The 72,089-nt window shown below is 37.3% G+C and overlaps 1 protein-coding gene and 1 long non-coding RNA gene across 4 annotated transcripts; one reads left to right on the top strand and one right to left on the bottom strand.

Moving 5' to 3' along the window:
- Positions 1-22,213: 22,213 nt before the first annotated feature.
- LOC149798027 (uncharacterized) lies at positions 22,214-59,726 on the top strand. 3 transcript variants are annotated; one of them, XM_089963119.1, is made up of 13 exons: positions 22,214-22,535; positions 31,868-31,963; positions 32,994-33,074; positions 36,780-36,845; positions 37,350-37,379; positions 42,867-42,932; positions 46,934-47,008; positions 48,621-48,686; positions 49,471-49,620; positions 50,059-50,257; positions 51,356-51,466; positions 54,407-54,511; positions 57,105-59,726. In XM_089963119.1, the coding sequence occupies exons 2-13, from the start codon at positions 31,875-31,877 to the stop codon at positions 57,432-57,434; spliced, it is 1,368 nt and encodes a 455-aa protein (XP_089819245.1). In that variant the 5' UTR covers positions 22,214-22,535; positions 31,868-31,874; the 3' UTR covers positions 57,435-59,726. The 3 variants fall into 3 exon arrangements, with proteins under 3 accessions (XP_089819245.1, XP_089819244.1, XP_089819246.1); XM_089963118.1 differs by lacking the exon at positions 22,214-22,535 and adding an exon at positions 24,745-24,852; XM_089963120.1 differs by lacking the exons at positions 22,214-22,535; positions 31,868-31,963; positions 32,994-33,074 and adding an exon at positions 35,294-35,797.
- Positions 22,916-29,097, bottom strand: LOC149798028 (uncharacterized). The gene is made up of 2 exons (XR_016421948.1): positions 28,706-29,097; positions 22,916-23,607 (listed from the first exon to the last, which is right to left on the bottom strand). It is a non-coding gene; the product is annotated as an uncharacterized LOC149798028 (long non-coding RNA).
- Positions 59,727-72,089: the final 12,363 nt, after the last annotated feature.

Below are 72,089 nucleotides of genomic sequence, written 5' to 3'. Positions count from 1 at the left end.
CGAATGAACATACCGTGATAATATTCAACATCATTCGCGAGTTGATTTAAAATCTTCACGCGTTCGATAATTTCGCTGCATGAGCCTGATTTATTTAAGATGCATTCATGAAATGATCCCCGCAATAAATTTAATTGTAATTTATGTTCTTGAATAAATTCGTCGATGGTTCTTCTTATCAAGATGCCGTCTATGGGGAATATTATTCTGTTAATGTTGGTAGCGTCGAAGATTTCCACACCGGGGGGAATTTTAGGAAGAGGCAACCACGAGAGAGTTCTTTCGTCCCTGAAAGTAAAAGCGAACATTACCAGGTTACATTTGTGGTTGTTCATGAGGTTGATGGCATTGTGGATTATAGGCTTGTGTCTAGTATTTCCGTACCATCCCTCGTCGGTAGTAAAATCAGATTTTTTTGGCTCCGGTTGCTCTGGAGGAGCTTCCTCGTGCCAACCTGGAATAATAAAATCTGGTTTTTTTGGTTTTGCCAGAGGTGCGATTTCGGGCCAACCTAGAACTGTCCTAATCGATGACTGGTAAATATCGACGACATATGGCGATTTTACCTCGATTATCGATGACAGCGTTGGTTCGTGTGCTAATATTTTTATTCCTGGCTTATCATCGCCGGTTATATTTGATATTCTACCAGTAAGTTCATTGTTAATTTGCTCAATTTCGTAACTGCCTGTTGGTATGCCAACGACGATCCAATCGGGAGTTCCATCGGGACGGTTTTTATTGGCAAAAACAAGCGAATTATTTGACGATAATCTACCGAATGATTTCGATCTAACATTGGGCCAGCTGTTATAGACGCGTAACTGTGACAGCGCAATTTCCTTGACGCTAATTGGTATTGGAAAATCGATACTAAATTCTGGCCTGGTTGAGCTTGCCGATATCAGCGTTGTTATCGGCGGTGTCGTGTTTGTCACGATTTGAGTTAGTTCCGACATTATTGATATTCATTTGTTCAATCTCAGAGTAGATATTTATCATCATGGAAAATTCTAGATCGGATATAACACCGTCGTTGAGACTCTCAGAAAGCAGCGATGACAGTTTCGAATACGCCTCGTTGACCTGGGATAATTTACTCGTGTACAGGGACAATTTTTCATTTGTGCATGAGGATATTTTTTTTGCGATAATATTAAGAACACCGGCGATTGTTGTTGTCGATGATATTATTATCGCGTGCTACGATTGGCGCGATTGTTGTTACCGCGGATAATATTATTCCCGAACCGGCGACTATTGCACTTACCGCGTACACGGCAACATCGATGGTAACTAATCTACTTTGATATTTCTTTATTTTTACCTGATACTCGTCGAGAAGTTTTTTTAGTGAATCCTGCCACGAACGCGCTTGATTGTATCGGTAGTCCGATGCGGTCATTTATTAGTTAATCTATTTAACCAATTGCGTGTGTTCCGGATAAATATTCGAAAATTACAATATAATCAACTGATCCTGTATTGGTTCTATCTGGCGGTTCTAGCGTGAATGTTTCCGTGTATTCTTCGTATATCGGAAGAATTAAAAATCCGGGATGATACTCATAAGAGTCACGAAATCTGGGTTTTACTTTGAATCTTATCCCGGAGATAAGATATATTCGATATACACCAATAATCGGTAGTTTAAGGCTAAATGTGTTATTCTCGGGTGTCCATATACCTTTTTGTACCTTTACCACAAATGGCACATAACAATTAATTTTTTTTGTTTCTACCTCCGCTGGTATAATAATACGCGCTAATTTTGGAAGATTCACCGACGATATTTTTGTGTTAATATCATTAATTTTTGTGGTTGCGTCGAGAAGTTTCGTGTTAAAATCTCGAATTTCTCCGTCGTACAATGATATATCGACCTTTTGACGCGCCAAATCGCGTAACACGTTAATATCCTCGTTAATTTTAGTAATATCCTCGTTGATTTTTTTTGTTTTCTCGCTGAGATCGTCGTGTAATGTTTTGTCGACTTTTTCACATGCGATTTGACGTATCGCGGAAGTTTCCTCGTTGATTTTAGTAATATCCTCTTTGATTTTTTTTGTTTTTTTGCTGAGATCGTCGTGTGATGTTTTATCGACCTTTTCACTTGTGATTTGACGTATCGTGGAAATTTCCTCGTTGATTTTTTTTGTTTTCTCGCTGAGATCGTCGTGTGATGTTTTATCGACCTTTTGACGCACCAATTCACGTACCACGTTAATATCCTCGTTAATTTTAGTAATTTCCTCGTTGATTTTTCTCACATTCTCGCTGAGATCGTCGTGTGATGTTTTATCGATCTTTTGACGCGCCAATTCACGTACCACGTTAATATCCTCGTTAATTTTGGCAATATCCTCGTTGATTTTTTTTGTTTTCTCGCTAAGATCGTCGTGTGATGTTTTATCGCTTTTCTGACTCATTACGGTTTTTATTTCGGTAATATCGGCGAAAACGTTAGTGATGTCCCTGTTGATTTTTCCTACCTTTTCGCTAAGATCGTCATGCGATTCTTGATCGACTTTTTTCTTTGCTAGTTCATGTGCTGCGGAGAAATTATCGCCGGATTTTTTTATATCCTCGTCAGTTTTTTTACTAAGTTTACCTAAGGTATCGTCGAGTTTTTTTAAGATCGTTATTTAGCCTGTTAAGTCTTTTTGTCACTCTGTCCTGAAGATCATCGTGTATGCTTTATCGGCCTTTAGAAGCAACGTTGCTGATAGCTCGTTGTCTTTTTTCTCCACATCCGCGATATTGGCCTTCGAGGGTAACTTCGCTATAATATCAGCGATATCAGCGATAGATTTTGATACCGACTCTGATAGGCTAGTAAATTGATTAATGCGATCGTTATATTCGTCTCGCTTGATTATATCGGTTATTTTCACGTTACTTGTTTGTAATCTTCCTTCGCTGTTCTGAAAAATAGCAACTTCGCCAGGATCTACCTCTGACAGCGATAGAAGATTATTAATATCATCCCTGGTTGCGAATTTTGATAGATCGACGTCGTCTACTTCCTTCTTCCTGTAGAGGAATCTTCCGTAAATATCAACCATGATATTTATCTACGGCGTATTCAAATACGATTCTATGATACGGATCGGATGATTTTGAAATTGCGTCGAGAACGTTAATTGATTCTGAGCCGCATATCGGTGGATCCATTAACGTCTGCGTTGGAAGTGTCGAGTACCAAATCGGAATATTTAACTTTGATACGTAATTGATAAATTCTTTTGGTGGCGCTAGTCCGTATGAGTCAAAATAAACAACTTCACGAGGATTAATCGCGTAGGCGACCCAGTGTGTGCCAGGGCCGGTATTTGAATCGAGATTTATTATTCCCGTCTCGGTGGTGTTTGGTTTTTCTGGTAGTTGATCCCGCATAAATACGCCTGTGAAAAATTTTATTTTTTTATTTTTTGCTTGGCTGAATAAATCTAAATTTGAATAGGGCGTGCTAATCTTAGGCCGGATCCGTACGGGGGTCGTCTTAGATAAAGGCCGGATCCCTTTTTTTAACCGTATCGCCCTCCCATTACTTTTTGTGCTAGTTTGTCGCCTACAGCTCCGGCCGCACCTAATCCTATCGCTTTTGCAATTGCCGGAAGAGCCCCGGATAATAATCCAGGAATAGCAGCTAGAAAAGGGAAAATTCCGCCAGTTTTGACCATGTCTCTGATGGCACCTATACTAAGATTTACATGAACGCCGGAATTCGCTGATTTGGCTTTGGTGAAGCGTTCACGTTGATTTTTAGTTAGCGACAGTTTGTTAGGCCCGCCATGAATTTGATCATTTTTTAAGGTTAATTTCACACCGCATCGCTTTGCTGTTGCTGCTTGGAGTTTTTTCATCTGACCCTGGGTCAGAGTTACGCTGACGTGTTCGTATGGCATATTAATAATCGTTTAATCTAAATTTAGAAAAATCTAGGTTTTAAAGTTACATTTTTTCGACAGGAGCGTCGATGACTCTCATTCTGCCACTGATGCCTTCCAAGATCATTGTTCTATCGCTGAGAATAACCGCGACTGCTTTATATAAATTATTTCCCGTGCGAATTCTGGCTTTGAAGTGGATATCAACGACAGATTGCTTTACCAGATCGAGATGCTCCAGGGAAAAGTAGTAGATAGGATAAAATTTATTAAAATCTAGCTGTGATACTTGCAATCCGGTATCGATATTTTGATCGCGACCCATGAAACTTAGCAAGCGATGATATGCGCGAGCTGTCGAATTATTTTCAAAATTAATTGATATTTCCTCCGATGGTTCTTGTTGCCCATTTATCCTTAGTGATACATTTGTCGCGTGGATACTATCAAATATCATGTGGCTGTATAATTGATGATATCTTCGCGTGTGCAAAAAGGCGATAAAGATATGCCTAGGTGCAGAGGTACCTTGCTGCGATGCAATACGCCAGGTAAAATCACCATCAATATCGGTATTTATGGAATCTGTTGTTGTTGTCAGCCATGACATGACAGATTTGCCGCCTTGGTTCATGAATGATAATAATTTTTCTTCTTCGATTATTGATGGTGTTATCGCTGGCATCCACAAAGTAAATTTAAGCAATTTTACCTGGCCGGCATTTGCGGCATCGGCAGCATTTATCGCACCGGTAACATAATCGATATTACCTTCTCGCCAGATAGCATCGTCGCTATTTCCTTTTCTGACAAACGTAACTGTGTGTTTCGCTCCGTAGATGGTTTTCCTGAAATGCCTGCAAAATCCGAATATATGGGATAACGGAATAGCACAAGAGAATCTTCTGCGACCTCCTTCTAGCATGGCTTTTCGCGAGGCAAATCCGAGATTATAATCAGGATTAGTATTAATAATCATGTCTTCGATACCAGCGGGATTAGCGGCACGATCGGTGGGCTCTCTGACGATAAACGGCCTATTATCGGGACGATCAGAATTATCCTTGGCGAACATCATACTAGGGCCAGCTGATCTAGTAAAATCATCCGAGTATCTGGCTAGGCCTATTATCGTCGTTGCTAAGTCAACATCATTAGTAATTGACTCAATCTCTCTTCCGTCGATCATGTAAGTAGCGCTCTTGAATAATGCCATAATGCCGTTGTTAACAAATCCGACTCTAAAATCTGCTCCATAGGCGACAATATCTGCTCTAACAACTTCCCCAACAATTTCGATATATGCCTCAGATGGGAGAAAATATCTTGTTGTATCGTGGACCTGAATTTCCAAGCGATTAAATGTATTTGGTTCAACTGCGTCATACGAGTAATATTGGAAATCACGCACGGATGTGTCCTTGCCTACAGGCTCGTCCATGTCGAACACTTCGTTTGACACTTGTGCGAACATTTTATTATTAAGAATTTCATCTAAAACGAAGACCGCTACCTGCGAAACTTGTGTTTGCAGCCTGTGCTAGATTATTTGCGAAATTTGTGTTAGCAACTTCCTGTGCTAGGTCATTTATTTTTTTATTTGCTGCGTCGTTTATAGCTTTACTGACATCAGCGGGCATTTCGCTGGTGCTAGGTAATTTGACGGGCTGCTTTTTTTACGCATTAAGTTTGATATTTTGCTTCTGACAAAATCGAAGCCTTTACTGGCCAAATTACCAATACCAGAGATAACAGTCTCGCCGATCTTTCCTATTGCCTTTGATGCAATTTGCTTAGCTGCGGGTCCGATTTTAGGGACTACTCGCGTAACGAGACTTCCAACGATGTCGCCTAATCCATTGCCGTGAATATATTTGTATACGGGCAATCGAGAATTAACTATGCGGACCTGTCTAGGTCTGCGTTGATGTTTGTGAACTATCATGTTATTTTAAGTGTGTTGTTTTAATCGATAAGTTCGTCGACTAGCTCTTTATAAACGTGGGAGTTAATAACACCGCCGCGGAATAATCGCTGACAAATATCTGAGGCCTCGTTGATTATTTCAGAAGAGTTATTTCCGGCTCGTTTTCTTCCTATTAATATTTCGAGACGAGATACGTCGTTGACAACGCTGTCAGGGCAAATGGTATATCCGCTTCCTATTTTAGGATTTTGCGGTGGTGGCGTGCTTTGTCTAGGATCTGGTGATAATGGTGTGCCTTTTCTAGGACCTGGTGATCTGCCTGCCATTAATTTTTTGTAGTCATCGACCTCCTTTTTAAAATTTGAATATCCGATATCGAATAAATTCATCGGTTTTCTTAAACTACCAAAATAAATTAACTGCGGCCATGTTCTTGGTCCAAATGAATTAATAAATTCTTCTTTCAAGAATAATCTTCTGTTCTCTGGAGTATAATTCGCAGCAATTGCCATTCTTGCAAAACCATCATTGAGCTCGTCGATATTGTCTTCTCTCAAATAAATATCAGCAGGTTTACTATAATCAACTTTTTCTCTTAAAAGAGATGCAATTTCTTCCTCAGTTAATGCTCGAACTTTCTCGTCCCCAGGTGGTTTGTAGTCGCTTGGTTGAACTTTTTTCGGCAATGATCCTAAATCTTTTCGTTCCATTATTTTTTTTAATCTTTCCATTATTGTCGGAGATTGAACTTCTTCTGGTGTTGGTTCCTGGTCGCTCTTATCCTTTTTCTTGTTTGGTTTTTTCTTTTTTTCCTGAGGCTGACTTCTTTCCTTTGGTCTGGCCCCTAATTCCTGTGGTCGAAATTCGAATTCCTGTGGTCGAAATTCAAACTCCTGTGGTCGAAATTCAAACTCCTGTGGTTGAAATTCTTCTTCCTGTGGTTGAATATCTTCTTTCAATTTTGTTTTTCTTTTCCGTGAAGATTTAGACTTTTCTTCTTTCTTTTGTTGCTTTTTTTCTTCCGCTTGTTGCTTATTGTATTCTTGTGTTTCCTGTGCAGCATCATAAAATCTTCTGTAATATGGATCATCATCCCTTGCCTGTGACTTTCCCGTGTAAACTTTATATAACATATTATACCAAATTTTACGATTTGGATATGCTTTTCTCTCTAATTCAGTCAAATATCTTCCTCGACCATTAAAATTATCTTCCGCAAGTTTACCAAAACGATCTATATCATACAACGTCGAGTGCGGCCGTGATATAAATTCCCATCCCTCCTCGGTAAAATGTATTGCTATATTATCGATACGAAACCTTTTTCCTTTTCCAGGTTCCCCTCCTCCAGGTTTTCCTCGAGGTTTTCCTCCAGGTTTTCCTTTTTTTGTTTTAAAATCAATTGCTTGTTGTTGTTGCGCTTGATCGTGTTGTTGTGCTAGTATTGCTAGTCGTTCCGGTAATACTCGTGAATGTTCCTCAATACCTCTCAACACGGGAAGAATTCCACGTTTCCTGATATCTGGATCGTCATCGTCACAAAAAAAGACTCTTTCGGTTACTTCCGTGACCGGCTTTAATAATTTCGACGATAATTCGGTAAATCCCTGTTCTGTGTCTTCGTGTTCGCGAACTTTTTCCTTGAACAATTTTTTTGTTGGGATAAGTTTCTTTAATGCCGCTAATTGTTCTCGCGCTATTCTGGCAGAATGAGGCTCTCCAACTGTACTAGTTTTCCGACTCATATTATTTTCAAGTATATTATTTTAATGTGACGTAAAATGGACCAAAGCAGCCCCGCGTTGCAACAAAAAACAAAATATTATTCCCGATAATTTATTTTCCTGTCTCGGATGCTATGTTTATTGACACACCTGGTATACACACCCGATGCATCCGGTCTGGAATGCATGAAAATTGATCTCCGTAGAAGGCTTTATTTTTGCTTTCTGAGGCTTCTACGAAGAAAGTTCGCGTAGGAAGGTTTATTTTGTTTGGACGCAATGGTCTGTACAACTTCCCTGCTGCTGCTGTACCACCATATATACAGACAGGTATGTATATGTAAATATATATATATATATATATATATATATATATATATATATATATATATATATATATGTGTGTGTGTGTGTGTGTGTGTTTTTGTGTGTGTTTGTGTGTTTGTGTGTATGTGTGTGTTCTCTATTGGACATATACTGAAGAACCCCAGTGCAACATTCTGATCTGGAGTCCCATCTTTTCTATAGAGATATCTTTTAATGTCAGCTGCCAAAACCCTTCTTCAATCTTCCTAAGTATAGGTGTTTTTAAGAATTTCCACTGTCAGATTAGATTGATAATAAAATACTGTTACCATTACTAGTACCGAGAGATTTAAACACCTGCGTCTTAGTCCATGTTTCCAGTATTTTCTCAAGACAGCAGTTGCTGTAAGCTGAATTTTTTTAGACGTACGAATACTGCAAGCAATTTCTTCTAATCAGCTCATGATCGCTCATCACGAAACTCTAATTTCGCACTTGCTTGATTTTGCTTTTTTCACAGATGTATGACTCATTTTCATTGCTTTTCGAGCTGAATATTATCACTTCATGCGCTGCAATACAGAACACGAACCAAACACCCAAACCACAGTATTATTCATATCTCAAATTACTAAATACGTCTAAAATATTCAGATAATTTTCTATGTTAAAAAATTAAGTGGGGTCTACTTTGCATTACGAGTCCCTGCTGTCATAAAGTCTCTTGAATACTATACACGATGACATCTGCTGATGGAATAGGCTAATTAGTCTGGTTGACAAATATCCGGTAAATTAGCCTGCATACACAATATATTATATATATATATATATATATATATATATATATATATATATATATATATATATATATATATATATATATATATATACAATGGAAACAACATTCATTTACACCAGTGAAAAATGTTTCAATGGAAATGAGGCCAATATTTTACCAAAACTTTGATCACTAGCACCACCTTACCGACTTGCTCCCTCAGTTTGCAAGATCGCGAAGAACCGCTGATTCATGTATTTATGCAAATACATTTTTTATTATTTCGCATACTGTTAATGTTTTAGAGACTTATAATCATATATATATGTTCATTAAGAGAAACTGAGATATATTTTTATTGACGGATGGATCATTATTTTTCAGTCATGTAATCTGTGTTTTGCTGCAACTAAAAAATGGACGCAAATTTGTACGCGATTATTGAAAAGTAACCCAATGATTAAAAAGTAAATTCACATCAATTGCAAGGAAATAGTTGCGCCCACAATCTTCTTGCTGACGATTTTCTCGAGAAAAATATTGCTAAGGGTTATAAATTAGTGGACACTTTCTAAAGTCTTACTTCGTGCAGGTTAACATGTCTGAATCTCACAACAATTTTAGCTCCGGAAATTGGGACATAAGGCTTACGGAATGAATTGTCCTTTCGTTGCCATTAAGATATGCACGACAAGTTGTTACCAAGTAATGAAATTAGTCCAACGTCTTATTCCATATGTATTTAAAGCAGTCCACAAACAATACAGTAAGCAATCATAATAATCATAATATGTGTGTCCTGTGACTCTTCCAAAAATTCATAGTTTAGGATGACGCATATAATCACGTAGGTGTCAGATTACCTAAATACTTATAAAGTCTTCCAATCTGTACTTTCCTATATTCTGCTAACGACCTACGTGCTTATTTTAGACGCTATAAAAGATGAAAAATAAGGTTTTTCAATCCGCTGTAAATCTTCTGAACACTTTGACGCCGTAAAACTTTCTTTAGACTTAATGATAATAGCTATTGAACGACATTAGTGCAGCACTAATCTCTTTAGAGTTTGGGTGTTTTAGAAATTGTTTTTACATACCATGCTGTTATAATGATAAGTATATATCTATGAAGTTTTAGGATGCTGAATTCGTCTTTTGTTTTCCATTATGATTATATTGATCTTTATCGGCCTGATATAAGTTTGTGTTTACTTCCACCACTTAGGAATTGAATTTAACTTTTGTTTTCTTTCTTTTCATGTTAGCTTTTATGATGAACGTTTTGAAGCAATAAATATTTCTAAGAATGTATCAGCACCTGACGTATGAGAAATAAATTTACAGTTTCATGTCATATATAATTTTCGGCATCATCCATTATTTACATGAGGCTGGTGGATGGATAACCTGTTATATAATAATGATTATGATATCCAAAACAGTTGACTCGAACTGATCATGTCATGTATACTCTTTAAAGATGTGTTTACGATGTATACTAGTTTAAAATTCTTTTTGTTCTTGCCCCATAAATATTTATATAAATATAACATGAGAATGGCTAGTGATTTCTAATATAAATAAATAGGACCCCCAAAATCCCCCATAACACTTCGTCCCCCCCCCCACCAAACAAACAAACAAAAGCAAAACAAACATTTGTAATTCTTACATTGGAGAGTCTTTATTTTCTTTTTTCTTTTTCTCTCCTATCTTAACAAATATTACTAATCTTTTAAGTCAGTGTAAGCTCTGAACTTTTTTGTTCAGTGTAATATCCTAACTGTTCTGTCCTGTGTAATATGGAAACTCTCCTGACCTGTCTAATATCTACATTATTCTGTCCAGTGTAATCTCCTAACTTTTCTGTTTGGTGTAATCACTTACCTCTTCTTTCCTGTATAGCTTCGTATATTTTATTTCCAGTGTAATCACTTAACTCTTCTGTCCAGTCTAGTTTCTTGTCTCTTCTGTCCAGTCTAATCTCCGAAGTCTTTTGCCCATAATACCTAGTCTAATCTTTTACCTATTCTTTCCTGTTTAATCTCTTAACTCTTGTGTCTCTAATCTATGAACTCTTCTGTCCAATATAATCCCTTAACTTCGGTAACAGAAGTCTTTTGCCCATAATACCTAGTCTAATCTTTTACCTATTCTTTCCTGTTTAATTTCTTAACTCTTGTGTCTCTAATCTATGAACTCTTCTGTCCAATATAATCCCTTAACTTCGGTAACAGGTAGTTACTCTGTTCCTCCACAACCTTTCGTACTGAGCTGATCAACTAGTGCAGATTAATATCTGTGTCCTAAGAGTATAATCGTCGCTAAAAATGTACACTTGTAGCAATTGAAAATCACGCTGACAGGCACTAGTTTCACGAAATTTAATTCTGGTGTTAGCATCCCACTGTCTGACCATAGTCGCCTGAAACCATTTTAAATTAATATACGAACCCAATGCACATGTAAGTCAACAGCGACCTAGCATTTAAAGTTGTCAATTGCTCTGAGAGCAACGGTAGGCCAAATTTACATAATCAGGTATATCAGCAACATGTTTCCAGTTCACTACTAAAATGCCCTTGAGCAGTTACATCCTTGCTTTTTCCACTCTGCCTCGATGTCCTTGAATTTGTAGGCTGATACCGATATCAGACGACACATTTTGTCGATTTAATATTTTGGGAAATATCAGTATTTTGGATGCAAGTACCTGTTTTGTTTGTACTAATACAGTTTAGAAATTACTCTCTTTGTCAACCTTGCAAGGTCACAATATTACCCAATATTCATTCAATTAAATTTTTTAACATATACGTAGCAATAAGCAATGCAACCAATCTGTTATATTGTAGCATATCACAAATCACACACACACACACACACACACACACACACACACACACACACACACATTTACCGTTTCTTGAACAGTGTTGCTCATTTTATAAATGAAAACCTGAGACCGCTCAATAATATGTACCACTTTCTTTTTGGAAGCGTGCACATATCTGGGACGATTTTCATTCACCTGTGAACGAAACTAAGATTTTTAAAGAGAATGGAATGTCATTTAACCAAACGAAAACAAGAAAATATTGATGTTAACATGCGCAATATAAAAATTAAATTTGAAGCTAATATTTTGAACAGATAAGGCAGAAAACAATTCCGTGGAAGGTGATGGTTTTTTGTTTTCTTATTAAATTGTCATGGCGGCTTAGAAATGTTGAATTATTGTATATATTGATATTATGTGTATTAATTATATGATTCTAATTTGAAAGGGTCATTTAGTTAATATTATTTTAAATAGTAATTTTCTATACTCATAGAATTGCAATTTAAAGAAGAGGTCATTTTCGTATTTAGTGAGTAAATTCGTTGATAACGCTTCAATTTTGAGTGGAAATATTAATGCAAGTAAACTACACGCGATCTCATTTTCAGGATATGAAGTCTGAAAGACCAAGCTGAACCGACTCCAGACTGGTCATATCTTCAATGTGACGCTCCTTGTATTGGGTATTCATTTTCTATATAAATGATGAATTAAGGAGAATGGCATTTGGAACTATAATCGCCAGTCTCAGGTGAGTTACATTCGGTTTTAGTTGATATGATTTATTTATTTAATGCAGTTGTCGCAGAATAGAAACCGAGTGGGTTTTTGGACTAAATGAATAAGACAAACACAATGGTATAAAGATGGAAATGTATGAAATGAATTGGTAAAGAAAAATATATGGTGTAAAAATACAACGATTCTCTCACGCTCTCAACATACGATTGACCCAATCACTCTACATAAACATTCACCCATTGAAAATAAACCAAAAATATGAATTCAGAATAAAATACAGATCCAAGAAACGTCATGGACTGCAGATACGTTTCAAACAGTAATATACACTACAAGAGAAATTCACATAATCTCAAGTATGGACTCCGATTAAGATTCAAAATAATCTTATGATATTCAAATGTGTTTCCAGATAATGTTATAAACTATAAGAGAGATTCACATAATCTCTTAGAACACAACTAAGATTCAAAATAATGTTATGAACATAAAAATGCACACAATTGGAACAACAATTGAACCAAACATATGCTTCTAGACCCTTGTACAGTCGCACGATTCCTTTGGTTGGCCCACGTTCTTATCGGCCGCTCGCACCCTTCATGGATCCACCACATGTACAGTCATACGTATACACACGTACAGACATCATACAACCCTTTTGAATTAGCTACGTCTACGTCCGTGGCTCAGACATACGTACATACATACATACGTATCGACAGCACGCAGCCTCAAATACTTTGGAAACTCCAGACAGCTCTAAACAGCTTCAGATAGCTCTAGACATCTCTAGTCATAGCCACAGGCACAGTCAAAATCACAATCACAATCAGCTACAATAAAACCAAACTGGTCACAATACTAGTTTCTGTACAATCTATAGATATATGCTAATACATTAACTTCTAATAGTTACTTTTAATTCAAAGTTCGAAACTGCGTTGTAAAAAATGCATTATTACACGATAAGACATTACAAACCGAATAAGCTTCGCATATCAAATGAAATATAAATTTAACACTTACCCCTATGGCTAGAGAACAATGGAGAGCGTACACTAGTTGACGTGATCCATAACGACCAGTGTCGGATTAGAAATTGATGTTACTTAAATCCATAGGAGAGTGAGCAATAGTCAGGGTAAAATACCCGTTCATATCATGTTATTAATGTCCCTTCGTTGCAAGTATTTTCCGGCGAGATACATGTTAATACAGTCGCTTACCTGGAAAAACACTTATTCACCCTAGATAACGTTGTACGCCTGTACAACGAACAATAGTCAAATAGTTATAAGGCAAAACCAAGTTACTTGGTTGCCTAATTCTGTGAGAATACCTCCCTCCTAAGAGAATAAAATGTACAGATTTTGTTTTAAAACCCTCAGAGAATAAAAGAAAAATAACTACTAATGATATGTTACAATATTTACACTGGTTATACTGCAATCTGGATATTCTATACTGGGTAAAAATTTATCTAAATTTCCAATCATGCCCTACTCGAGTAATCTGCCGCTATATTTGCAACTCCTCTTATTGCCTCTACACGGAAGAGATAAGGTTGTAGTGTCAGCGCCCAATGAATCAATCGAGCGTTAGCGACCTTGGCCTTTTTTAAATACAATAGTGGTTGGTGATCAGTCTCGAGAACGAAAACTCTCCCAAAAAGATACACATGATACTTCCCAATTCCCCACACTACGGCACAACACTCTTTCTCAATAACGGAATAGTTTTTCTCACTGGGTAGCAATTTCCTACTCGAGTAATCTACGGGTAACTTATTGTTATTTTGCTCTTGCACTAAAATCGCTCCCAACCCAGTTTCAGAGGCATCTGTTCTTAAAATAAAGGTCTTGCTAACATCTGGCAATTTTAATATAGGTGCTCTGATTAGTTTCTCTTTCAGTGCGCAAAAAGCTCTATATTGTGGCAGTCCCCACTCTACTTTGTTTGATTGCCCCTTCTTTGTCAGATCAGACAGTGGGCTAACAATGGCTGCAAAGTTTGGTATAAACTTTCTATAAAACCCTACTAGACCTAGAAATGAACGAACTTGCGTTTTGTTGTCTGGCTTTGGTGCGCTTCTAATCGCTTCCACTTGCTTGGGGTGAGGTTTCAACTGACCAGAACCACTGACCCTATGACCCAAACAATCTAAATCTGTATAGTCAATACTGCATTTAGTGGGTCTCACCGTGAGGTTCGCTCTACGGAGTCTATCTAAGAGCTCCCCCAAGACGGACATGTGCTCACTCCAAGTATTCGTGTACACGAATGTGTCATCTACAAAGCTATCAACGCTTGCTAAACCTCTCAGAAACTTGCGCATCAAACGACAACAGGTAGCGCTGGTACCTACTAACCCGAACTGCATTACCTCGAATTGATAAAATCCTTTCTGGGTCGCAAAATGCTGTCAATGTACGGGACTCTTGAACAATGTTAACCTGCCAATATCCCTTGGACAGATCTACTTTGGAAATCCATCGGTTGCCCGACAACTTCCCAAATAGACCCTCCTTATCTGGCATTGGTTCTGCATCGAACACCGTGATTTTATTTAACTGTCGGAAGTCGATACAGAATCGATTCGTATATCTTCTTTTCTGACTAGCACTACGGGAGAAGAATATGGCGAGTTGGAGGGCTCAATCACCCCCAGATCAAACATTTTACTCAACTCTTCGTCCACAGCTTCTCGTGCGTTGTATGGTACCGGATAACCTTTGATTCTAATGGGGTCAGATGTATTCAGTTTAATTTTGAGGTCTACCAAGGTTGTTCAACCTGGTCTGTCGGTGAATACATCCGATTATTTAACCAAAAGCGCATTAATTTGGTCAACTCCGCACTCACATCGACTTTATCTACCTCTTCCCTTGCTACACCCAAGGGACCCTCAATGGAAACCTCGTGTTCTGATTCCCCCACGTCGTCGTCGATGACTGCCGTACAAACGACATTTAAGACCCATTTTTCTACATTGTCGCTCTGTCTCTTGATGTACAATTTAAGCATGTTTGCATGGAATGTCTTTAAATTACCGTCTATGTCAATTTTATAATCCAGGTCATTCTTGACCTCTTTAACTTCGTAGGGACCTTTCCACTGGACTAGTAACTTATTTGTGCTAGTAGGAAGAAGCAATAGAACCTGATCGCCTACAAGAAATTTCCTATTTCGCGCTCTGCTGTTATAATACTAGGCATATCTGCCTCCCGATTTCATTAATTCATTATGTGCCATCTGGCATGTACTTTCTAGTTTCTCTCGCCGATCTAACACGTACGGGTAGGTAGTTTTTATTTCCTCGTTCGCGACGTCAGCTGTCCTTAGTTCGCATAGTATCCGCATCGGGCTTCGAACTGTTCTTCCGTACTGCAATTCGAAGGGTGAAAACCCTAAACTTTCTTGTGGTACTCCACGGTACGCGAACAGAATCGCGTTCAAATAGCGGTCCCGGTCTTGCAGACGTTTCGGGCACATTTCGTAGCATATGCTTTAGGGAACATTAAATTTCTCTACCAGTCTATTGCACATCGGATGGTATGGGGTAGTGTTTAGCTGTTTGATGGATAACAGCCTACTTATTTCACCCATGAGGTCGGAAGTTAATTGGGCACCACAATCCGTAAGGATTTCTTCGGGCACCCAAACCCTACTGAAGATGTCAACCGATGGTTCAGCCACCCGTTCCGTTTCAATAGTTAGTAACACTACGGCTTCGGAATATCTGCGTAATCCACAAGAGTAAGAATATACCTGTTCTTCCTTCCCGTAACTGGTTGTATCGGTCCTACAATATCCACCGTCACTCTTTCAAACGGTGTATCTATTAATGGCACCTGTCCTAAGGGCACCCTTGTGACCCTTACCTTACATAATGTTTTCTGGCATACGTCACAAGACCTACAGAAAAGTGTGACATCGTCATTAACACCAGGCCAGTAGAATTCAGCGACTACTCTGCTGGTGGTCTTCGCCTTACCTAGGTGTCCTGCCATCCTAGACTCGTGTGTCCCCTAAGTACTTGAGATCTGATCTCTTAGGTACGACCACTCGCCAATACCTCTTACCCACCGGAGTGATAAATTCCCTATGAATTAGCTCGTTCCTCCGAACGCATCTCGAGCTGACCCCATCCTTGCAGTGTTTAATTGCACCGGACGCGATTTTCTCAATAATAGTTTTGATGGATTCGTCACGTTCTTGTTCTCGTTTGAGCTCATCACGCGAAATTTCGGAGATCGATTCAGGGACTATTAATTTCTGAAACGCGTTTTTCTCTCATCGAGTTTGCGCTCACCTGGGCCAAAGGTATCCTGAAATCTGCCATGGTTGTAAGACGGGAACCTTCAATATTACCGATCGTCATATCGTAAATAGGGTTTTCCATGCAAAGGGCATCAACCGTTCCGGTTAGAAAAGGTTTCTAACGTGATCCTTGCTACGGGAATGCGACCGATCGTCTGATCGAGTAGCATACATGGGGACTCCCACCCGATCATTTGGTTATCCTGCACGAGACTTCGTTTGATCACTACACCCGTGCAACCAGTGTCACGTAATACTACGTCTTCTCGATCGTTCACGAAACCTCTCACGGTTGGAACTCGAGCTTCGGGGAAAAGACACGTGCCAAGCGTATGAATACCTGGTTCTACCTGCACACAATTATCAGATATACCTTTACTCTCTATAGCCACGTCTACCTTATGTGCAAGTCCCTTTCTTTTAGGACATTTGACTTGAACATGACCCCATTCCTTACACATGTAAGATTGTCACCCTGTAGACCTGTATCCCTAACTGACCTACTTGCCTCAGCTGATTTCACATGCTCCCCAGGCACCGGTCTCGCAGACTGGTTTCCAGACTTAAAATCTTTAGAAACCACGTTCTGGGTCTCCCCATGATCCTCGGCAAAGAAATCGGCCGCTTAGCCATATCTTATACGTTTGAGAAGACTTTCTCTTTCAGAAACTGACTTAGTTCCCGCCAGACTGTGTTCAACATTTGATCTCTGAGCAAGAAATCAGTCAACCCTTTAAACGTTTTCACTGCTTTGCCGCATTCAATCCACCGCTGAAAATAGTTCGCTATTCTAATGATGAACTGATCAAAGGTTTCTTCCTTCTCGGGCTTGCTATACCTGAACTTTTTACGGAAACCCTTTTCAGTCAGCCCGTACCTTCCTTGAGGACGTCGTATTTGAACACGTCGTCTCTAGGAAGTCGAGAGTACACATCCAGCGCTTTATTTTTGAATAAAGCACTGAGATGCAGCGCCCAGTCATTTCGACTCCACTTCTGCTTCTCGCCATACCGCTCAAACCGATGAAGATAACTATCCATGCTATCTTTTTCATCGTCAAATGGGGGTAATTTGGGACCCTTTAATTTACTAGAGGCCGAATCGTGTTCTCCTGTTCTAGATGTTTCTATCTTACGTTCATGATCTCGTTGCCTTAATCTTTCTTATATCTCCAAAGCTTCTAACCTTGCTAGTTTTTCCCTTTCTAACTTTCTATCCTCTACTTCTTTAAGCAGTTCTATCTTCTCCCTCTCTGCTCCCCTTTCCCATTCTATCCTTTCCTTTTCGGCCTGTTTTTCTAATTCTATGATTTCTAATCTTTCCCGCTTTTCTAAATATACCCGCCTTTCCTCTGCTTCCCTTTTTTCCCTTTCTCATTCCCTTTCCAATTCCTTTGCCTTTACCCTTTCATCCCTCTCCCGGGCTTGTTCTTCCCTTTCTAATTCCCTCGGCGTTATCCTTTCATTCCTCTCCCGGGCTTGCTCTTCCTGAATAAATTTTCTTAAACTTTCTCACTCATACCCAAATTCTTTGCCTAAGGCGACCAAGTCCTTAAGGGATGACATAACTAATATTAATATAACAAATTTAATTTTACAAAAGAAACTAACCTTATATTCCTGATAAAGGCAACCAAAACAAAATGAATATGTATTTATCCTAGACCCACAGACCTAGAACAACTAAACAAAATAAACACCTATTTGAATATTATCTTGTCAAGAAGGTCACACTCGAATATAAACAATAACTGTAGACTTTCACACACAAGATGATGACGATTCATTTAATTCAAAGAAACCGAGTGGGTTTTTGGACTAAATGAATAAGACAAACACAATGTGAGAAAGATGGAAATTTATGAAATGAATTGATAAAGAAAAATATATGGTGTAAAAATACAATGATTCTCTCACGCTCTCAACATACAATTGACCCAATCACTCTACCCAAACATTCACACATTGAACATATACCATAAATACAGGGCCGGTGCCAGACATCTGGCGCCCTAGGTAAGGTTAGATTATGGCGCCCCCCCCCCCCCCCCCACCCCACCCCCGGAAAATATCAATTTCAAAATTTATAAACAATAAATTTTATATTAAAAAATTTCAACATTTGAGCACAGACCAAGGGATATTTAAAAAAGAAATTACCCCTCTGTGCTCATATGTCCGGACATCCCCCCAAAACTACTACTTTATACTATTTTATTTGCAAAATTAAGACAAGAATAACAAACATAAAGACGGACATTTAAATACCCCACACAGGCCATTTCTTTCCTTGTTTATACCATTGAAATAAGGAGTTACCCCCCTCAATTTGGTTTCCGCGGCAAACTGAAGGTTTCGTATACGAGTGATTCCACGGAAAAACTCGTGGCCTATAAAAACATGCGAACGTAATTACGTCCTGAAAGTTTCGTATACGAGCGATTTTCACTCACTCATTCTGCTTGTTCCGGTCAGCCTGGTGTTTCGGTCAGACTGAATCTACCCGATTATTTGTCCCTGTATGAAATAAACCAGGATCAAAAACCACCCTAAATAAAACTGAAATTTATTTATTTATTTTTCAAAATTGTTGCTGATTTGGAGAAATGCGCCCCCTGAAATCAGTGCCCTAGGCGGCTGCCTAGTTTGCCTATATGGTAGCCCCCGCCCTGCATAAATATGAATTCAATATAAAATACAGTTCCAAGAAACCTCATGGACTGCAGATACGTTTCAAACAGTATTATACACTACAAGAGAAATTCACATAACCTCAAGTATGGACTAAGATTAAGATTCAAAATAATCTTATGATATTCAAAATGTGTTTCCAAATAATGTTATAATCTATGAGATTCACATAATTTCTTAGAACACAACTAAGATTCAAAATACTCTTATGAACACAACTAAGATTCAAAATAATGTTATGAACATAAAAATGCACCCAATTGGAACAACAACTGAACCAAACGTATGCTTCTAGACGCTTGTACAGTCGCGCGATTACTTGGGTTAGCCCACACTCTTATCGGTCGCTCGCACCCTTCATGGATCCACCACATGTGAATTAGCTACGTCTACGTCCGTGGCTCAGACATACGCACATACAACGGTCATACATACATACGTATCGACAGCACGCAGCCTTACATACTCTGGAAACTCCCGACAGCTCTAAACAACTTCAGATTTCTCTAGACATCTCTTGTCAACTCTAGTCAGCTCTAACCATAGCCACAGTCACAATCACAATCGTAATCAGCTACAATAAAACCAAACTGGTCATAATAATAGTTTCAGTAAAATCTCTAGATATATGCTAATACATCAACTTCTAATAGTGACTTGTAATTCAAAGTTCAAATCTGCGTTGTAAAAAATGCATTATTACGCGATAAGACATTACAAACCGAATAAGCTTCGCATATCAAATGAAATATAAATTTAACACTTACCCTATGGCCGGAGAACAATGGAGAGCGTACACTCCTTGTCATGATCCAAAACATCCAGTGTCGGTTTAGAAATTGATATTACTTAAATCCACAAGACAGTGAACAATAGTCAGGGTAAAATACCCGTGCATATCCTGTTATTAATGTCCCTTCGTCGCAAGTATTTTCCGGCGAGGTACATGTTAATACAGTCGCTCACCTGGAAAAACACTTATTCACCCTAGATAACGTTGTACGCCTGTACAACGAAAAATAGTCAAATAGTTATAAGGCAAAACCAAGTATTTTTTGTTGCCTAATTCTGTTGACAGTATTCATTAATTGGATTTACAAAGGGCTCATAATATTCATGTTTTAATCATACTTGATGGAATTAGTGTGTGATCATTTCAAAAAGTTATTTGGATTAATTCAAAAGTCATTCGTTCAGCACTATTGGTACATAGGCGTATTAGTGTATATCATTCGGAAGCCCATTATAACTAATTTGTATTATTCTATATTTTTGGATTTTTATAGAATATTTAGGACTGTTTAGGATTTCAGTCATACTGTATTTATTATACTTTGTCACTGTGTATAGTAGTGGAAATATATTAATTCATTTTGGGATATCTAGTATTTTATTAAATCTCGTGTACAATATGTACAATGCTGTTCATAATGGATTAAAGAGCAATGTTTATGCGAAGAAGCAATGCATTGATACGTGTTGTAAAAGGTTCCTCTCTCTCTCTCTCTCCCTCTCTCTCTCTCTCTCTCTCTCTTACGAGCAGCAGCTAGAGACAACTAGCATTTCATTTTCAATATTTTAAAATGAAATCCTGATTCATTTCTCGAGAAATTTAAGTCTCGCCGTATAATGAGGTCCTCCTTATTTAATATGGATGATATGGATGATAAATGTTTTCTTCGGACTAGAGCTAGATATATTCTGCAATAATAGCAATATCAATCAGCATCAATCTCGCCAGTAGTTTACGTAGAAACGGCAAATGACTTCGTTTATATCTGGATTTAGGACCTAGCGTTCGACGTATCGGTTGCAATATATTTTTAACGATAGCCAGAAGGTAGTTCATCGAGTGAGCAAGTGTTTACCTCTAGCTGAATATTAAATTTATAATCATAGATAAATATTAGCTATGTATTATGTTGTTTTGAAAATCAATGTCAGTATTCAGGTAGACCATTAACTTCATTTATGACAAAAAGCATTTGTAGAATTCAGATTTACACACCATTTCATCACGGAAAAAAGACAAGAACCAATACTATCTATCTATCTATCTATCTACGTATTTTGTGCGAAGTAATTAAATTCGAAATCTAAAGAGATTACCTTTCCGCTCCATTAAGCATAAATAGTTTATTTATTTTTGGAACTAAGAAGCTCCTTTGATATCACACAACCCCAATCCAACCAGCATAACTGAACACACGCACTTTTGCTACTATTACTTGCCATCGATAATTTATAATGTTCCATTTGATATGCTCTTTAATTGTCCGTTTCATTCCCCACCCATTTTATCCGGTATCCGCCAAGCCTAGTCAATGTAGAAAGTATATGTTAATTATGGTGACATATCTCGATAACCTTTATGTGTATTGGGCGGAACGATTCAGTTAGTTACATGAATTATGAACCGCCTCCAGTTAACAGAAGACCAGAGACACCCACATATAAGTATCTCTGAATGAGAAATTTGAGTCCATGCGATCAACGGTTAGCGAGTTATTTCAGTTTGAATATAAATGTGAAAATAATCTTCCTTGGCCATGTACAACGTCGGCAATTTCCGTAACTCGAATCCGTGTTTCGACACAAGACAAACACCGTATGGCAAATTAATGTTGTTGTCGAGTCTGACGATTGTCTTTATTGTTTTTTGCTTACATCATGGGAGGGAGGTCTTTCGATGCTGGGTGTAGTAGTAGAAGTATGTACTTGCTGTCTTAACATCACGAAAATTAGAGTGTCATCAACGAGCAATTTCTTTACTAGCAGAGCGTTAAATGAAACGCATATTTAAAAGACAGTGACTGTTTTATCGATCGAGAGAGAGGCGACGTTAAGCAATACCTAATATAGCCATTACTTACAAAAAAAAGACTAAAAGAAAATCTTTGTCAATTGGCTTCGTAAAACTGGTCTCTTTTCAGGCATGCTCCAAGTCATATAGTTATCATTTAATATAAATTAAATCTTTCCCAATCCGATCATGAAATTAATAATTGTCCCATTGTCAATTCCAGGCACTTGTTTAATTGCTGGGCTAACATGCTGCCAACTCTTTATTAAGCTTGACGTTACGTCGCTTTTGTGCAATTTAAACGACACCTAAACACACATGTATCGAATATACAAGCCTGTTTGGACTGGATTGTTGTGATTGTGCGGATATACAATCGACAAAAAGACGATTGGATCTTTATTCGATGTCCTGCTATTTAACAGTTTTCTAAAGGATTGCATGTCTGTTATATGACCAAAAGGATAAGTGAAGCATAGTGTCTTTTTGTGGCAAGATTTTGACAGGTAAGTGAGTGCGAACCTTTAAACGAAAATAGAAAGAGCGGTCAGAGGTAGTCAATCATGCTTAAAATAAATATGCAAATAATTTAAACGATGTTGCAGAACCATTGTAAATTGTATTGCTAATATCGCTGACTATTATGCTCATTGTGCGAACTTCCTGCATTAACGTCACAAGGTTTGAGTGTTGAGTATGGGCTGTGCAGGGCTGCTTGAAGGAAGCTGATGGGCTGTTAACGTGGTGGTCGCATTTTGGTGGTAATTCAATTGCTCTATCTCATAATCTAATGACTGAATGTGCGACTAGTCTTTTTCGTGCGGGTTTAAAGTCTAATAAACTAATATCATAGAATAGATCGTGGAATATATATAACATTCAGGTGTCTCTTTATGTCAACTGTATTATTAGTTCACCTTGGTTTCTAGTTACCTAGAGAAAGGACTAGTGTATGGAGCAATGCGTTCCAGTGGCTCTTTTCTAGGCTGACTGCCTTTAAGATCATTCATGATAATAACCAGTGTAAATAACCTCAATGTAAAAAACACCCTGGCATGCCAAAACATGCAAACATGGATCAATTAAGTCTTTCATTGGGGAAAAATGGACTTAATGCTGTTTTTGCAGTATAGCGAAAACTGTAACAAAGTGACCTGCTTTTTCCCTTTTAGCGACGCTGTTCATGTCTTTGAAATGCTCTCAGTGAAGCGACTTACTGATGTATGGGGAGTTCTGTAAATAAGCGTGAAGTTAATTTTTTACACTCCATTTTAGAGAGTTGTGCATCAATGTTGAATGGCTCATTAGCTGGTTTACTTGTGTCTTTTTAACATTTCACATGTATTTCTTTCACATAAATCTCGATTATCCGACGCCCTCAATTATCTGACAATATCCTGTTTATACAAAAGTGGGTCGGCGATGAAGTGTACAACATACACTTGTAAGTCAGCCAACACATGCTGCCTTGGTCAGAACAGTAAAATGCTTCAGCTGTTGTTCGTTGTTTTTTTTTTATGTTAACCTCATCACACACATTTCTGGCATTTCATAGGAACACAACTCTTCATCCTGTAACTGTAAATTGAAAAATTATCACATCTCGTATACAATAAAAGTGCGTGCTCACTGTAGAGTATATACTCAATACATGTTTCAGAGTCAGTTAGGATTTTAAAGCAGACCTATGACAACTTTATGTACATAATTACTGGTTCAAATATACAGGGAATTAATTTGATGATTTGCTGTTCTTATTCTTAAGCTTATAAACCTTAAATTAGAAAAGGATCGTACTTCTTATTATAGTGAGGAGCATGAATGTAAGACTAATAAAGATAGTAAAATGACCTCAATTATTCTATAACAACCACCCTCCCACCACCGAAATTTAGAGACTTTTCAACATACATGAACTTAAGCTTATACGTAACGTATATGTTCTCGAACAGACGAGACAACCAGTCCCAAGGCCTAGGGTCTGAGTGGTCTAAAGCGCTCGCTTTACCAATCTTTGCCATTTCACATCTGGTTCGAGTCTTAGCCTCGGCTAATGTGGGTAAGTAAAAGAGCTTGCCAATAATTTTCAATCTATTGGTGGTTCTTCACCAGTCATACTTTCGCCCTGTATAGTCTATCATGTGCTGAAAAATGTCGTTAAACCCAAAACAACAACAACAAATCACTACGATTATGTTGCTATAACACGCTTATTACCTTTATGTTTTGCTGCAATTCCTTATGGATATATTTAGAAACACATTCAGTTACAAGCATAATATTAAACGTATGGAAATTTTAACACTGCATTTTTCTTGCCCCCAAAATCAGCTTAATACAGGATGGCTGAATAATGGACTATTCCCAATCCTACACACAAGCAACCTTTTCCCATAATTTCCCTTACAGCTACATGCATACCAATTATTTTAAGAATGCGTTAAGAGGATATATAATGTACACTCCATGATAGATAAACTCATACGAAGAATAAACATTCTTCAAGTCACCCAAGAATTTATGATGCGTGCTCATCGCACAGGGGCATATATTTAGAGGTCCCAGATTGGATTATGCCAGCATATCATATGACTATTTGACTATTTTGTTTCCTACTGAAGTAAATGCAACACGTTGCTAGGATTAAGGAAGTACATGTAGCTTCCTAGTAAGAAAGCCCCTCGGCAAAGTAAATCAATAAGACAAGGAAGTAAAATCTGAGTAAGTTATACACGTACTAAGGTCTAATATGCTTGCTTTAACGTACGGTCCCATTCATAGTGTAAATAGGAATTAAGAAACAGCAAGGCGACGCATGATAAGGTAAGATTAGCTGGAAATTACAAATGAACATTGATATTGGATTGGCTGTTCAGTTTAATATCATCTGATCGACACTATTATTTAGATATGCCATTCAGATTGACAGCTGTAGGACTGTTTTCAATATTTAAATGGGTTGTTACAAAATGGTGTTCGGTGGTCTCACTCATACTGATCTGCTTCTCTGGTGAGACTTATTGCAAAAAATTATGGCATATAATGCATCTTTTATACTGTGTATATGATAACGTCCTATCTTTTTAAAATGTATAATTGTATGACTAATAAAAGGAGTGGAGAAGAAAATGAAGAAGGAAGAGAGATAGAAGCTATAATGGGAAAGATGATTGCATGACTAATAAACGGAGTGGAGAAGAAAATGAAGAAGGAAGAGAGATATAAGCTAGAATGGGAAAGATATCGCATAGAATGAGAAACAATATGCATTTACCTTCATTTTGAAGCATCCAGTTTAAAGTTTGCAGGCAGGTGCCACTGAAGAAAAGCTGCAGAAATATACCGATATATGATCCTGAGTTTGAAACATTACATAATTTCAAAATTGCCATAATTAATACAGTGGGTCTGAAAAGGCGGGGATGGGGTAGGGTTATAGAGCGAGTGATGAACATTCCCGTAATATGGGTCGAGAAATGCCACTCATGACCACAACAAACTCCTCATTCAATAAACACGGGAATTTGAAACTAGTCAGTCACTCTATTACAAAATCTATGTAACATTACGCGACAGACGTAGCTGACTATTAAACTGTTTATACATAACACAACATACATGAGATGATATTGGACTCATATTGTATTTATATAAAGTATCAGCTGGCTGGATCAGCGTGCTCTTGTGTGCGGTCCGTCAGGCGTGGGAATGGTGATTCCCAAAAATAATTGTGATCATTCTTCTGTGGATATCTAAGCGCGCCCGTGTAAACGTTTATGCCATCCGTGCAAGGAGAGTGTTTGGAGGCTAGATCGGCACCCTTGTGAAAACATTATACATTTTATATAATGCATATAATGACTAACGTTAAGAGAGAATGTACATAAATGGACAGATTAAACATACGTTAAATGATCGGTTGGAGCGATTGGTGGTACAGGTAAATCAAAGACGATACAATATCAACGTGTCATTGATGCTCTCTATCTTGCGCAAAGGAATGCTTTGCAAGAACATCGATGTGACGTTATCAGCATTAGATAAATCATAGTGCACAATAATTGACGTAAAAACATGTTTACTTGGACGTCGTCACCACTGTGGAGCATGCGAAAAGTGACTCGGACGTAAAAATGACTAATGATAATATTGCCAGTGAGCGGAAAAACAGATTCATGCATAATGAGATACATTCTCGAATGAACGTGAACGAACTGATGACTTTTTAAAAAGCGTTTTCCTTAATCCATACTAGTAACTAAAAGTCGTCGTAAAGCGTCAACAACGCCGTCGTCAACAGTGTATCGCAGCCCAGCTAAACCCCCTCATCATGAGTCAAATGAAAGCTGATCACGAGGTGCAGCTGCGTGTTGAAGAACGTACAATCAGAAATAGTGTACCTAAAAAAGAATTAGACGTGTCACGAAAGACCCTCAGGGTTTTGTATTCTGGAAATCCATCATAAAGCAATAAATATCCAGTCGTAGAGCTAACTTTTCTTTTCATTCAAATATGACGTGGACAATACTGAGCTGATCATTCATGAAATCAAAGATATGCAAATAATCATTTACAAACTTCAAAACCAACTGAACGTAGACGTTGTGAGAGAGACATTTTTTGAAATTTCACAATGACGCAGCTAAGGAAAATATACAGTGTAGACTGATATAGACTCATCAAGGAACTGATATTGTATATGGCTGAATCTAACGTGAACGATCAAGTTCTTTTATTAATAGCACGTGCTGTTGAACGTGTAAAGGTAGCGCTGTCATTGTAATACGACCAGCGAAATAAACGACAACGAAGATCTAAACAACTTAGGGAACTGTTCACGGCTGGAATGGTCGATACAGCATTTGATCTTAAGCAAAATGACAATGAACGTCTCAGAGAATATCGGGCTGACCAAATAACTTACCTGGATAAGCTAAAGATTTAATGCAACGATACAGTGTTCACCATTAACATACACAAAAATAATAGTAAATACACGGTTATGACGACGTTGTTTTTATTTTTCGGATCCTATTCCTAATATAGTCAATGCGATCATATATTGGAGATTATGATCTCATTTCTCAGCGTGTTAAAGTTGTCGATCTCGATCATGACAAAATTTATTTCATCTGCCGTAATGACACTGTTGTCAAGTGAAAGTCAATAATATTTTTTCCGACAGCAGATAATGCACCGGCGATCATGAATACATTATTGCAATATCCAGGAGGCACCAGCGATCGTCATCGACAGGCACTGTCGATAATACAATTGGCGCGTTTGTATCTATGCAGGTGGGGGGCGCGTTTGTCAGTTTTATGGGTTACTGTGTGTCGAGCATAGTTGATTGTATGACGTCATTAGTCTTGTGCGTAATGTTTAAGATTACTCATTATTAATACCGTCAACTTGTTATTAATTTCACATTATTGCAAGGGAGTCAATTCTCTTGGAATTTCTCTGATTAACTCAAGAACCCCAAATCGGTTATGAGATGGGTTAATCCAAGGGGATGCAAGTATTTTATCTTATATAAAAACGTATTGCTGTTCCTTCTGTACGATATACTGATGCGGAAATACTGTAAGTGTTGATCCATCTAAAACCGATCGTCTCTCTTCTAGATGTTCCATTATTTATTTCCAAAACGTAAACATTCTGAGAATCTGTAAGCAACAACTGGGCTTCAAGAAGACTCTCGCGAGCCGCTTACTCGGAACCGGGGCGCTATGAACCCTAAACAAGCGACGGATTTCTATATTGCAATAATCGACTAAATGATTGTCAGTGTATATCGGCCTGTCGACGAACTGACAGCACTGCAGCTTCCCAATACCTGAAACCATAACAATGGCTTTGAAAGTGATGCTTCCATTCGGGAGCGCGTGTGCAAAAAATCCCTAATGGCGAAAGAACATGAAGAAGTAGAAAGGGGTTTCTTGCTTCATAAATAGAGCTGGTGAACCAGTCTCAGATTACCATAACTCCCTTACTGGAGCACATATATTTGTTACATAGCTCAGTCGGAAAATTATTGAAAACGAAAGTTTATTGTCTGTTTTCAAAACCGAAACCCTGACTCACTTTTGAATTTATGAAAAAGCGAATTTGCACAAAACATTAAAATAATGCAGGAATGGAGATATCTGTATATTAAATCATACTATAGCCAAAGAAATAGTATACAATTTCCAACTGACAATATAGCAGATGAACTCTTGTTGCGAGGCTATGTTGTTTGGTGCAGACACCCACCATCACCCCTTATAAAAACATGTGACTCAGACATGTGCTGAGGAATAAAAGTTTCCAAAGCTGGAAAAAGAGTATCTAACTCTAAGAAGTGGAAGCCCAGGTATTTTATATGCCAAATTAATATGAAAAAAATTGTATTGGCAATATGTAAGCATTTTATTCTATGAGAAAAAGAATCAGTGGTCCGATTCCTGGATATAGCATGAACAAAATCTATTTCACTTTAGCAATGATTCCGTTACTTATGTATTGGTTAAGATATTTTTCAAGCAACATTTAAATACTTAAAACTTAACACATGAACCTCAAAATAACACTCTTGCAATGTGAAAGTCTTAATGTAATTTAATCCAGTCATGAATTAACTTCTTCTCATGTTGTCTAGTCGACATTCAGATATAACAATAAAACAACTTACCTTCGTCTGGTAAGTTTCTTTCTGATCCGTTCCTACTGAAATACACATCTGATAAACCGGTATACATATTTGTAATAAACGAGCAAGATACAGCGTGCAATTCACGTTTTGATCGGTTCCTGTTGAAATCTTAAACAGCTGATGTACCGGTAGACATGATTGCGATACATCGATAATGACTGCTGAAACTGTTCATGAGAGGGCAGCGTCAAGTTGTGAGACAGTGATGAGAATTAACATACATAAGAGACACACATTATCTGGCCCTCATCTATAGCCAGCCACAGTATGACGCTTTTGTGCTCTATGATATTGTAGATGGAGGTTATTATTATCTGACCAACTTCCTGCCTCTGCTGATTTGGTTCCCGGGTTTGGACTGCAGTCGTGATTTAGATGTGGCCCGAGTGTTATTAAACTGCAATATCACTAGATTATTAAGCTCTAAAGTAAATATAGGCATGGATGTATCCATACTACTGAACGTTTGCTTGTATGTGACATTGACTTTTTAAGCGACAATTTTGAAAATGTAAATATGATTCCTACTTAATAGAACGTGTAGATGAATATATGCGACAAACGTGAATTGCATAGTTTAACAGATTTTGCACACATATCTGCAGCATATTGTTGTAATTTGTTTTCTAACTACTAGGTATCAATCTAAACACTGCTTCAAAAACATCATGAGTTTTTAATGGATCGACATGATACTGACTCATGCCCATTTATTTGATTTAGCTGTTGATTATTCAAAGGCTGATAATTTTGAAAATGTTCGGCATACAGATTCGGTAAAAACTCGTTTTCTTACTTGTCTTGATTAACATGTTCACATGATACCTGTAAGTGATGTACAAAAAAAAAAAAAAAACAACCCTGCACATGGCTTGAGTGATTTTGATGATGCAGAAGTGCCTTTTAAAAACTTGACAAGTTTCAAGTATTGTATATATTTCCTGTAAATGTACACGCACTTACTTAGATTTGCTTTTTATGTTATATGAGTCTTGTAGCTTATTTTGCCACTTGCAAAAACGTATTATTTGCATCTAAAACCTCATAAACGAAGGCTTAAAAAAGTTATAGGCATCAGGAAGAAAAAGTAAATCCATTTTTTCATGTTTTTATTAACAAATGTCATTAATTACAGTTTGTTTTTCTGTACGAGATCTCACATCGCGGCAAATATTGTGATTTCTATACAGAGATCATGTACCGTTTTTGTGAAGCGAGACAACAGATAAAGGCACTTAAACGAAGCAAGTGTCATGTCATTACTTCTCTGTACCAACGCCACGCCGAGATAAACTTTGTCCGCAAACAAATAACCTAATTTAGAAACAATTAGGATCTACAGTGAAATCATGTAATGTGTGTCTCTTATGTCTGTTAATTCTAAAATACAAAATTCTTCTTAAATAATAATTTGAGTATTCTATAATATATATTATAATTTTCACTGCCCACGAATTCACTGAACAAGACCTAATTACCGTCAACAGCCTCAGTATGACCGCGCAGTAAGTACATGCATTAGTAATGAAACTACTCGTAAAGAATACAGCAGTTCCAGAGGAGGTCTGTGTTACATTGTATACTATTAGGATGATACAAAAAATGGATCGATTTTTAAATGAGTGTTTTTTAATACAATATTCTAGCTGCATAACACTGCCATATGAGTACTACTTAAAAAAGAATTCCTAAATGTTAATCATTACTAAGCACGAACTTAATGAACCACTGTAAGGTACCATCGTGAGCTCCAATCCAGCTTGGCATTGTTATTAATACGTGAAAATAGCGGTTGGCTGACTAAGTGGGAAACACATAGGGATTGTTTCTACAACGGTGAGATCATACTCACCGACAAATCCACTCTTTTAGAGCTGACCTGTCAGAGCTTAGGGGAATATTCTGCTGGTTATGTAGTGAATCTGTTTATTTATAATCTGCATTGGGGCGTGTGAGGCTTTCTTCTTGAAAATATAAATTTTTAAATGCGAACTTCCCGATGGACTAGACCAAACATTGATGCTATCATCATTATATATAATGAATTGAAAACATTCAAACTGTATGTCGATAACAATGAAAATTAAATTAACTGGCGAATATTTTTTCCTCTCAAGAAGTGCAATATGTATGAATATATGAAGTATATAGTTGAAAACGTCTGGTTTCCAAAGTCATGTTGTATTTATCTTTTTCATTTTAATTGTTGTAAATATTGCTTATTCCAAACACGGATAAAATTAGACAATACAACTAAGAACACCTGAAGGGTGAACTAGCTATGGAAGGCTTCATTGATAGCTGTACTGGCCTATAATTTAAATTACAAGCAACTTTTTACGGATGAGAACTGGCATTCCAGACATAATGAGAAACCACCTGAAATATTTAAAATAATTTATGTAGATCTGTAAGTGCCACGGGAGATACCGAAGTCGAAAACGTGTTGAAGCCAAGCTTTTAATGGAGGTTCAGTGGAACAAAAATGACAGAATAAAGAAGGACGGTGTTGCCATCCATGGGACCGCTGTCGTGGCCTGATTAGTTATATCATTCGCCTCGAATGCAGGATGTCTCTGGTTCGAATCCCGATCGAGTCAAACCAAAGACTTATAAATATGATATAGTAGCGGCCTCGCTCTTTCTCAGCATTAAAATATTAATGTTAGGACTGGTCGGCATAGAGTCAGGATGATGGGACATGATCCCACATGTATGCCGCACTATGCCCCAGTGCTAGACATCAATATAAACTGCCACATCGCATAAATCGCAGTGATATGAATCTAATTGTTAACGCTACTTTAAAAATACACCCATGCACACACACACACTTATACATACACACACAAAGCCTCCATAGCACAATATTGTGAAGAGAAATGGATGAATGAATTTCAGGAAAACCAGAACAACTTGCATTACATGAATCGTATTGCTGATAGTTAGCAGAGACCCAGGTCTTACATCCCGACGGCTATGTCATTGTAGGCGTTAGAAACATAGTTACCTTTCTACAAAAGATTTAAAATGTCAGATGCAAACACGTATATTTTTGAGCTGTTCCTAGACAGACAAACTTTTCAACCGAACATTTGTTCTTCTATCTGTTTAAAATCAATTTTATGTTTCTTTTTCAAGTACAAGAATGAGCAAAAGGCCGGAACAATCTTCTTCTGGAACAACAGATCGTGTGCATGTTACAGACAAAGACACACGGAAAAAAGAGCAAAATGGGTGAAACATTTATAAATTGTAGCCATGTAATGAAATTAGATTTAACTTTATATTAAGGTTGAACTCGAGTATTATATTGAACATATAAAGTATACAATTTCCATCAAAGGTAACTAACTATTCTCTGGGTTGAATTGTCAGTGCTGTTTGCTCTCATTTTCGAAATACATAATTTATAACGATTGAAAGTAAATACTTACAAAGTCTCAATATATTTATAGCAAGTCCGTCGAACCCTTTGCAAATAAAAATTGTAATAAATTAAGCCAAGAAATGTAATAAAAATAATCGAAAACAATTTCGTGATTAAAGTCATTGCATGGCTATAACATCTTAGCAAAAAAAAAAAAAAGAAAGAAAGCGATGAACTTTTCAAATTACTAATATTATGATAAAGATCGCAAGCAAAATATGCTCTAGACTGTACTTATATAATCATACTACCTAAACAGTATGATATATTAATGATGGAAAATATGCATTTTGTAAATTTTAGCAGGACAATATATTATAAGATTGTTTCGAGTCTAGAAATGTATGTTCGTCTTGAAAATGCATGTAAATTTATAATAATTACCGTTACTATACAATCGGGCTCAGCATCAATTTTTCATGGCCTAGATCTCTTGTCTTGGTACATATATAAATATATAGAATGTTATCTCTTCAGATGTTTCTCTAACTAAAAGGAACCCCTGTACTCTCACCCTGAAGAGAACAGAATAACATAGTTAACAACGATAACAACTATTTCTGTAATAATAACGACATCAATACAAAGAAGAACAAATTACTGGTGCGTACGTTGAAACATCAGTCCCCAGTATGAGCAACATCAGGTTGTGCAAATAAGACATAGTTACAGCATTTATTAACACAATACAAGGAAGCTCCCTGAAACATATGCTAGTTTCAAAACTAATAAAACGATGAATAGCAAATAAAGAGCTTATATATATATATATATATATATATATATATATATATATATATATATATATATATGCTTGTATATACTTTCATATACCAGTGATCCATTAAAGACGACACAAACAGAAGCGGAAAAACACCAGCCAAGTACATCCGATGAAACGGCATTTGAAGAGAAAATGTAGGTGTTGTCCAATTATATTCGCTTTTATGAAAATATGATCAGTTCCATGGTCTAATATTTCATATCCCTTCTCTATCTGACTCTTGATAAAGTTATACAGATGACCCTCTGGATACAATTTGCTGATTTCTTTAAAGTGGTTCAACAAATTGTGAAATAAGGTCTGACTTTCACAATCAATTTTAACAATACCTCGGATATCTAAAAATACACATGTTTATCTAGATTGGTTTAAACATACTTTGATAATGAGTGTCATAAAGCTGAAACGTGTTGCTTCTGCTAGAATATGTGTTGTTTCGCGTATATGATAAAATATGTTGTAATTTTTACCTAGTTGTGTTCAAGCATATAAATTGTCTCAAGAAGGCACAAAAGTGTATTCTACCAAGGACATCAATGTCAGGACATTCTCTTTCAAGGTTGAAACTTTACACAGATAATCGTTAACGAATGCATTCACATCACTTGAGATTATTCAGCAGATTTAAGTATATGTACCTTGGAATGGGAATTAAGGGCTAACCCCGAGTTCGGCCTTCTTTCATCCAGTTTGTCGGAATCGATGGTGTACCCACACGACTGAGGTTTTTAAATTAATCGGTGGCTATATCAAACACTTACATTCATGTCCAGTGTGCACTGCGTTTGAAATGTGTACGTGTGCGTACGTGTGTGTGTATATATGCTAGAAACGTATCAGTGGCAAATATTGTTAAAGTAGCATACTGACATCTAATTTAGAATGTCCTTTGAGTATTAGAAACCAAATGAGACATGGCTGAGATTAAGGCTGTAGACAACATACTAAAATGGTGTCAAGTAGGAGAATCAAAACAGGACCATGGCGGATGGCAGGAAAAAAAATCAAACACTTACGGACAAAATAGTAATAACAAGTGCAGTTTGATAGTTAATCAAACCATTGAACAATGCGGAAAGAAATATGTGTGAATGCAGACATCGGTACGAAAACCTAGCCTTTGTGACAAACATACGCTTGAGGCATTACTAATAAGCTTCCTAGATAACCGATACTTCCGAGAGTTAGCGACAAGGTTAGAAACAATATGAGAAAAACTGTGACTGAATTAAACTGACTACCGGGTACATAACTACAGCATACATCACAGAATATATGAAATTTTACCCTTTAAAAGACAAAGGATGGAATTTGAGAATATTACTGATAGTTTTCACAGAAGTGGCATAGGGTTTTCCACGTCGAACGCAAGGAACAAATTCATATAACTAAATATGAATTAACCGGAATAATGGTCTAAATAAGATAGGAAGGTATACAACGTTTAGGACAGAGCACGCTGGGCACATAGTGTACTCTGAGTCCAGCATTTGATTAACCATCAAGGAAATCAGAGAACACAAACACATTAATACCAACAATAAAAACCTGCAACTATGTAAAATGTTACAGCCAGCTCACCCATGCCGTATTCCCATTTCGAAGCAGAATCAGAATGACTAGGCTGAATTATGAACCATCATTATCTCCTAATGTTGATATTATTTCACCACACACACACACACACACACACACAGACACACACACACGCACACACACACAAAGTTGAGATCTGTATTAGTTCACAACCAAAATTGAACCCGCGCTGAGATATAAAGGAGCCTATAATCAAGCCTACGGGAATCAACGGCCCAGTCTCTCGTCCAATCATATGCACAGTATTATGTGGCTACGAAAATATTACACAGAAATGTTTACCTGTGCAATTAATGTTGGTATTTCGGTAGACTGAACGATAACCTCTAGCGAAAACCTAGGTTCATGAGGCATACCGACACATTCTTTTAAAGGTCCCGTAAGAGAGAGAAATGCAAAGAATGTGAATTTCAATGTCATAGTTGATATTATTAGATCATATTTGAACTTATGTCAGAAACGAACGATTGGATACTGAGAGGCAATGACTAAACAATTTCGATCAAAACTGTGATAACACGTATACAAGTTAACCATGATGTGATGGTAAAACGTACACCAAGTATAATATTTATCAATACAGAAATGGGTTAGACTAGCCTTTGTAACATTTTGACAGCTGAAGGTATATGAAATGAGGAAGTGAATTTATGTTTATGTGTGGAGTTTTAACGGCACATGAATATATTAAAGTCTAGGACGCTCCTTAGCAATGCGTGTTAAGTACTTTGCAAGGAGACACAGGCAGTATGAATGCTTGAAAACAATGGTACACAATGATTCCCTACTTAATTCAACAGCCACGTTGACTGCATAGTATACTTAAGAATGCAAAACAGCAAGCGTTAGAAAAAAAAGATGAACGGAGATTGAAAAGCGAATTTTAAGTCACAGGTCGTAGGTCATACTCCCTCGATAAGCCAAACAAATTAATAATTATGGCTGTATATTTCATTACTTTTCAATTTAATTAGAACATACACATGCAGTAGATAATGTTGTCGTTCTAATACTTTTATAAGAAATAGGCCATTCAGTGACAGCGAATGCAGCATGCAGTTTACAATGACAACACAGTCTTCATACCGTAGTTCCAGAACTACTGGAATTTATTATACACTTAGAAATGATGTACACGTGACAGACAAGTTTTGGAAACGACAGAAGACGGATGTTGTTCTATGTTTAACGCAGTTTTGCAGCACGCTATAGGCTATGTATGGTGGCATGGACTCGAGCGTACATAGGTGCGATGACAGTGGTAAGTAAAGCTGAGCACTTTAGGCTAGGGGCTTTTAGAAAACTGAAGCTGTGTGAAACAGACGCATCCACGTAATCAGCAGTATAGAGCACATTTGACGATAAATTACATAGGTAACTGACGCACGAAATAATTAGTATATTTCCAAGAGAAAAGAAGTTAATATATGACGGCTTATACATATTATGGATATAACCTATGAGGCCTGATCAAACAGAGACCACACCAGTTTTAGTTAGTGGTCTCAGTCTAATATACAATTCAAGGCAATCTTGAGTGAGGCCATGCTACTAATTCTCAAACTACTTGAAAATACACCATACAAGTGATAGACATATTATTAGGGAAATATATCGAGATTTATAATAATAATAATAATAATAATAATAATAATAATACAAAAATAACTATTAATGAATGATGCCGCTGATTATGCTCATCATGTTCATCATCATCACGTTCATAATCATTATTCAATCCTGGAACTCTGACAATCGCCAACGATTCTAACATTGTATTCGTATATGCCAAATATGACGGCGACAACAATGGAATTTTATATTGTACTTACTAGATGAAATTTAAGGAAGTATTCAACTTGAAAGCACATAAGTTATTTTGGAGAAGCCATCAAGAAAACTCATGTAAAAGTTAAAATAATGTGAACTTGAAATGTGATAGCATATTTGGGTTTGAATTCGGCTAAAAATTTTTTTATATTAAATAGAGGTGAACAATTTATAACATTTTTTTTTTAAATAGAGCTTCAAGATGCCGCAAAAAGACGAAATCTTTACGTTGATTTAACTAAACGTTATACATTGCTGCTACTTTCATAGTATTGGTTTCATTATTTGTTTTTTTACTTAATTTTCTCGCTCATTACTGTACTTACAGGTGAACTTTGGAGGGTACGTTATTCACCATTGATGCAAAAAATATGTTGATCAATATATGTATAGGTACTGTAATTTTCTTTCAGTATTCCAATGAGTGACAGGGAAGAAAAGATGATTAGTTACCGAGAACAAGTCGAAGAAATGCGAAGGTAAGTATTAATCAGCTACGCGGGGATATTCCCAATTCAAATAAAGCCTAAATATGCATGAATTATTGTGTGATAATTTATTAGCCGTGCGTGAATTGTTTAACCTTATTCAAGTGCTTAAGGAGGATCGTTTCAGTACGATGTTGTTATATATTAATTCTTTGCTTCTGAGGAGTTCTTGTTTGGAGTTTAATTTATTTGTTTAATGCTGACAATACTCCTCGATTAAATTATATTTGAGTTATCATATACACATAAACACACACACACACACACACACACACACACACACACACACACACACACATATATATATATATATATATATATATATATATATATATATATAGAGAGAGAGAGAGAGAGAGAGAGAGAGAGCAGTCCATTGTAACGTCATATACAGTTCGGTTGTTATCGAGTTATTAGGAGGATATAGATGCTTTGATGTTTTCATTACATTTTAGAAGAACGAATAACATCATGTTCTTTCCATTACATTTTCAGGAAAATTAGAACTTTGGAGGACGCGAACAGGTGAGATTCAATAACCATTTTCATATATAGCAAACAATAAAACAATATTATATCAGGAATTTCCTCTGAAGACAGAAGATGAAAACACTTTATACATTAAGCAATACACATTCAACTGTATGATGTAGACCACGAAGTAATCTGTTTTCTTTTTGCTTACGATATATGAATTTCATGTTTGAAGTTGAACTAGAGTATAGGTAATTAAACTGACGTTTTTGATACAAGAAACAGACTAGGTAATTGATATCTCTTTAAAGAAGCTCACGTATTATTTTCTATGTTCAAAAGACAGAACCATGAAGTTTACTACTCAGTGTTGAGTTTGGCAACGGCTATTACGGTATTGTTGTTTCGATTCTATGCTCTTGAAATAAGTAACAGAAAAGAGTGAAAAGAACAAGATTTGTAAAGTTAAACAAATAATTTATTTCCCTAAAATGCTAGATGAAAAATAAGAAAAAGGAACTTACGGTATTGCGAATTAAGTCGTAAAAAGTCCATTTATTCAAAAACACAAATCATATCAATGAAAAGTTCTACGTGAGTCAAAGTTCAAATCAGGTTGGAATCCAACATGGAAGGCGATGACGTCTGTAATAGCCAGCGTTGGATTAATGTGTCAAACGTTTCTTATTGAATCACAAAAATTATTATTCCAGATTTTGAATTCTATATAATTTCCAGTGTATGTCTTTGTCTAAGAATTATTAGAGCACTTATGTATTTCCAGGGAAATGAGTCACTTTAAATTTCAATACCTTGAAGAAGAAAAGAAATCAGCTTAAACTGGTCACAACACAAAACAACTTGAAATCTGAAGTGTTAAGGTCCAACTGATCAAATTCTTGTAACATCAGCTATAAAACTAACTACAACGCAAAACAAATTCCCGGATGAGGGTCAATAGTTCAATTTTCTAGAAACAAATGGAAGTTTGTTACATGACAAATATCACGTCAACCAGCTGTGACCTAGATTCAGCTTATTCTTACTCTGAGAAAAAATAAAAAAAGTTGTTTACCAAATTCGTCACTGATTGTGAAACAAGGTCAGCGTAAAGATAGAATATATCATTTATTAATTGTTTATGTCGAAAATAAAATTAAAAATTAAAAAGGCAGAACTTCACTATATTCTGGACAATATCAAATCTAGTAAACCAACTTACATTACAGTAGCATGTAATGGAATAAAAATTAATTTCTTTTAAAACTAACAAACAAACAATTACATTACATATACATAACAATGGTACTGTTAAACGTCTAATCTCCAGAACAGTTTGTAATATTATCAGGAATCTGCTAAACGGAAACACGTGATCGCGAGCGAACACTTCTTATATTAAGTTTTAAACCTACCAGATGATATATAGTCATTCCTTACCCGGAGGTCTATGTACGTGGATCGGGATTAGTAGTCTGGCTTCGTTGCCTTGGGGTTTTCTTGCTGGCATAGTCAACACATGATTCGGCCCAAACGTCTATGCCTTTATGCTTACCAACCCAGTAAAACGTATTTTGCACACATTTTGTTATGTTTTATCGAATCAAAGATGTCCAGAAGATATGTTGTCATGATAGCAATGTATGACCTAAACAACTAATGAGTTGGATATCATTGTTTTCAAATTCTGTTTGAGACTGGTGATCACGAGTGATTAATCACGAGCCACAGAAGCCACATTCGTGCATTTGAAGTACGGCTGTATCATACAATAACTCTTAATGGCTTTTAAATTGGGTTCTTTCTCCTGTAATGCAAACACCTGAGATATTTTTGAGCCAGTTTTACTGTGCTGACATTCTTTATTTGTTCCTCGCATCATTTGTCGTCGCCATTGAAATATACATTACAACCATTTTCTGCAGGGATAAGTCCATTTGTATTTACATAGGATTTTCCAGCCCAATACTCAACTGTAATGTCATACTCCTGAATAGTCAGGACCATCAGGATAGCCTACCACTCTGAATTTTCATTTTCGTAAGCTATTGTAATGGACAACAGTAGGTTACTACTGTGAATTTGCGACCAAACGTTTCTTGGCGCGAGGCTTCCATACCCCCAAAACCTGCAGTTTTTTTTTTCAATTACAGATTACTTTTGCTGACATTCCTATAACTGTCTGTTAGCATATGCTATTATTAGATTATGTGTTTATCCTTCTGGGCCAAAACAACTCCCATGGCAAATCTAGAACTGTCAATAAAGGGTGAATTGTATAAAGAAGTCCGTGCAACCAAACACTTGAGCTATGATCAGTTCACTTCATATGATGTTAAAGGTCACTTCACAACCATCATTCTATTTCCAAGTTTCATTATTATTCAAACGTCGAATTAGTGACTGTGCAATACTTGCGAACCCTTTCAAAAGCCCGCGATAATACGAGGCAAAACATAGACGTTCACATAATGACAAATTATTTATGGGTATTGAAGACTTAAGCACGAGTTTAATTGTCACCTAAAACTTTAATCACTGATTACAACCTATACGCGAAACTGGACTTCGTGTTTACAGAATGTAGATTTGGCTAGTTTCACGTTGAGATATGTTTTGCAAGTCTTTAAAACAGTAACCAAAACTCATGGTCTTCAACGCCAGATGAAAAGATTATAACATCAGCAATGTTTGCCATAACATATGATTTCCACTGGATTCCTGCTGGTAGTTGAATCATAAGGCTCTGGAAAGCTCGGAGCATTGCATGGTCTAAATTCAATTGTTAAACTCATATAAGCATCCTTAGTAAACAAATGCAGTTTTCTTGCTACCTTGTTCTCCTGTTGTTATATCATGACATCCTGAGACGCAGTCTACACATCCAAAGTATTGACAGTTGCTGAAAGTTTCTGATATTTCTTATACTTTGATAGGGATATAACATTTGTCTTTCACACGGAATTCAAACGACTAGACTCATTTACGAAACATTTGTGGTCTGATTTCTTGACTAATATGCCAAAGGACTGGAGGAAGATCATATTCCATCCCTATTTAATAAATCAAGCACCTGATTTGAAACTTCCTACGTTTGACATACCACCATTAATGTCCATAGATTTGATTGTTGTAGAAAGCACATTTCTCACTTGGGGCTGAATGGTTTGCTTGATTGAAGTTGTTTGGCCATTACAAAAGTAAGTTATGTGTCTGGTTAATGGATGCAATGGTCACATCCATCTATACATTGCCAGATGCCCTTAGTGTATGGAACATATTTGCCCTCTGTAAAAGTAGCCCGGTTTACTTTAAATGTTGCCCTTTATTATACTTATCCCCACTATATTTTGGGACTCTCGGCACTAATTCAGCTGTCAGGGCAATCTTATGCAAATTCCATTCTTCGAAAATACAATTACTTTAAATTTCTGAAAAATATATTATTAAAAATTAAATTATTTTAAATTTCTGAATTGTCACTATCATACAAATATTCATCAGTATAGACACAACGTTCATGAAATCGTCGGTGTATAGAAAAAATGTGTTCGAAACATGCGTTGTCAGTTCCGTACCAAGTCAGATGCTAATTTCGGTAATGAGTATTTAAAATTCAGGCCTGTTTAGTACTCAAATTCCATCAATACAATAGTGTCTATATTGTGCTTCAGGTCCAATTAGGATAAACTCTCCAACGATTCATTTTGCGGAAAACATATTTTTATTGTCAACGAATCTAGGCCAACCAAACCCTTAAATGCACAAATTTATATTTATCAATTTCTAATCTGGGTTCCAATTTTTCACTCTTCGCCAAAACCGGCATATTGCTATACCCTTTTTGTTATCGTATTTCTTGTTGTGTATGTGGCATGACAACGTCCGTTAAAGCTTCCAATGTAGCACATTCATCGGCCTTGAAATGGAGGAGGCTGAGTTCTGAGAGAAGAATCTTCACTTACCAGAAAAGCAAATTTCTCAGTTAATAATTTAATGTTGCAATCGCTTGCATTATCACGATCCGAAGTTTGCAACGAATGCGGTCCATTAAGATTCGACACGGTTTGATATTCTGAATGCCTGTTCAAAAATATTTGGGATAACGTATCATAACAAATCTGGTTAGACATGGCCTTAGGCCATGAAGGGAGTGTCCCAATAGCAGTTTTCATTTTCATTGTATCACTTTGGGATCGGCGGTTGAGACACTGTATAGCGTTTCTGCAAATTTATGTTATCACCATTTACTTGGTTCTTCGTTAATAATTCAGAGCAATGCATTCTTTATAAATCCCACAGACAACATATGTCATTCTGTTTTTTTTTCAATGCATCATAAGATGATTTCCTGCTTCGCTGGGATCGTGAAAACACTTTGCTGCCTATTAAAACTGATGCACAATAACAGTGCTGGGGTACATCTAACTGTCTAGTACCACTGCACCTGTTTGCTGATTGATATCCTCTCAGATGTTTCCTGTCAGTATTGTAAGTCATTTTTCAGTTCCACATAAAAGTCTGGAAGTGTAATATTTTAATGTTGGAGCCCCCGGTTGTCACGAATAAATTCATTTTGCTTTTTGCTCTTCTCATAGTCTATCAAAAAAGAATCGTTTAATCTTCGCATCCCACAACCCGACAATTGATGTCAAGGAGACAGTATTGTTAACTGATGTTATTCTTCGCGGTATTAGTAACACAAAGAATACATTATTCATATTCCTATATTTATTAGTACGCAGCAATGCATTGAACAAAGAACGATTACGATTATATCTTCTACATCAAATCAGATCTTAAACCCTCATATCTTCCAGCTCAACTGCCGTCTCATTTTGGATCACGCTCCCCCCCCCCCCATTAGCGTCATAATTACATTCGGTCTTGTGCACCGCCATACTGAAACAATGTGTCAATCACCCAAGATACGTTCAGAGAACGTTTATTCGCAACTAAATAAATAAATGTTAATACCTTATCTGCATTAGCAGAAACAAATTCCGTTGTATTAACGTACAGAAAGTAGACAATAATATGCGCTTTCTCTTGTACACAAGAAACCTATTGACCAAATATTCAATTGACGTTTTAGTCAGCCTTAATGATTCAGTAGATTCTGAGCAATGCCTTTATATGTCAAAGACTTTTGAAACTTATATTTATCACCAGAGATTGAAAAACGTATGTGTATGTGAAGATAAATGCAAGTCACACATGTTTCCTTGCAAGGCTTAATACTGTTCTTGTAGAGCTTAAAACTTTACTTGTAGACAAAACATGTTAACATTTTTCTGTGTATGGTAAGGACGTATAATACATCCGTATAGAAACAATTATAATTACGTTGCATTCTTTTAATATATTTGTTTCAACATTTTCGGATTAAATATTATATTCATTATTTTAGTGCAAAACATACATTTAAAATATTATACGAAAATCGGACGTTCGCACAACTGTTTTGATTTAAACATGATATCTTTAAAAATACTAAATTATCATTTAGTTAGCAAATATAAACTTCATTGCTTACAGAATGCTTGAATTGAAGTTTGCCAAGGAAAATCCCAAAGTCACCAGTGGTGAGGCCGAAAGGAAGAGGTAAGCACTGGGTTTTTACAGATTAACTCATGAGCACTGTTCATAGTCCCTTATAAGTTAGGTCCAATTGCATACAATATAGACCTGAACTACTGACGCATAATGTGCTGGCAGATCATAGTATATGCTATTGCTTTATTAATTACTCCTGACAAACTGTATAGATATAGATCTACCGGTGCATTATCCAGATCTGTGCATTTTGAAGTTGAATGCGTATAATGCACAAGTACAAATGGTTTATGATTACTATTACATACAAAACTCTGCCGGCGGGGTACTAAATGGCAACTTATTGTTTGAATAAAAGCGGTAACGTATACGATTTGTGAACTCCGTCTCTCTATATGTTCCAACTGCTTACAATACGTCACCAGTCTAAAGCAAAACAAACACAACAGCAAATAAACAAAAAATAATGTTTGTATCTTTTTATCTCTGTTCATCGATTCCATGCGGCATCTAGTTACTAGTCTTTTATTTGTAACACTCATAACGGTGACGAAGAGCAACGATAACGTAAAGCAACTCAACGTAAATGAAACATATGCAACCTAAAGGGTCGATCTTAACTCCCTAAATATTTACTTTAGCGATCGAGGACAGTTGTTATGGACGCCAAGGGTCTAACCGAAACTCTTCGATGACACTTGTATTGATCGGTTGCCGTACTCTATTAGTTTTGTAACATTGTAGTTTCTGTGAAATCCTATTATGTTGGCACAAAACACATGTCGGAAAGAAATATTTAACTGCCCATAGTTCATCTATATTTCTAGTATTATGTATTCTTTAATAATAAATTCCCTTTACGAACTACAAACTACAAATGTATCCCACTAATAAATATTAGTCTGTCGAAATACACTGTAAATTAATTGCAGTATTAGTAACTGGTACAAGTATTCAAGCTGGGTAATTTGATGGAAGAATTGAAGAAATAATGTTTGCATTGTATTTATTGCACACACACACACACACACACACACACACACACACACACACACGCAAACATGTACACACTCTAACGATTTCTCTAGAAAACACAATACATACAATACGTTGAGGCTGCTCTTTTCGCATCTTGTCAATGTTAGACCGACCTATCATGAAAAAGTTCCCTAACTTGAAGAAAAGGTTCATACACATTAGTATCAAAGTATCGATGATCATTCTTTAGAAATGCTTTGTCTTATTGTTCTTTTGGTAGACTACAGCTTAATCTTGGGAAGAGCTGTTCCCTTAGTCAATAAAAGGTCGGCCTTAAGCATATGTGTGTTTAACCTAATCTAACGAGGTAAGTTAGTGGAATATGTGGGAAGGATATGCTTACCGATTCAGATCTTGCTCATCCTCCATTAACTTCAAATATCATTACGGCTTCACTGATTTGGTTGCGGTGAGTATGTTAGTTGTTAACCATGTCAGTTTCAGTTTTCAACTGTCTTCAGGATGCAAATAATAATTGTGTTTACTTGATCAATATAGGATGTCCAGCAGTTTTGAGATGTTATCAGAATAGACGAGACTGCGCCAGGAGGAACGTTCCTGCACAACATATTCCCAACACTCAAAGTTAGTGCTAAGTTTTCCAAGAAATCAACGGACTCAACGGAGTCGTCGAAACATTTCCAATTACTTGCAAGAGATCCCTTTCCTTCAGTCCGCTCACAATATAAAATCATTCTTAGTCGAGTCTTAGGCATCCGGTGACGTGGCCTTCAAATCTCATCAGTGATATCATCAAAGTATGGATGCTTAGTATGAATACCTGTGTGATAATCCTATTGTGTGGAATCTAATGCTGCCATGGAGTCTGTATTAGCATGTCATGCAGGTTGTTTCAAAGTAGATCAGCTTCTTGACAAGGCGTCTGTACGTTGTTCAGGTTTTGCGCGCATTACGCAAGGTCGGTAACAATAGACCACCAGTATACCAGTAGACCTTCAGTTTGTTTTGCATATTGTCTATGTGCACCAACACATTTCCGCGCAATCTATGAAAGGACACTCTTGAAGACAAATGATCACTTCTATGTTGCACGTCTGAGGGAACATTCGTCAGCAAATAAAATATCTCGGTCTGTCACATCATGTAGCTTCGTCCTTACCCATGGTCTACTCAAATTTAAGAGATTGCTATCTGATATCTGATGTGGAGCACATTGTTACAGTCACGGAAGTCATATGTGAGCACGGCAACTTACATCGTACTGAAGAGAGTTGGGGTCAATACTAACCCTCTTCTTTATTCCATTGAAGACCAGCATGCCCTCATGGAATTACCGTACCGTAACAATGAATTTAGATTGGCAACAACATTTTTCATGGTCTTCCTGGGGAACCTTCCAATTGCTGTGCAGAAGGTTTGTGTCAGGTCCACGAATGTTGTGGACAGGTTGCAGATTTGTTCATGGAACTTATCTTGGAGATAATGAACTGCAAACACCGTGTCTGTGGTTTTTCCCTCTTTACTGAAGATGCATTGATTATCTGCAGGAGCCCTTGACCATTGTGTGCAAAGAGGCGATTTAGCAGAATTGTGGCAAAGACTTTACTAGCAATTGTAAATAGGGACATTACCTGATAGTTGTCACAGGAATGTCTGTTGTCTTTCATCCTGGACAAGTGGACGATGGATGCATGCATTTTTGTATTCATGGGATATTGGTAATTTAGTCCACATTAATTTAAAGTGTTCAGTCAGTTTATGTGCCATGTGCGAACCTTCGGTTTTGTAGATGTATCTGGTACAGCGAATGATCCAGGTGCGTGACTTATCCGTTTCAATCAGCTTTGTAGGATCATTACGCGATATGATGATTTCCGCTATGAGCAGTCGAGCAATTACATTGACTTTTACTTTTAAGGGGTACCATCAGCAATTATTGATCATTCAAACCTTTGCATACATACGTACATACATACATACATACTGCAAGTCTGCGTCTAATAAAGCAGTGAGCATGCATCGCCTAATGCGATTAAGCCAGTACACTGTATTAATTTTGTATACATCAAAGCCCGGATTGCGCACAGGTTTCACATAGAACTAACAATTCCTCTTTATTTATATCTCTCTCATCTGATTATTGCTAATTTGAGTTTATATTCTTGACTTTTGTACCTAAGAACAAATGCAGTATCTTAAATGCGTTATTATCTGCCACCAGTCATATTAATTTTATACCTAGACCTTCGTATTACGTATCTCAACCTGTCCTATATATACACTTTTAAACACATTGCTAAATTTACTCTGATGCTGTTGAGATATAATACAAACTTGCTACAGTAAAATGGGTTTAATGCAAATAGTTGGTCAAGGTATAAGTTTAGATATATTTTAAAGCGATTACAATTTTCAGCTAGTAACTTTTTAACTTCTATGTGATTAATAAAAATCTAGGTTTGTAAAAATGTTAAGTAGATATTTTTTTTTAAAGTTTGTGTACAAAATGATTAACCGAATCTGGATAAAATACCAATTCCGGTGGTTAATATTTGATATGAACTTCAATACAACAGTTGTCCTACAACGGTTTGCAACAGTTGTAATGCAGAGCAGAGACTGTCTAAGAACGGTAAGAAACGTTTGTCGTGCAAAAGTCCGTAACGAAAGGTAACGCTACATTATGCTTGCAACACAACGGTAAGCAAAGCTTGTAAAGCTTCGTAATGGTTGTAACAATAGCAGGGTCACAGTGTTATAATTGTCCTGAATAAGAAATAAGGGTAATGCAATGCAAAGCATCAGAAACAGCAACGTTAAGGCAACCTTAACTATACTAAACTGACCAGGGTCTGTACTTTAGAAAGAAGAGAGATTAGTAACTGCAAATATAATGCCTTAGATCAGAACCATTGGAATACTAAAACGTTGATGATGACAAGGCAGAGGTAAATTTACACATTATTCAATTAAGACACCCTTCTGAGCAAAAACAGTAAATTTGTATTTATGTTCCTCAGTTTTAATAAAACTTCCTAATTTATTTGCAGTAGTTTTAAAAGACATTTGCCTTGGAAGAATGAACGCCCTAAGACTGACATCTATCCATCTCATCTCAACCAGGGGTGAGTGCACATTCTTGGAACTGCAAGAGGATGTTTATATTTTAGAGTAATTTTAGCTCGGAACTGCATAATATAACTAGTGTTAAACGTTCTTACTGATGATTCTTTTCTAAGCTATTAATAAGGTCATGATACTTTCACCTGCTCTTTTTCTGTTAAACGAACATTTACACATGTACATGTTGTATTTCCAATTCTTCTGAAAATAGGCATTTGCAATTCTCTGTCCAACTCAGTCATGTAGAGCAATGTAAGAATGTACTGAAGTTTCTTGAGTGTTATTAATATCAGTTCAAAAGGTACTTGCCCACGAAAACAATACCTCCCAGATTTCGATTAGTACACGTTGTGCATCATGAAAGACGCAAGGAACATCATAATTTCGTAAATATTTACAAGTTACTACAAAAGTATGCAAAACAAATTAAATCAATAAATGAAAATTTCCGATAAGGGCCCCATAACCGCTACTCATGGACAGAAGGTTAATGTGATTATCGTGCTTTGCCGATATAATGCCATATTGTGTCGCCGTTTGGGCTATAATAAGCATATACAAACCAAGGTATACATTATTTGACTTCCCAAAGGAAGAATATAGAAAACAAATGTTTCTCAATTCTATCAACAACGTGACCTTAAGGTCGCAGGTAGTAATTCAGGCTGATTGCTCCAATTTTTCTAACGATAATTGGGACCACCATGGATACATTAACGCAACAGAGAAGTTGAAGGCGATTTATACTTGATCTGTTGCTCCATATACACATATAATCATGGGAACATAAGAGAGTCGCGCCCCATACCAACACACAGAACCCCCTTATCTGTGTCGGGAACCAGTATATAAAAGGGATAAAAATTCTTAGCACTTCCCCTCTAAATATTACTCTTAGTTTGGAAATGCAAATGTGCCAGTTTATAAGATAAACCTTTCAGGTAAATAATATGTAAATGAATATACCTAACTTATATATAAAAATTACCTTTCTTCTATAAGTACAAACAAATAGAGAGCACTATCATATATCCACGAATGTGTCCGATGCTTTGATACGCGAAGTATGAGATACATCAGACATAGAGACAGAACGACAGAGACACACATATACCGAAATAGGTGGGGATTAGCCATTTAGCTAAGGTCGTTAATACTTGTACGTCGAAAATACACAACATCTATACCTATAAAATAGAAACCATCATGGGTTCCAGAAAATTCGTAGAAGGCATACCAGTGTTACATTTTTTGTTCTCTTGATTTCATCATCATGGTATTTGCGTATTTTGTCTTTTTCCTTAATCAAGATTTTATTTCCGTACCGAAGACTTTTATAACACACATATTTTCTGTTATGCAAGAAATCTATAGATTCTTGATGTGCATAATTTATTCCTATATATTTCTAACAGATTGCACATTAATGTATACACTTCAATTGTCATATCTATGTAGCTGAGTCCATGAACAAATTATTTTAATATGTTATTTTCTATTTTGGTAATTGCAAGTAGTTCATAAAACGTACCAATGTGACCGCTTGAATTATAAAATGTAGAAAACAAAACTGTTTGTCTTATTATTCTTGATTTTTCTTGTCCAACCTTTAAGATCTGAGACAACAGAGCTGTCAAAGCAAAGAGATGATCACACGTCTCAAATGCGTCAACTGCAAGAGTAAGAACAATTTATCATTTGTTGATTTTATGTAAAACTAAATAATGAAATTTGTTATTAGAGGCAATGTAATAATGTTTTCTATAACACATGTGATATTCATTTTTTTGTTTTTTCATCAAGCTATGGATCTTTGAACAATAACTAAATGTAACGAGAGTCAAAGAAATTTTGTACAATGAATGTAAATGTTTTGGAGAAAATCCTTGTCCGAAGATTAAGTTTATTTAGACAAGTAATCCAGCTTTATCGGATAATAATTTGAACCAAACGCTGCAGTCAAATGTATACCGCATTCTGAAACTTGACGATTAAATTTAATATTTTCTCTCCAATGCTCGCAATAAAATATAAAACATTCGGCTGCCTCGGTGACGTTCTATTCCAATGCATATTATATAATCATGTACCAATTCAAGCAATGTGGGATTTGAGGAGATGCACTTTCTCTCTATCTTGTATATTGCCGTTAATCCGTAATTATACTTTCATGTATAAACATGTCATTGCTAGAAAGAAATCCAGTAGATTTGTTTACTTAGCAGAGGAACGATCTCCGGTTGTCTAATGACATGGTTCTGGTTAAAATCGAGACCGCCTTTTACTTTGTTCAATCCTTGTTTGCAGAAAGATCGCATGACCATGTGGATTAGAACGTTGGTCAGTGAGGGCGAGACCGGGGGTGTCATTATTCATACCGAGGGTTCGTTTCACACTTGACTCCGATTATCTTTGATTATATATTTACTTTCTTCCTTTCTATTGTTACTTTCGTCCTTTCTAGCGAAAAAGCGAAGCTTTGCAGTGAAAGAGATGCTTTGGGCGCAAGACTGAAACAATATGAAAACGTACTTAATTCAGTTAAAGAGGAAAATAGAATAGCTGCAGAGACAATCGCAAAGCTCAAGAAAGAAAAAGACGATCTTTACAAAAGGTCAGTATAACTATTTTATATACTGATTTTTATTAGCCTCACACTTCTAAAGATATGTTTGTACGGGAGGGAGTATGTTTTAAGAGACAATAGGGCTAGCAAGCGTATTCATAATTGGGGAATCAATTGATACTTAATGTAAAATTGAGGATTTGTTAGTAAAATAAAACATGTGATGTTATACCCTTTTCATATTCTAGATACGCAACCAATATGTATAAAATGAACAGCATTACTTAGGATGAATTTAATTTGTTCGTTCGCAACATCCCACTTGGATCAGATATAATATAAATAGGTACTAGTGTAGTTATACAGACATTTGGAGTAACGAATGTAATTTTCCATCTCATATGTCTGCATTGTTCAAAGCTTTAATCTGCTAATATATATCTAAGTATATCTGTATAACAGCATCTTAAATACTACCACGTTTAGGTTGAGTGAGACTGCAAGCAACATACTAACTCACGAAAATACAGATATCGTTGACCTTAGCGACGAAAATCGACCGGAGAAGCTCCGAGAGAAGATGGCAGAAATATACGACAATCAGTGGACAGAAGCATTGGATGAACTACAGGATAATGATTTTAAAGATGGAAATCCTACCCAGCTACTTCTGACAATTTTAATGGTATATTCTTTTTTCTACTTCATTTACATCTTTACTGCCATGTAGATGAATTCTACACTCGTACCGGTCAAGTTATACAATCATTGCCTGCCTTCCAAAATGAAGTCTGTATCAATAAATAGCGAAATATAACTGTTTTTCGAGGTTTGTATTCACATTCATATCATGAAGTGAAAAGAAACTCAGACAATCATTTTCAAAATGTTAGCTTGACACAATAAACATTTGGGACTCGTGTACTAATTGTAAAAAATACTTGAACTCGATAGAAAATTAATAACATTTTAGAAAGCAAAGCTGAAAAAATTATTGTGTCATAATATCACCGCCTTTAGCATTATTCGAATTATAATTTGATTATAACATTAAAAGGTTTATGACTTTGGAGGATGTGTGGTTTTGACTTTTTAACTTAGATCTTGCATTGTTCAATCATATCGCTACAATGACTGCAGTGTGGCATTTCAAAAAGTTGTCTAGCACTTAGACATCATGCCGCAGACATGCATCATCAAGTATCAGCTAGTCATATAACCCTGACATAAAGTTGACTAGTCCTAACACTACCTCGTAATGCTGAGCGCCTAGCTAGACAACACATTTGATGGAATATTTACTGTGATAACATATGCTACAAATCAAACAGCATTACGTTATTCGTTTATCTATAGCAATAACTAGTAGTTAAGGTAATGACATTGTATATATTTTAATTCTTTCACAAGAAGAACCAAATTAAATATGAAGATAAGGCAAATCTTGATATGATATCTTCGATGGATAGCGGAGATAATATATAAACCTTAGCAACCTTGCAAGAGACTTTTCGTTAACGTATTTGTTGAAGTACTGGCTTTTAAAGGTATCATATTGAAAGTAAACTCCCACCGTTACGTAAAATTCGCTGTCGTATGAGGTAACAAAACAGTATATATATATATATATATATATATATATATATATATATATATATATATATATATACATACAATCTTTATGTGTTTTCAAATATTGGATTTTTACTTGCATGATATGAAGAGGTATCGCAGGATATTATATAGAGTCTTTTTCAGTTTCTGTAATCTAACGAAATTGCAGGAAACCCATTTAGCATGTAAGCAGGTGACATGGATTCGCTATCTTAAATTGACGGAAGACTGTTCGAGCATCAAGTTGCCATGGCTATTGGAATGTGATGCAAAAAGAGAGGTAAAACAGCTTTTCGTTGCTTCTCGTTTATGAGTGTATTCATATCTAGACAAGTTACCACTCTTACAGGAAGCGTCGAACTTTTGTAACTCATCCAGGTAGCTAGCGCACATACTTTGCATGCGATCCTGAATTGGACTGCGTATTTTATTGCCACATTATGTTTTTCCTAGGCTTTTACACTAGATTCAGATGAGATGACTTATATTAAAAAATTTACAACAAACTTATTTATTTATATCCAAATGTAAATTTTATGTAAACAATGTTTAATATACTTTAATCCTTGCAAGTACAGGATAAATGTGACAAGAAGAAAACCCACACTTTGAAGTTTCCTCTTTTGAAATGGTTGCATATTCAACATGGGGTAGAGCACTAATGATGGAAGCTAGGAACTATTAATGACATATTTATTTTTCCAGTTAGCAAAATACATCCAGTAATCTAGACTATTTAAAAGTGCAAAGTTTGCAAAATAACCGATATCTGACCTTGCCTACACTATAGTTAGATAAAGTGTATATATATAACCGACTTTGTCCTTAACAACAAAGGGCCCGAATGAACGTATATTAGGTCAATCCATTAATAGTAATCCATGTGTGTTAACAAGCCAAAGAACACCAGGCTCAAATTCAACCTTAAACAACCGAAGGACCCTAACATCTGCAAGTCATTCCAAGCCACAATTGGAGGAAAATTTGCTCCACTCCTTGTGATGGATGGTGATGTAAATGAGATGACAAACACCTTCAACACAGTCATGACAGCAGCTGCCAAGGACATCATTGGCCTCCATCGACCGACGAAGAAACCCTGGGTTACAGAAGAGATTCTGAAGTTGTGTGATGCCCGAAGAGAAAAACACCAGACACACAACAGGGGCATTGAAGTACCGCGAAATAAACAAGAATATCAGAAAAAACTTGAACAAAGCAAAAGAAAATTGGATTGGACAAAAGTGCACAGAAATGGAGAACAGTCTGATAAAGAATAACAGCAAAAAGGCATTCCAAATTGTGAAAGACCTCACCAGACAGAAACAACCAAGAGTCAGTACCATTCAAGACAAAAATGGAAAATGCCTCACAGAAACGAGTGACATTGCAGAAAGATGGACTGAGTATTGCAAAGAACTCTACAACCATCAGTCCACAGGAGACCCAGAGGTACTTGAAGTTCCAAACTCCACAAATGATGATGACTTCCCCATTCTCAAAGAAGAGGTGGAGTCAGCAATAAGAGCACTGAAGAATGGGAAGGCAGCTGGAGTAGACAACATTCCAGCTGAACTTATCAAGAATGGGGGAGAATCAGTGAAAGGGCTACTAACAAAAATCTGCAACAAGATCTGGCAGACAGGTGAATGGCCAACACAATGGACCCAGTCACTGATTATAACACTTCCCCAAAAAGGCAATCTCCAGCTATGCCAAAATTACAGAACTATCAGTTTGATCAGCCATGCTAGTAAGGTAATGCTGAAGATCATCTTGAACAGACTGAAACCACAAGCAGAAGAAATAATCGCTGAAGAACAGGCTGGGTTCTGGAGTGGAAGAAGCACAACAGAACAAATATTCAATCTCAGGGTTCTGTGGGAAAAGTACTCGCAACACTAACAAGATATCTATCATGTGTTCGTCGATTTCAAAAAGGCCTTTGACAGAGTGTGGCATGAGGCATTGTGGGCCACAGTGAAGAAGTATAACATGGGTCAAAAGTTAATCAATGCCATCAAGCAGCTGTACGCCAAGGCTACCAGTGCAGTAATTGCCCAAGGTGCTGTGGGGGACTGGTTCCAGACAACAGTGGGAGTGCGTCAAGGCTGTCTCCTGTCACGTACGCTTTTCAACATCTACTTAGAGCGCATCATGAGCGAAGCCCTGGAAAACCACTGTGGGACAGTCAGCATTGGAGGGCGTAACATCACCAACCTCCGCTTTGCAGACGACATTGATGGACTGGCAGGCAGTGAAGACGAGCTAGCCACCTTAGTGAGGAACCTGGATGAAACATCTTCCAGATTTGACATGGAGATAAGCGCTGAGAAGACAAAACTGATGACAAATAGTGGCAAACAAATCACAGCCAAGATTGAAGTCAGAGGACATGAATTGGGAACAGTGAGCCAGTTCAAATATGTTGGTTCCATAATCACTGAGGAGGGATCAAGAGCAGAAATTTTGTCAAGAGCAGCACAAACAATGGCAGCTATGTCAAAGCTAAGACCCATCTGGAGAGACAAGAATATCTGTCTGAAAACTAAAATCAGACTATTGCGAGCTCTAGTCATCTCAGTCTTTTTGTACTCATGTGAGGCATGGACCCTGACAGCAGAATTACAACGAAGAATCCAGTCACTTAAAATGAGATGCTACAGATCCATCCTTGGCATCTCTTACATGGACCACATCACAAATGAAGACGTGCGTAACACCATCAGGCGCGAAGTAGACCAATATGAGGACCTCCTCACCACCGTCAAAAAGAGAAAACTGAAATGGTATGGCCATGTCACTAGAGCCAACAGTCTATCCACAACAGTCATGCAGGGCAGCGTCCAGGGTGGCAGAAGGAGAGGTAGACAGAGAAAAAAGTGGACTGAAAACATCACAGAATGGACCAGGAAAAGTTTTGCGGAGACACAGGTATTGGCACATGATCGAGACAAGTGGAGGGAACTGGTCAGATGTTCAGCAGCACAGTGCCTCAACGACCACACTAGGTCATGAGACTGATGATGATGATGATGATGATGTGTGTTCGTGTCAACTGTGTATAAGACGGAAAAGAATATATTCTCTCTCGCTTCCTCCCTCTCTCTCTCTCTATCTCTCTCTCTTCAGATGTCTGTATTATATCTGGATGCATGCATGTATATATGCAAAGCTGTTGGTATATCACAATATTTCGTGTTATATTGATTACTTTCAGGAGAATGGTGTAATTGTGAATGTTGACCTCACACTGGAGCAGAAGCAACACATAAAACAAATTTGTTTTGGAACATTGAAAGCATCGGAATCGAAAATCAGAACCGTAAGAATTATATCCAGCGCTATTAACTATATCAAACCCACCTTAGAGAGAAAGTCATATATTCCTTCTCTTTGGTATCTATGGAATATTCCACAACGTGGTGATTCTACGCTTGGTGTGCAGTAGCTTAAACATACATTCTAAGCTCCAGTTAATAATGGCCTAAAAAGCCAATCGAAATATTGCCAGCGTATTCGCCAGCGTATTCATTTCTCTTTCATAATCTCGTTTGAACAGGATAAATGAGATTTTGGTAAGAATAATGTAAGTGCCAATCACCCAGATCACGTATTTGCTGTTTATTATTTAACAATATTCCCATGTCGATAATATTACTATATTGTGATTAGCTAACTTAACAAACCAATGTGTGTTTAATGAAGTACTCAAGGGACTGTCTTGTCCACTATCGATTTTGACAATTAAAAGTTGAAAGACCCGTGGCGACTAACATACGTGCACACAAGCATTTTCTTAATTGTATCATGTTCGGAATCTACTTAAAATTCTCTTTCATTGATGTCGTCTTTTTATATTCAAATGAGTTGTTCTAACAATGAATTATTTACCAAGACAATATATGTAGGATGCTGTCAGTGGATTGTGTCCGATTCATTACAGTTCTGTCATATATGATGACTTGCTGTATCCGTTATTCGTATCTTTGCAGGATTCTCTTTGTCTGTCAGTCTGTCTGTCTGTCAGTTTTTCTCTGTCACACACACACACGCACACACACGCACACATACACAACAATATAGTCTAATTTGTGCCTGTACTGGTTTTCGTCTGTTACGGTGGATGAATAAATTACTGAACCCTGTGTTCCCTTTTATATGTCGTCCGTCTCATCAATATACAGTTTTACCCGATTTTACATGGCTGTATACCAGTCACGTTGAAGTTCGATGTGTATATGAGTTCGGAGGATCTTTACTGCCCATGCACGTTATAGGCCGAACATGCTTGTTGTCTTCTAACATCCTTGTCAATCATATCATTCTATTATCTGACGGTTTAGAAAATAAGTTATTCGGCATGATCAGTTTTAGACTTTACATGCTTGGTCTGTCAGAAAAGTGACACACATATGAAATAGATATAACTTATAATAAAAATGCGATACTCAATTTGAAAGAGTCTAATCGCAAACTTCTTTTTGGTTTAATTTTTAACGCTTTTCAAATTGTGTAAAGTGGGGTTTGGAGAAAAAATACTTAAGACTTGTTATATGTCCCGTAATGGCAGCCAATAAAATACTTAAGACTTGTTATATGTCCCGTAATGGCAGCCATTTTTAAAGGCGAAGAGGCATATTTATTTTTCAACGAAAACCTTTCAGGTCAGGGTGACCTTTTTTCTAATTTGGTCTAACAAGGTGTATCTTGTTTTAAGTTGGTGTAAATGTCCTTTTCAAATGATTGCATTAAAAAATGCTTTATTTTTCTCTTACGTAGTATATATGTCTATTCTAAGACTTATACATGTCACTGTTTATCATCAGTCAGTTTTCAAAACACACCCCCACACCCACCCACATCCACACACACACACACACACACACACAAACATATATATATATATATATATATATATATATATATATATATATATATATATATATATATATATATATATATATATATATACGATAAGTAAACCACAAATGTCATCTGCTTGTACGTTTATATTGTATATACGTCTGGCTTTCAACTCTTTGCAGACCTAATGGTGACTACATTATTAGATAAAGTTGCAGTTTTGTTGGGTTTCTGTTGGTGTATAATAACATTTGGTTTGAAATTTTTTTTTTTTAAATTGAAGGGTATCGGCTTTAACTAGTTAGACTTGAATCAAGCTAATACATGAAACATTTTTTTACTAGAAAGATGATCTGGTTTCATCGATAATTTGATTTATTGCGGTTTTGACCTTAAGTGCTTTCTCTGTATTTTTGCTTGACAATATTAAAATAAACAATATTATTTTGATGGACATATCTCTTTCGTATATAGTTCAACATTTTATCGCTGGACTCATGTACTACACAGCAACACGTGAGTATGTTAAGTACAGTAGATACAAGCCATCTAGTTTCTGATTACAGAGTAGTTCTACAACCTTTATCCAACCGGGTACATCATTTTACAAGATCCAGGGCACTGTCTATATTTATACTCGTATCGTGGGTACTTAGTTTTAAAAAGCACAAGATAATGTCAACGTATTGAGGATTCATGTCTTGATCAACACTTTGGTCAAAACAATATGTGCGATCGATATAACCTACAAAATAGACAATCCTACGGCATTTACGTTCATGCGTTTTAAAAACACAACATATTGTGCTATTTTCGAACTACTATATAAGCCTCACCTTTTATTCCCTTTAAACAACCGACTGACAGCCTTATAATCTGCATGTATGTTACTGTATCGTTGTGACATGCAGTACAAAAAATGATATTTTATTTGTAAAATGATGAAACATCCGCACAGCTAATGGATGCAGATACAGCAGCGACCTGTTCCCAGGTCTATTGATCACGTTGATTATGAAATTTACAGTAGAATGTCTTTCCTATGCTTACAGATGTTAAAAAAGATGGTGGAAGTCAAGACTAATTTTCATGTAGAGCACATGAAGAAAACTCGAAGATATCTGGAAGACTGCATAGAACTTTGCTGGAGAATGACTCTGCAGGAGAAACCCATGCACCTTGATACGAGTGTAGAAATAAAGGACGGGCAGATGCATTTCGATAATGAGAAGTTTCGATCATATACAAAGACAGGGCAATACGTTGACTTTGTTGTGTGGCCAGCCCTATATCTCTTTGAAGGGGGGCCAATGTTAGAGAGGGGTATTGCCCAAGGATTACGTGAGAAAGAAAGTCAGACTGTGTCGATATTAGATGATTAAACCTCAATGGACCAAGTACACATTGGATGCTGTATGAAATCTTGAAACGGTTTGTGTAACAATACAAATATGCATAACTCCTATGCCAAGTTCTGTATATCTTATTGATGGCAAGATCTAGACCAACAGTCTCCCTATTCTAGAGGGAACAATGCTCATGCTCATCGGAATAACCAAAATATCGTAATAGTTTTGATGCCAAATTACCTATTGAAAAGATCTGAATGTTTTACCACGAAGTCGTATAGCTCGGCATGTTTTACATAGGTTATGACGGGGCATAATTTATTTGATTGATAAAGAAAGTTGCATAGACGTTAGTAGTATATAGGGACGTTATACCCTTTGCACCCAGTCATAGAGCGACATATTACCTGTATACATAGCAAGTAACACTTATTACAGGAAATAAATAGTATGTGACACATCCAGGTTAATAGTTATAAAGTATGCAGACAATTCGGTATTTGTCAAAGTTTTGGTTTCTTTACAGTTCTGTTAGGGGTACTTTTTATATCATTTTCGCAATCAACGACATTCAGAATGGTGATATAGTTGTATGTTCATGACGTGAGAAAGCAGTAATTGTCCGTATATATGACGTCATTGAATCCATTCCCATAATACGAGAATATGTACTCAGGTGAATGTGACTAGAACGTTTTACAGCTGTTAGAACGTTTGGATTCCATTTTGGATATATTTATATTTCAACTTACAAACTTTATCAGTGACTCAGAATAATATAATAGTATTATGACGTTATGTTGCCATAGTGAAAAATATAGATTATATATATAGACTGAGAATATATTATAGTATATTAAACTGGTTCCTCGTGAATTTCCACAATCTGAATTCATTTGCATTATTTCCATTATAATGACACATCATTGCTTTGTGTGATTCGTTTGCACTATAATTTCTAAAAGCAATGTTCTGTGATTTATTTGCCTCTTCGAAAGATAAAACTACACCAGATTTCAGATGGAGAAACACATAGTGTGCTGTTTTAAGAACACATATGATTACAAGTCCTTTTCATTTAAACTTGGTCTGCTTATCCAAAATTGTATATTGTCTTTGAATGTATACGTTATTCCTACTTTCACACTATCAGATATCCATTACGAAGGTTGACGCTTCTCTTCTCACCTAACTGAACTTTGAATATACTTTTAGTTGTTACCAACGTTGCATCCTTAAGGATTCAAAGTATTGAAAATTTTTATTTAAACAGACTTTGTTGTTGCATCCTGTTCGAGATGCTAGTGGTGCAAATATTGTTTCAATGGCGCCTTTAAGCTGTCTATGATCTACGCTATCAGGTCCAGTGGTTTTGTTGACGGAAATAAAATTAATAATATATTTAATTTCTCGATCAGTATAAGAAATTTCATTTCGGGTATCATATCATTATGTGTGTAGAATGAGGGAGGAACATTACTATATTCAGTAGCTGAGATTGAAGTAAAATGATCATTTAATAACGTATTTCTTTCCTTGTCATCAAAGATGCAAAACGAAGCATTATTTCTTGTACCTATAAGATGTGGAATAGAATTTGAAAGGTTTATCTCTTTGGAAAAGAATTGTGTAATTTTCTACAATGTTTTAGGAGCATTGTTTTCAGAATCGAAACGATACTCATAAATATTACCCATATAGTGATTTTCAGAACGCCTTTTATGTTGGTTATTTTAGTCCTAATTGTTATGAATTTATTTCATCGATTGACTACCACGATTGATGGTAAAGTACCGTGCTCTATCCACTGTTTTTAATTGGTAATCAAACCACGGCTTATAGTTTGGAAGAAATGTTACAGTTTTCCAAGGGATGTGCAAAGTTGAGAAGTCTATCAACTTGGTTTTAAATAATTTGATTGTGAATATATTAGTTACCACTTCAGTATCCCTTTGGTGTTAGCAATATATATATCTCCAGTTAGTCACCGTTATTGGAGTGCTTAATTTGTTAAAATCAGCTTTGCTGTAAATCCAGACGCGCTGCATGTAGGCCGCTTGGAGGTGCATATTAACGCTTGTTATTATATTAGGATTATTAAGATCACCAACTTCGCCATACAGTATTAAGATTGCTTTGTGAATTGTATATCTATTACTACTTACCCAGATTGAATCAAGGAAGGTTTTGGTAGTGGAAGTAACTGATGTAGGACTTGTTATTAAGTTTGTACAATTTGTCTTGTCATTAAATTAACAAAACTTTGCAGAAGTCTATCATGAATGCATGTACCTGATGTCGGTATCATTAAAACACCTTCATTCATACGGTCTTCGCAAAGCTCCTTTTTGTAAAAATAGTTTTGGTTCGTAGTTTCTTATTAATCACTTGTCGACAATCATTAAGCCCACTCTACGCATATGAATACGTTTCTGGAATTATTTAATTTTGAACAATTATTGAAAATAGCCCATTTCAATAGCTGTAAATACGTAAGACGTCTCGCAATACAAATATTCATCTTATTTCTGATTAAAGAACGGTGTATTGGTTTGACTCTGTCCACAAGAGCAATATACTAACCAGAGGACACTGAGTTACAGATTCTGAAGTTGCACATTAGCACAATCCTGGAGATGTCTGAAGTTTAGCCTTAGGGGTTATGTTGAAACACTCGTGGATACGATGGCAAATTCATGTCTACCGACACTCACCCTGAATGAATACACGTATCATAATAGCATGTACGCTGTAATATAAATTCAATTAACATTCATAAATGATGTGAATCATAGTTTATGCAGAACACCCCAACTATTGCAAGCTTCTGAATAAATATTTAAAGCGATTATTTAAATTATTGTCTCATCTTATAAAGGACAGATTTGAAATATAATATAGTGTACCTTTGCAACATACACTTGAGAGATGGCATCAATATTGAAAACAAACAATACATCTGAGTAATGGATGTGTTAAGTAAGGTTCCTATGAAACTAAAATGTATTACATATACTATTTTGACATTACCTCAACTCTTGACGTCACAGATTACACTAGAATGATAATATCAGCATTGCTTAATTGGATTCAGCCACATTACAACATCTGCGTAATAGGTGTCCTATTTAAATAATCTACAAAACATAAGTGTATTATATTAGTGTGTTGCTATTTAAATATATTGGACATATATTACTTTGAGATTGCCAGAACTCTTGATGTCTCAAATAACTTTCTGTCGTCAAATAGCAGGACTCTCGCGGAAGTGCCTGAAATCTTGTGCGTCGTATATCTTCCTTGTAAAATGGATGCAACTTTTGGGTTGGCATTTGAGTCAAAACGAGTGATTCAGCTTTTATTAAAATATCGGAAGGTTGTAAATTACATATTTTGAATTGTGAGAAACAAATACTCGAGTAAGACATGCACCATATAAGATGGGCTGATTATGTATAAATATTTGCTCAGAACGATAATATTCGAAATGAAAAGTATATGTAGCGTAGTTCGAAATAGAAACAATGAAAATAAAAACATCTAATATAAATTAACGCGCATCCAAATATGAATGCTAGTGCCTTGCCTTAGTAGGCATAATGACGAGGGTCAAGATATTTTTTAAACATAAACGGTTGTAATCATTGATTAATCAAGATAGCCCCCAAAAGAAATGATTCTGCAGAATATACACTTGTATATGTTACAACCTAATAAACTCGATATGTCCCAATAACAATGCAAAAATTAGATCTGGCGGTTACAGACAAAGGTTCATAATCTGGTCATCTTTAGAAGTCCGAAACGACCTATTGTTACCAACCAATACGATATACAATTACATTTCGTGTATGGGAGAGTTATTATTCAACAATATTTTCCGGATGACATAGTTCTTTACCTTTGTGAATGTGAAAATTGAAATTTCCCTGATGAGTGTAAGGGTCAGTGGAACAAAGCCGCGTATCTGTTTCCATCCGGTATCAGTTATATCAGAGATCTCGAATTTAGTTAGATTTTACAGTTACCATGATCGAATGTGTACATTGTATGTTACAATGAAGAAAGAATACTACATGGGGTGTTGGCATCACATACAAAGCGTCATGTTTCGCTCTTCGTGCCACCTTTTTTTGCCGGCAACTGGCCCTCGTTTGAACTAAAAAGTATAAAAATATTGAAACTTTCCTCGTTTATATATGTTTTCTATCTTTCCTCCTGAAACTGAACCCTTGTGTAATATTATCTTCATAAGCAAGCCTTCGTTTAATTTGCTATGTTTAAGAAGTAACACCCGACGCAATCCAATTCGTTTCCAAAGGAAGTATATGCCTTTTCTCGTTAACAATTTACTATCCTAGTGCCCAGTTTCTTACTGCACCTGTTAAACTGTTCAAGGTTTATATTAGTTATGTGGAATTATCACGCGAACGCAAATGACTTAGTGATAAAAGATTGTTTCCGGTAATTTGGGTTACTGTAGAAAACTTAAAAATTGAACCGTTGACAAGAGCGTAATTTAAATAAATAATTATAGAATTCACTAATCTGAGATTGTTTTCAGCTCACGCTAACAAACTGACTTATTCAATACATTTCGTGTTATTTTATATTTTAACAAACATTGAACTGGTGGCTAAAGAAAACAAATAGTGATACTAAATTCACATCGCGAAACACACATAAGTCAAATTATTTCTAACCCAATCGTCTCTTGTTCATTTGTAAGTGAAATGGTGGTCCAGTTGAGAACTCTTGCTACATTATTCATTCGCAGTTCAAGGAACTGTATTGTTATCTATGTGATGTTTGAAATTCATACCTACACGCTAGATTATTCAGTTTTTTCCACCTAACTCAAAGAAATCTTGAACTGAAGATTTGAATTATCCCTTGATGACGATGATGATGATGACGATCATGATGATTTTATTAATACTGATCAAAATTGCAACAATGATAACCACAACATGTATTTAAATGCATAATTGTTTATTTTTTTTAAATTTCAGTCAGGTCGAAGAGCAACTTGCATCAACTTAAAAATTGACAGACCCTAATTTGTTTCGGATAACGTTCATAATTTGATCGGTTTCAACTGGGAAACAAATTCAAACGTGACTTATGTAGGACATACGAGTAATAAACACTATCAATTACCTAAAGCAAATACTCGCATTGTCGTATTGGATCACACAAGTAGTGAAGTGGGGCGATTCAGGGACAATGGGACTTACCATTAAAAACAGGGTCCCGGCACTTTGAGGACTATGTAAATTTAACATGGGGAAAACTGGCCCGGCACTTTGGGGACAATGGGAATTAACATGGGAATCTATTTTGGGTCAGTTTAGGGACAAGGGAAATTTAACATGGGAGAAAAAAGCAATTCTAGGGACAAGGGGAATTGAACATGGGATTTTTTTTTTTTTTTTTAAAAATAAATAAATAAATAAATAAAATAAAATAAAATTAAAAAAAAAAACGGGTAGGCAATTGAAAGTCTATCTCTTTTCGAGAGATGTGGGTGGCCCTGAAAAGGGCCTTTGGGTTTCTTCTTCCTTTAACTCCTCCACTTCTTCCACCATCCCCTTATCTTTCCCAAAATTCCTTTCTTCTTCCTCTTCTTCTCCTCCTCTGTTATCCAGTCCAAATTTCTGTTGGATCTTCATCCAGTTGTTATTTAATCATTCAAACTCTAATTTCTTCTTCCTATTCTCTTCTTCCTTTCTCTCTTTGCTCCATTTTTCTTTTATCTTCATCACTTCTTCTTTCATTACCTCTCTAATTAGTTCTTGTGTTTTAATCAACTGGTTACAACCCCACTTTACGTACCACCAGTCAGTCCAATGAAAGCTATTTTCTAGGAAGCTCATGACTTCTATGATATGATCCAAGGCTTCCTTTAAAGTACCTACTCTCACGTAAGGTGGGTCAATGAATCCTCTGATTCTTTCTACTTCTTCGTCAATCATTCCCCCTATTTGATCTTTTGCTACTCCAAGACTCTTCACATTGTTCAGGCTACCTTCAAATCTTCCTTCCTTATTCAATCTTTCTACTACATAAGTCCCATCCATGAACCAAAAATAGCTATGTCTCAAATCGTTAAATAATTTTGTCACCTCCATCTTCTTTGTTTATTCCTTAGAACGGTGCGAACGACTAATACTGTGGGTTCTTACAGTGAAAGCGCGCACGTGATGGAAAACATCCCCCTAAAACAAAATTTATATTACCTAGATCATAACCAAACAACGCGCGGACGTGAAGGAAAACATCACCTACTTTTCTCATTTCATATGATCTACTATCCACATACGTGAAACAGCAATAAACAAACCCCGAATCTACTATCCACACACGCAAAGCATTAAAATGAAACCCTAATCTACTATTCACACGAACCAACTTAAGCTCTTACATAACCCAATAATCTACTATCCACACAAACGTACGTGAGCGCTTACAAACACACACACACACACATACACACACACACACACACATAAAAAACACACACTCACACAAATAAAAAGAGTCAGTGTTTATATTCACACTACTCTACATACACACATTGGCAAATCGATTACTATTTCTTTTCTAGAGTATTGGGTAGCCCTGCAAAGGGCTGTTTGTTTTTGAACTCCAGTGACACCTGGTTAATGATGGCACCTTCCAGGCCTGGCACCACACACACATCTTCTTCCCCAGTCTCTTTTCACTCTTTTTTGGGGGAGAGCAGAGGCGGGATAACTGGCTTCAGAACCCCAATCTTCTGTCTCTGGGATTCTGAAATTTCCTCTCTCCTTTTCTTCCTCTTCTTTGTTTCTTCTCTCCTCCTCTTCTTTGTTTCTTCTCTCCTCCTCTTTCATCCTTCCCTCTTCTACGATGGCCTCTGCAGCCAGCTCATTCACTATACGCCTGGCATATTCCAGGTGTACATGAAGTTCAAGCAGTTTAGCTAGTCTGGTGTTCATTCTGGTGGTGTTGATCAATCAACAAGGGTAGCTAGACTGCCGAACGATTTTTAATTTATACTGAAAGCGCGGACGTGATGGAAAACATCCCCTAAAACAAAATTGATCTTACCTAGATCATAACCAAACAACGCGCGGACCTAAAAGAAACACTAACTCACTTTTTACACTACCCATCACTATTCTAAAATTTTATTAATCAAATAATATACTATTCACATATGCAAGGCAATCCAATCAAACCCCAAATCTACTCTCCCCATACGTCAAACAGCAAACAAAAACATCATCATAATCTACTATCCACACAAACGTACGTGAGCACTTACAACACACAATCATATACACAAACACATTTACTCACACTATAAAAAAGAGTCAGTGTTTATATTCACACTACTCTACATACACACATTGGTAAATGGATTACTATTTCTTTTCTAGAGTATTGGGTAGTCCTGAAAAGGGCTGTTTTTTTTTGTTTGCTATGGCAATCTTTTAATTTCTAAGAATGCGATGTCCTCTGACGATAGACTTTCTGACGATAGGTCTGCTTCTTCGGAAAGAGAAGAACTCTTTGGTGTCGATACGACAATCGACAAAGGCTCTGTCAGGTTCAGGTTGCTGCTCCTGTTGCTGCTGTTGCTGCTCTCTCTGCTGTTTCTGATGTCTGTACTTCTCTGTCCATTCTTCTTTCTCCCTGTTCACTTCTTCTCTGAAGAGCTCTTATATCAGGTCTTCAGTGACTTTTAACATTCTCACATTCTCTATCTCTTCTGGCTTCGGTATCAGACTGTGTCTGACCCTATGCAAATTCACGTAGGCTTCGTTTAGCTTAGCTAGTTTGGAGCACATCTTCGTAGGAGGATGAGTCGACAATGGATGGTTAGACTAGAGGCTATCCTGGCTTTAAAGTCAAAGCGCGGACGTGAAGGAAAACATCCTTCCACGGTTTTCGAGCCGGAACGTTCAATGAGTGCCATGAGAGGGATAGTAAGAAGTCAAAGAGCATGAATCAAAATTCTTATAGCCAAACAAAAGACCAAGGCATTTTTTCAGAACACAACACTTTTTATTCAAAATCACTTAACACTAATAAACAACTCTAACATTTTTAACAATAATCCAACAAAATAACATCAAATAATTTGTTTCAAATGACAAACATTTTTTTTTCTCCATTGGACAAGGCTGAGAACGTTGTGAATGAAACTGTGATTTTCACTGTTGGAAGTCATTAGGCCATTGATGGACACTACGTTTCCTAGCTTGAGACAAAAGATAAGCATAATGGTCACAAAACCATTGATCTACTTTCACATCGTTTCTAGAAGAAGAACGAGGATCAAAATGAGTCACTAAATGTTCTAAGGAATAGCCCAGGCTGCGATGATGCAGAAAATACACACAATATTGTCCACACACCAAGGAATCTGTGTCTTGTAATTTCACATTATTGAATCGGGTGGTCTGAGCATTTCTTCTCATAAAGTCAATGATATCGTCTTCCAAAGGGGGCAATCCATACGAATCGAAATATTCCACACATCCTTCTTGAGGAAAGTAGACGGCTACCCAGTGGGGTCCTGGGAGATGACTGTCGTCCCTGTTGATCACATAGGCTAGATGGTCTTGAGGTTTGCGATGAGGGAGTTCATCTTTAGCACATACGACAGGATTCCAAGAAGCCGTGTACGAACTGTGGTTCAAAAGGTAATAAAGTTCCCAGGTATCTATGTTTTGTGTGTTTTTTCTTCTTCACAGCTAATAATAAGTGATCAATTCGATCCTGACTTTTTGCTTGAAAATGTCTGACAAATAACCGTTTCTTCGCTTCGTCTCCCCACTCTGATTCAGGATAGCTTCGATACGATGGATCTCGTGAGTGGTTAATGGTGGACAAGAATGTTCACGCAAGTCTTTATACCACTGATGCAACACGACTTCGTCCGAGATAAGACTCCAAGCTTCGTCCAGATACTCGTTCAATTTTTCTTCTTGACTCAGCATTAGGCATTTATCGTGCTGAATTTGACTGGGATGATCGTTTTGACATCCATAGTAATCTTTCTTGATCAATTCCGTCATTTTTTCGACCAAGTGTTTGGCAAAACAGGAGACTAAATGGGCTTCTTGTTCTGGCCATCTTGACTTCATCATGATAACTTCTTCGTCTTTTTCTTGAGATTCTTCTTCCCCGGTCTCCTCACATTCCATCTTCAAAGTTTCTCCACCAGGCAAAGAGGGATAACAGTATTCCACGGCTTCTAATAGTCTAGAATGACTTCTCTCAAACTGTTGATTTCTATGGTATTGTCAAATTCTGCATACAGGAGGACGTTCACTGTGTGATCTGGAGGTGGATTTGCAAACTGAAGTTCCACACGAATCTGACCCGATTTTATAGGGTGGAAATGTCCCTCGTCGCTGCCTTGGTCTGGAGTGAAATCAAAACCCCACAAAGCATAGCCTCCTTCATAATCGTCGTACGAAATACCGTGACTTGTGCTGGTTCCTAACTGTTCGGTGGCTTCGTACAGGGACAAGTACTATCTCAAATAATTCTTCGCGACACCAAAGTTGGGCTCAAAGGGTCGGGTACACAAGGTCTTGCCGTCGCGACTGACTTCGATCTTGGACACATTGTAATGTTGAAACTCAAAAGGATTTTGATCGTGGGTTCCGTTGAAGGCTGAATTCCTGACGATACCAACAATCAAACGTTTGGGTAACTGTCCTTGGAACAGATGATCTTCGATCATAGATCGCTGTCCAGCGGGAATGGTGAACGTTTTCACTTCTACGCGTCGCATCGGATACTTGGCGGTCGTTCTGCTCAACGTCTGACTGACGTCGTTTCCCACTTTAGGTAACACTTCCACACGACGCACGTAAAGTCGGGCTTCTTGAATGATAGTTTTGTATTCATTGGCATGGGCCATCAAATGGAAAGCGGCACTGCTACGATTCAGTCTCAGACGGATATCCACCCCGTTCTGCAAATAATTTTCTTGCAACCACATGTCCAAATGCAAACGATCCATCAGTTCTAAACTTCGCCATTACAGACTTTTCTTACGACGGTCGTTAAACCCCACATTGTCATCTTCTGTCAGGACTGTGTCGCTAAACGTGCCTACACCTGCCGTGTCAGGTTTCCATACCACGCAAGCATCCAGATGAGTATTCTTGGCTTCTTTTCCGTACGTCAAGAGATTTTCCAGGTAGGCACGATATGGGTAAGTATCCATGCTGCTGCTGACCAGTTTGTTATTCAAGTACAAGTCCACTTCGCTGAACAAGGAATGCATGAAATTGTTGACAGGAGCTACTCTAGCATCGCCTCCTGGATTGGTGTTGTCCGTTTTGATCACTTTCACTTTCAAATACAGGTAACTGCTATTCAGATCGATGTAATCTTCGGGTTGTCCTTTGATTTCAAACTCGATGGGAGCGGAATCCGTCAAAGAGGAGGCGGGATGAAATTCCACCCACTGGGATTCTTGCATGGTCATCATGGTGGGGGCATGGCAAACAGATCCAGTTCCGACTTGGAACAGGCACAAGACTCTCGATGCATCATTTTTTTCTCTTTCTCAATAATCGAAAACGTCTAAGTCTCGAACGGTTCTTCTTTTCTTTTCCTTTCTAGCTTTAGAAGTGTGAAGTCTGGTGAAAGGGTGTTTTCTTCTTCGTCTCTTTCTGCCTTGTCCTTGCTGAATGATTGACTCGGTAGCGTGCAGGGCATTTATAGGTGTGTCTCGTCGGCCCAAAAGGTCTTTGCCCGTTTACAGCAAGACATTTTAGCCTGCCGTCATGAAGGCTTCTTTAGGATTTTGTTTGTCGATGATGACATTTTGGAGAAATTCTTTGCCTTGTGTCAGTGCCGCATCTTTCAAGGCGTGCAATCCGCGTGTCACCATCGGTTTCAACACCGGGGCCACCGAACGAAAGGCCGATTTTAACATATCTCCTAAACCGTGTCCTCGCTGTCGAGCAACCCCTCGGTACACTGGATACATGACTTACGAATCGTGAGAGAACCGTTTTCGAAAATGGAGTTTCACCGTGACTTTTCCTTTGGTGAATGAAATATTTTGTCCCAGATCTCCTTTTATAGCAATATTGACCGTGTCCAAATACGACTTGCTGACAGGCAAATAGTGAGGATGTACAAATTCGCGGTGAACGTGGTAAGTGTTTCCACCTTCCTCGTCAGTGACCGTGGCAGAATCCACTTTGAAAGGATTGACACCCAGTAACGGCACGGAGGTGTGTCCCACCACGTTGTACTCCACCACATCGGAGTACACAAACATCAAATTCAGTCCTTGGTTCAGTTCTACCGGGGCACGAAATAACTTGCTAAAAGACTCGTTGTCGTAAATGATTGGTAATTCGTTTTTCTTGAGCATGGCCTTTCTTATGTCCATGTCTCCACCCAACATGTCAAACAATTCAGGACAAAATTAAAGGGACACGATTTTACTCCCGTCAAATTTCACCAAGAAGCGACGACCTGCTTTGTGGTATTCCATGGTGACACTTTTTTTGACACTTTCCAAAGCTTTCAGAAACACGACATTAAACCTGAAGGTTATGGTGCTGACCAAATGTTGACCACTAAAATAATAGCCTGGGGGAACGAACAAGTGATAGGTGGTGTACTTTTGATTTTTTGTGCCAGGGGTTTTCTTGTCATATTTGTCATAGGTATCCAAGTACTGTTGCAATTGTTCGTCATGAACTTCCACGTCAAAAGAATTTTGATAGGGAAGGACATTGAGGATTTGGGTCGGGTGAATGATTTCTACAAAAGCCACTTCCCAATGGGCTTCGTGATCTAATGGGATGGTCTGAGGTAATTTGGTCGTGTAACAGCACAACGTGTTCTTGGGAAACACATCCATGGAACTGTCACTGGGTAAGGTTAAGTAAAATTGGTTTTGGTGACTCATAATTCCAGAGTTCTGTGGCTGTCCGAGGGGTTACTGGACGTCAGAGGCGTGTCTCCGCCCAAAATAGGGTTGTTGTTGTTATTGGAGTGGTGACTGACACTGGCACTGGACACAAGGTTCCCCTGGTTCCCGTTGGAAGAGAATTTGAGGGAGGGGATTTCGAAGCAGGTAACCGATGCAACTGCTCAATAAAATGGTCCACAATTGTTTGTCTCCTTGTTGCAAACTTAAATTGGCAATGGCTGCCCCGATGACACAATACACCACGAAGATTTGGCAGAAAAAGACGATTTGCGTTTTAGGCACACGTTCTCCACACCACACCCACAAGGGTTGTTTCTGTAAATCTTGCAGAGAAGAACTGGGTGAAGGAGTGGTCGACGTAGCTGCGTCTGTGTGAAAGGGCATGATGGTCACTTCTTTTTATAGTCGATGACTTGCGAAGCGTCGATCCAAGAATCGAAACTGGGTGGATATCCTTTCCAACGTACTTTGACTTCTTTGACACGTCGTTTACCCACTTTACGGGTTATGCGTTCGAGAATGCTTTCGATGTCGTACACGTCGTCTTCTGTTTTGGTGAAACGTTGTACCTCGGGCAAATAAAACGTTCCTTTGAACACTTCTGCATTCATGTCTTCCAATTTATAGACGGCAGGATGACGGCCATGCACTCGTCCAGTGACACGAAACAATTCGGTCGTCCAGTTAGGTAAGTAACCTTTGTCGAAAGGTTTTGCCAATGCGTACCCAATCTCCTACGGTCAACTCTCCACTTTTCTTTGGGACAGCCCTCGTCGGGGACGTACCAAACAGGCTCTCAAACACCAGCACTTCGTTCTCGGGAGTCACTTCTTGCGGGGCACGTCCAATGCTTCGATGGTAAGATTGGTTGTACGTTTGCACCAGGTGCGGTAAGATGTCGATGTACTTCAGAGTGTGGTGATGCGTAAAATATTTCCACATGCGTTCTTTCAAAGTGCGTTGAAAACGTTCCACGATGCTGGCTTTGGTTTCGGGATTCTCGGTGGTAAAAAAATGAATGCCACGTTTCTTTAATTCTTTTTGGAAAGCTTGGTTCAGAAATTCGGTACCTTTGTCCGTTTGCCATCGAAGAGGGTGACGACCACTTTGTTTCAACACCCGTTGCAGGGGTCGCACTAACTCGCTGATCGATTTGGAAGTCAAGGGCATGACCCAGGCAAATTTGGAAAAGACGTCGATGACACAAAATAAATATTTATAGCCACGATTGTAGCTGGCCAAATGAGAGACACCGGCTAAATCGGCTTGCCATTGATGATCGATGCCTTCCACTTGGGTGCGACTTCTGGAAAACTTGCCTCGAATGGGTTTGTGTAAAGTGTAGGCAGCTTGTTCTTGTAACCATCGTTGCACTTGAGGCAAACGGAGACTTTTCAGTCGCATTTTGGCAGCACGATACAATTTTTGAACTCCTGCGTAACCTGCAGGATGCGAGGGATCGTAGTAAATGCTGGCTAATACTTTTTCCATTTTGTGTTTGTGTGTTAATAAGGCACCCACTCTTGGAAGATGCTACTCTTTTTCTCTTGGGGTACTTTCTTGGATTGCAATGCTTTGAGTGTGCGACCAGCAATAGGTGTCGCAGAGGAGGATGTCGTAACAGGGGATATCGGTTTTTGTTTCACTTCTGTCTTCACTTCTGTCTTCACTTTATTTTTCTCTTGTGATGAAGAAGGGGTGGTCATCATCTTTTTAATCCATCCAATTCTGGAGGTAGGTGGTGTTGTTAACTTGCGTACTTTTTCTGGTGGAGTTTGAAACCCTTCTTCTTCTTCTTTTTCTGTGTTGGTCAGTGGTACTGGTGGTAGTACTGGTGATGGTGCTGGACTTTTCATCAAGGTCTTAAAATCTTTCAGAGTGGGTAGAGCTGTTTCGTCTAAAGCTTTCTGGTGAAAGTGTTGCAGTCGTTGCAAGACTTGACCGTACTTTTGCGATTTTTCTGTTTTGGACAAATCTTGGCGATCCATCAAGGACTGCAATTCGTGTTGTAACTGGGACATCTCGCTCAAATGGGGATTGGGAGGTAAATGCGGGGTGTGTTGTTCTTGCCAACGATGGTATTCCATCCATCGTTTGTAACGCACTAAAGCTAGTTTTCGTCCTTCCATGGGGTTGTCAAGGGTCGATTCTGAGATCTTGGGACTTCCGAGGGCCTTTTTATCTTGCTCCCATCAGTCCTCCCAATATGGTTCCCAAGACTCCTTTCAGCAAGGGGCCTAACAAGAGGGGTAAAATGCCTCGACGTTGGACCAGCATCTTCTTTTGACGATGGGGGATTTTCTTTTGAACCATTTGGCGAAGAACGTGACGATGTTTGCCTATGCATTGTTTCTGGTGTTTGGACAAAGGGATCGTACCTTTCAAGACGTTCAAACAACATTCGCACTCGGTATCGATGACCTCTTTGGAAGCTGTTTGAATGAGTTTTTTCGTAGGGGCGGAGAAGCTTTGGACAGGACAGATAATATGTCCCCATGTTTGACTAAACGTGGAGGCAGTCCTTTCCTTTTCTTTCCTTGGGGTTGTTTAGAAGAGGGATGTTTTCTGGAGGGTGACATCTGAAGGGTCTGAGGTTTTTATAGATTTTTTTTGTGGAATGAAATTAAGTCGAGGACGGAGACGTGTACAGGACAGGCCCTCTGTCTTGGCACCAGTGGTGAAACAAGTGGGTACGAAATCGCAAATCCTCGGGGGTCGTAGGTTTC

This window comes from Sinohyriopsis cumingii, chromosome 6 (assembly GCF_028554795.1).
Source record: "Sinohyriopsis cumingii isolate HCF-2022 chromosome 6, ASM2855479v2, whole genome shotgun sequence".
NCBI lineage: Eukaryota > Metazoa > Mollusca > Bivalvia > Unionida > Unionidae > Sinohyriopsis > Sinohyriopsis cumingii.
The sequence above is the reverse complement of the archived record's forward strand: the minus strand, read 5'-3'. Positions and strand labels throughout refer to the sequence as shown.

Excerpts from the sequence above, each read along its gene's own strand:
- LOC149798027 (XM_089963118.1), top strand. Across the intron at positions 48,687-49,470 it reads CAAATGCGTCAACTGCAAGA|CGAAAAAGCGAAGCTTTGCA; the intron begins GTAAGAACAATT and ends CGTCCTTTCTAG. Across the intron at positions 49,621-50,058 it reads AAAGACGATCTTTACAAAAG|GTTGAGTGAGACTGCAAGCA; the intron begins GTCAGTATAACT and ends TACCACGTTTAG.